This window comes from Vitis vinifera, chromosome 13 (assembly GCF_030704535.1).
Source record: "Vitis vinifera cultivar Pinot Noir 40024 chromosome 13, ASM3070453v1".
Taxonomy (NCBI): Eukaryota; Viridiplantae; Streptophyta; class Magnoliopsida; order Vitales; family Vitaceae; genus Vitis; species Vitis vinifera.
In genome coordinates, this window is record NC_081817.1 from 13,280,984 (window position 1) to 13,353,072 (window position 72,089).

General features: G+C 33.0%; 3 protein-coding genes and 1 long non-coding RNA gene across 5 annotated transcripts; all 4 read left to right on the forward strand.

Annotated features, from left to right (window-relative positions):
- Positions 1-2,616: 2,616 nt before the first annotated feature.
- Positions 2,617-4,499, forward strand: LOC104881219 (putative disease resistance RPP13-like protein 1). Its single transcript, XM_059741908.1, has 2 exons — positions 2,617-4,387; positions 4,477-4,499. Exons 1-2 carry the CDS (start codon positions 2,617-2,619, stop codon positions 4,497-4,499), a joined length of 1,794 nt encoding a protein of 597 aa, XP_059597891.1.
- Positions 4,500-4,551: 52 nt separating this feature from the next.
- On the forward strand, positions 4,552-16,452 carry LOC104881213 (putative disease resistance protein At3g14460). 2 transcript variants are annotated; one of them, XM_059741560.1, is made up of 9 exons: positions 4,552-7,080; positions 8,213-8,298; positions 8,424-8,485; positions 8,582-10,449; positions 10,537-11,854; positions 13,490-13,645; positions 14,524-14,684; positions 15,268-15,690; positions 15,790-16,452. In XM_059741560.1, exon 1 carries the CDS (start codon positions 4,585-4,587, stop codon positions 7,066-7,068), a length of 2,484 nt encoding a protein of 827 aa, XP_059597543.1. In that variant the 5' UTR covers positions 4,552-4,584; the 3' UTR covers positions 7,069-7,080; positions 8,213-8,298; positions 8,424-8,485; positions 8,582-10,449; positions 10,537-11,854; positions 13,490-13,645; positions 14,524-14,684; positions 15,268-15,690; positions 15,790-16,452. The 2 variants fall into 2 exon arrangements, with proteins under 2 accessions (XP_059597543.1, XP_059597544.1); XM_059741561.1 differs by having other exon boundaries at positions 8,427-8,485; positions 15,909-16,452.
- A 905-nt stretch (positions 16,453-17,357) lies between these two features.
- Positions 17,358-17,769, forward strand: LOC132254992 (uncharacterized). Its single transcript, XR_009467479.1, has 2 exons — positions 17,358-17,538; positions 17,639-17,769. It is a non-coding gene; the product is annotated as an uncharacterized LOC132254992 (long non-coding RNA).
- An 18,247-nt stretch (positions 17,770-36,016) lies between these two features.
- Positions 36,017-44,136, forward strand: LOC100256901 (putative disease resistance RPP13-like protein 1). Its single transcript, XM_019224415.2, has 6 exons — positions 36,017-40,437; positions 40,788-40,934; positions 41,526-41,611; positions 41,740-41,798; positions 41,894-42,019; positions 43,042-44,136. The coding sequence occupies exon 1, from the start codon at positions 36,116-36,118 to the stop codon at positions 40,427-40,429; it is 4,314 nt and encodes a 1,437-aa protein (XP_019079960.1). The 5' UTR covers positions 36,017-36,115; the 3' UTR covers positions 40,430-40,437; positions 40,788-40,934; positions 41,526-41,611; positions 41,740-41,798; positions 41,894-42,019; positions 43,042-44,136.
- Positions 44,137-72,089: the final 27,953 nt, after the last annotated feature.

Sequence of the window (72,089 nt, forward strand, 5' to 3'; positions counted from 1 at the left end):
ACGCACCATCTACATTCCAAGCAATAATGAGCTCGATTTTTCGACCGTATTTGCGGAAGTTCATCTTGGTGTTTTTTGATGACATTTTAATTTACAGTCCGACATGGGAGCAGCACTTGGAGCATGTCCAACTTACATTAGCTGTCCTTCGGCAACACCAATTCTACGTCAAGATGAGCAAATGTGCATTCGGCAAACAAGAGCTAGAGTATTTGGGCCACATAATTACACATCGTGGAGTCAAAGTTGATGAAAAGAAAATAGAAGCAATGGTTGCTTGGCCAAGACCCTCCAACATTACCGAGCTCCGTGGATTCTTAGGCCTCACCGGCTACTACCGCAAGTTTGTTCAAGAGTATGGATTAATAGCTCAACCATTAACTAACCTCCTCAAAAAAGGGAAGTTTCAATGGAATGACGAAGCGGAAGCGGCTTTCTTAGCTTTGAAACAAGCCATGACATCCACCCCCACACTAGCCATGCCAAACTTTACCGAACCTTTCACCATTGAAACGGATGCATCGGGAAACGGAATTGGCGCTATTCTAACTCAACAAAATAGACCAATTGCCTATATGAGTCGAGCCTTGGGAATCACTAAGCAAACTTGGTCAATCTATGCAAAGGAAATGCTAGCCATCGTGGAAGCAATACGATTGTGGAGACCATATTTACTTGGCCGCAAATTCTACATCAAAACCGATCAACGAAGCCTCAAATTTTTCTTAGATCAGCGTGTTGCAACTTCGGAGCAGCAAAAATGGGTGGCCAAATTACTGGGGTACGATTATGAAATCATCTTTCGACCGGGTCGTGAAAACTCTGCTGCAGATGCTTTATCTAGGCGGCAAGAAAGCCCATTATTGGCTGCTCTTCATTTTTCGGAAGTGGATATTTGGAAGCAGATCCGCGAGGCCTCTAAATCAGATTCCTATGTGCAGCTTTTGGGAAAAAAAGCGGGTGATCCTCCTCATGGCAATTTGACTTGGCGTGATGGTTTGCTGCTTTACAAAGGGAAGGTTGTGGTGCCTGCTGATCACTCCTTAAGGGCTAAATTGTTGTATGAAGTTCACGATTCTAAAGTTGGAGGGCACTCGGGGATCCTTCGAACTTATAGAAGATTGCAGCAACAATTTTATTGGCCAAAGATGCATAAAGCTGTTCAAGAGTATGTCCAGAAATGTGAGGTATGTCAACGCATTAAACCAGAGACCAAGACACCGGCGGGATTATTACAGCCCTTACCAATTCCTGCACAGGTTTGGGAGGACATCACTCTCGACTTTATTGAAGGGCTGCCCACTTCTCATGGCAAAGACACAATTCTGGTGGTCGTTGATAGGCTCAGTAAGTTTGCCCACTTTATTCCCTTAACTCACCCATTTACGGCCAAAGTTGTTGCAGAAAAATTTATTGAGGGAGTTGTCAAACTCCATGGAATGCCACGTTCCATCATCAGTGATCGCGACCCAATCTTCATCAGCAAATTCTGGCAAGAATTCTTCAAACTCCCCGGCTCCAAACTCATGCTCAGTTCAGCTTACCATCCACAAACAGACGGCCAAACTGAAGTTGTTAACCGCTGTGTTGAACAATATTTGCGTTGCTTCGTTCACCAATGGCCGCGAAAATGGAGTACTTATCTCGCTTGGGCAGAGTATTGGTACAATACCACCTACCACGCCTCAACAAAAATGACACCTTACCAAGCTCTTTATGGCCGCCTTCCACCACTTATCCTAGCCTATCCGGAGGGCCTTTCCCTAGTTCATGAAGTGGATCAAACGCTCCTGCATCGTGACGAGCTGCTCCACCAACTCAAGATAAATTTAGAGATTTCCATGAACCGAATGAAGCAACAAGCCGACTCCAAGCGAAGAGATATCCAGTTCGCAGTTGGTGATCAAGTCTTATTAAAGCTCTGTCCATATCGTCAGCAAACAGTCTTCAAACGAGCTCATCAAAAATTATCCAGCCGCTACTATGGACCCTATCCTATTTTGGAGAAAATCGGAGCAGTAGCATACCGCCTGCAATTGCCACCTACAGCTCGAATTCACCCTGTGTTCCATGTCTCTTTGCTTAAACCATACAATGGCAATCCAGCTGTCACTCCACTTGACTTACCTCCACTTGCAGATAATGGCATCATAACCCTTGAACCTCAGCAGATACTGGATACACAATGGATTAAGAGGGGCGACACCTTCATGGAAGAAAGCTTGGTGCATTGGAAGCATCTACCCCATGAAGAAGCCACCTGGGAGTCCACGGATACTCTTCGCCACCAGTTTCCTCATCTGATGCTTGAGGACAAGCATCCTCTTCATGGGGTGGGCAATGATAAGCCCAGAAGATCCTGTCGGATCCCAAGGCCCAACTCACGCTATATGGACTGATGTCCATGTTCAGAAGCCAAGCCCATTTTCCTACTTCAGCATCATTTCCTTTTATTGTATTTGCTGGTTTAATATTTTGCTGGTTTACTTTTGTTTTAGGGCAGTTATTAGCACGACTACAAGTCATGGGTAGTGGGTGAATGAGTCTCCTACAGACTCGGACACCATTAGCTTCATTTCAGTTGTTTCTTTGATGTATAACTTTGGAAAGAAGAGAATGGAAGAGGGAGATCAGAAGTTAATGAATTTGTGGTTCATTCTCACCCAAAGAGAATACTTTCTTTGTGTTTGTTGTGCTTGTACTGATTGGGACCTATCAGACGCGGAGGACAAGCAGATCACGGATCACTCTGTGAAAGAGTGGCTGGGCAATCTGAAGGATTTGGCTTATGATATGGAGGACATCTTGGATGAGTTCGCCTACGAAGCTTTGCAACGGGAACTCACGGCCAAAGAAGCTGATCATCAAGGCAGGCCGAGCAAGGTACGCAAGCTCGTCTCCATTTGTCTTGGCATTTTCAATCCTAATGTTAACATGAGGTCCAAGGTGTTGGAAATCACTCGCCACTTACGAGATATTTCGGCTCAAAAATCTGAGCTTTGTCTAGAAAAGGTGGCTGCGATAACCCACTCTACTGGGGGAAGGCCAGTCACTGCATCTCTAGTATATGAACCTCAGGTCTATGGTAGGGGGACAAAAAAAGAGATTATAATTGGTATGCTGCTTAGGAATGAACCCACTAAAACCAATTTTTCTGTAGTTTCCATCGTGGCCATGGGTGGGATGGGCAAGACCACAGTGGCAAGACTGGTGTACGATGACGATAAGACCATAACCAAGCATTTTGATAAAAAAGCCTGGGTTTGTGTCTCAGATCAGTTCGATGCAGTGAGAATAACGAAGACAATTCTCAACTCGGTGACTAATTCTCAAAGCAGTGATTCACAAGACTTGCATCAAATTCAAGAAAATTTGGGGAATGAATTGAAGGGAAAAAAATTTCTGATAGTTTTGGATGATTTGTGGAATGATGATTACTTTGAGTTGGACATGCTATGCTCCCCTTTCTGGGTGGGAGCACAGGGAAGCAAAATTCTAGTCACAACTCGCAATAATAATGTTGCAAACAAGATGAGAGGACACAAGATCTTACATGAGCTCAAACAGTTACCTTATGATGATTGTTTGAAGATATTTCAAACACATGCTTTTGAACATATGAATATCGATGAGCACCCAAATTTGGAATCAATTGGTAGGAGAATTGTAGAGAAGTGTGGAGGTTCGCCCTTAGCAGCAAGAGCCCTTGGTGGCCTTTTGCGCTCTGAACTACGTGAATGTGAATGGGAAAGAGTATTGTACATCAAAGTATGGGATTTCACAGACAAGGAATGTGACATCATCCCTGCCTTGAGATTGAGCTACTATCATCTGTCTTCACATTTAAAGAGGTGTTTTACTTATTGCGCAAATTTTCCCCAGGATTATGAGTTTACAAAGCAAGGGTTAATCCTCCTATGGAAGGCGGAGGGGTTAATTCAACAATCAAAAGATAATAGAAAAATGGAAGATCTTGGTGATAAGTATTTTGATGAGCTATTGTCAAGGTCATTTTTCCAATCGTCCAATAGCAATAAATCACGATTCGTTATGCATGACCTTATCAACGATCTAGCTAAATCTATTGCTGGAGACACATGCTTGCATTTGGATGATGGGTTGTGGAATGATTTGCAATGCTCCGTTCTTGAAAATACTCGTCATTCATCATTCATCCGTCATCATTATGATATCTTTAAAAATTTTGAAAGGTTTCATAAGAAAGAGCGCTTGCGCACGTTCATAGCTTTGCCGATTGATGTACCAACTAATGGAGGTCGTTTCTTCTTAAGTAATAAGGTGCTTGAAGAATTGATACCAAGGTTAGGGCACTTAAGGGTGCTCTCATTGGCTCATTACATGATAAGTAAGATACCAGATTCATTTGGTGAGTTGAAACATTTGAGATACCTTAATTTGTCCTACACCAGTATAAAATGGTTACCCAATTCAATTGGTAATCTTTTTTACCTTCAGACATTGAAATTATCATTATGTGAAGAGCTTATCAGGTTGCCTATTAGCATCAGTAACCTAATCAATCATCGACATCTTGACGTTGCTGGTGCAATAAAATTACAAGAAATGCCTATACGAATTGGCAAACTAAAAGATTTGCGGATATTGTCTAATTTCATTGTGGACAAAAACAACGGTTTGACAATCAAGGAGTTGAAGGACATGTCACATCTGCGAGGAGAACTTTGCATTTCAAAATTGGAAAATGTGGTGAATATTCAAGATGCAAGGGATGCCGATTTAAAATCGAAGCGTAACCTTGAAAGCTTGATAATGCAGTGGAGTTCTGAGTTGGATGGTTCAGGGAATGAAAGGAATCAAATGGATGTCCTTGACTCTCTACAACCATGTTCGAATCTGAACAAACTCTGCATTCAGTTGTATGGTGGTCCAGAATTCCCACGTTGGATAGGGGGTGCCTTGTTCTCTAAGATGGTGGATCTACGTCTCATAGATTGCAGAAAGTGCACGTCTTTACCATGCTTGGGGCAGTTGCCATCGCTCAAACAGTTGAGGATCCAAGGAATGGTTGGAGTAAAAAAAGTGGGTGCAGAGTTTTATGGAGAGATTCGTGTTTCTGCAGGTAAGTTTTTCCCATCACTAGAGTCTCTACATTTTAATAGCATGTCAGAATGGGAGCACTGGGAGGATTGGTCTTCCTCAACAGTGTCATTATTCCCTTGTCTCCATGAGCTTACAATTGAGGTTTGCCCCAAATTGATTATGAAACTACCCACTTACCTACCTTCTCTTACAAAGCTCTCTGTACACTTCTGTCGAGAATTGGAGTCTCCACTTTCAAGACTTCCACTGCTGAAGGAATTACAAGTAACAGAATGTAATGAGGCGGTCTTGAGCAGTGGAAATGACCTCACCTCACTCACCAAGTTAACAATTTCTGGGATTTCAGGGCTTATCAAATTGCATGAAGGAATTGTGCAATTTTTGAAAGGGCTTCGGGTTTTGAAAGTATCGGAATGTGTAAAACTCGAATATTTGTGGGAGGATGGTTTTGGATCGGAAAACTCTCATTCTCTTGAGATTAGAGATTGTGACCAACTTGTATCCTTGGGATGTAATCTTCAGTCTTTGGAAATAAGTGGATGTGCTGAACTAGAGAGGCTTCCAAATGGATGGCAGAGTCTAACATGCCTTGAAGAATTGAGAATCAGGGCTTGTCCAAAGCTAGCGTCATTTCCAGATGTAGGTTTCCCACCAATGCTGAGAAATCTTTTTCTTGATAATTGTAAAGGCCTAAAGAGCCTACCTGATGGCATGATGTTGAAGATGAGGAACGGTAGTACTGACAGCAACAACTTGTGTCTCCTTGAAAAGCTAGAGATAGACAACTGTCCATCTCTCATTTGCTTTCCAAAAGGGCAATTACCCACCACCCTTAAGAAACTAACCATACATGATTGTCAAAATCTAAAGTCTCTTCCAGAAGGAATGATGGGCATGTGTGCCCTTGAAGACTTATCTATACGGGGGTGTCCGTTTCCAAAAGGGCAATTACCCACCACCCTTAAGAGTCTAAGCATATCGAATTGTGAAAGTCTCAAGTCTCTTCCAGAAGGAATGATGGACATGTGTGCCCTTGAAGACTTATGTATAGAAGGGTGTCCGTGTCTTATTGGATTACTGATAGGTGGGTTACCCGCCACTCTCAAGGAACTCAGAATATGGAGTTGTAAAAGCCTAGGGTCTCTAGCAGAGGGAATAATGCACCAACATTCCACCAATGCTGCTGCTCTCCAAGCCTTGGAAATCTCAAGTCTTAAGTCTCTTCCAGAGGGAATAATGCACCAACATTCCACCAATGCAGCTGCTCTCCGAGTCTTGAGTATCTATGAATGTCCATTTCTCACATCCTTCCCAAGAGGCAAGTTTCCATCCACCCTTGAGCAACTTCACATTAGGGATTGTGAAAGCCTCGAGCCAATTTCAAAGGAGATGTTTCACTCTACTAATAATTCACTTCAATCTTTAACCCTCAGGAGGTATCCTAATCTCAAAACCCTACCAGATTGCCTCAACACCCTCACAGATCTACGTATTGTAGATTTTGAAAATCTGGAATTGTTGCTTCCTCAGATAAAAAACCTCACTCGTCTTACATCGCTTTTCATTCAAAATTGTGAGAATATCAAGACCCCCCTGTCCCAATGGGGCCTTTCCAGACTCACCTCTCTTAAATACCTCCGGATTAGTGGCATGTTTCCAGATGCAACTTCCTTTTCGGATGACCCCCACTCGATTCTTTTTCCTACAACTCTCACCTCCCTTACCCTTTCACATTTCCGGAATCTGGAATCCCTAGCCTCCCTGTCTCTCCAAACCCTCACCTCTCTTGAACAGCTAGAAATCCAAAGTTGCCCTAAGCTCCGGTCGATTTTGTCAAGGGAAGGACTATTGCCTGACACCCTTTCACGACTGTTTGTGAGGTGTTGCCCACATCTAAAACAAAGGTACTCGAAAGAGGAAGGATATGATTGGCCCAAGATTGCCCACATCCCCTGTGTGGATATACATGATCAGCTCAACATCTGAGTAATAAATAAGGTATTACATCTCATTCCCAACACATCATTCTTCCTCTTTCTCTTCTCAACACCACTTTCAATTTCTCTTACGTGCTACTGTAATTTTCTAATTGGACTTAATTTTTAACAAAAAAACAGCTCTTGACATGGCTCCTGGCTTGGTATTTTCCTAGTGTCTAATTTTCTCTATAATCTGTCACAATAAAAAATGAGCATTACTACTTCTACCTTGCCAGGTCCAACAAATTCAATATCTAATGTATCAAGACCTTTAAATATCTTTTACACAGAGGCTATACTAGAGGAAGTTCTAGTTTATTGACTTGGTTTGGTTTACTAATTGGATGACATTATCACTTCACTTATTGTAGTAATAATGAGGTCATTTACTGGAAAAACTAGCGTTATATAGATCTCATTCCTAAAATAGTGATCAATGAAGTGCTATTTTAATCAAAGTGCCACTCCGCCAATACACAGTTAGGTAATTCTTTTGCGATTAAACTTTTCTTTCAAGTTCCAATTCATTTGCTAGTCATGTTTATTTGATTTAAGATTTTCTTTTTCTTGAAGCTTCAAGCCTGAAACAAATATTGAACACATTTTCATGCTCTGTTTTGATTTGGCAGTTTTGCAAAAATTAAATGAACTATTTATAACTATTGAAAATGTTCTCTCTTTATTTCTTATATACCAAATTTTATAGACAACTTTAATGACTTGAATTTCAATGCTTTTAAATAATTTTATTCACAATTTCATGTGTTTGATTAAACTCATTTAATTGGAATTAAACATGTGTAAATTATCGATTTGACAACATCTAAAATATTTTTGGTTCCTCAGAAGTGTTAAATAAATTTCTCGTAGATTTTTGTTTTTCCCTCAATTTTCCGATAAATAATCAAACAAGAGAAAAAGTTTATAATTTTTTTTCCTACTTCCCATAAATTTTTTGAGAACCAAAATAGTTTTATAATTGCTAATTTTAAAAATTATTAAATTCATATATATATATATATATATATATATATATATATATATATATTTTACTCTTTCCTTTCTCATGCAAGAAAAAGGAAATTATGTGTACTAAATTTATCAAACCAAACTAATCATCATTTTTTATGTTTTTTTTCTTTTCATTTCAGTGTTCATTGTAAGTAATCAAGATGAGCATAGAAGATTTCTTATGATAAACAAAGTTTCGATTATGACCATGGAAGAAACATGTAAGGTAAACAAAAATAATTTTATGCCAATGTTTTTTTAGATATGAGATCATTTAGAATTCATATGAAGTATTTTATGATACTTGAGTTCGTCAAATTTTTTAGATGGTTGAACTCTCCTTTGGCTCAGTAGCTTGCAGTGATTAGGCGTCCATGTAAAATGTGCTCTAACCAAGTGGACTTCTTCAAAAGGTAAGCAGTAGGAATAAATCTCTTCTTGAGATAGTTGATGCATTTATTTTTGTCTCAATTTTGATGATATTTTCTTCATGTTTTGACTTTTTCAAGGAAGTGGAATATGAAGAAATGATAGATTGTTAAGACTTTGCCTGTGGAGGAAGGGAGATTCCTGGGTGCTCAACATTTGATGCTCATTGCTCTGTTCAAGAAGAATAAGAAACTCAGAGGTACAAGGTTCATCTCCCCATAATTATCTCGAAATTTTTTTATTAATTCATTTATACATTAATCAATTGAAGAGATTTTGGATCCTCTTCTGTTAAATATCTACTTGTGTATGTGATTTTTTATTCCAGGATTAGTTTCAACCATGTCAAAAGCTGAATATGCTAATATTGTAAAGTTATATCAATTCATTTTTAATGATGGAAGTCAGTTAAATCCTACATTTTATAATCTGAGCAACATAAAATGGTTTCCAGAGGAGTTATTAGTGATTTTATATTTTTTGGCCGATAGAATGGAATTTGGGTTTTATGCTGAAGGCTTAAAACATGCAGTGAATGGAGTTAGTGCTTGATGATTGCAATCCAAATAAATTATAACAGGAAGCAACAACTTGTATCTGTCTTAATTCCTGGAAATCTTGAGATGTCCAAGTCTCATAAGCTTTTCCACTAGATAAAGTACATACCATATTTAAGCATCTACGTATTCATGATTGTTCAATTTTGTGGTCTATAGCTAGCTGAATGATGTATGATGACAACAATAGCCATAGGATTAATTATCCTCTTGAATCACTAGAGATCGAGGGATTTCCACCTCTCACATCCTTTCAGAGATATGAGTCACCCACTTCCTTTAAAGCAAATTAATAATATTTTGGTACAAGCAAATGGGGCCAATTAGGAACAAAAATTACAGAGAAAAAGTCATTTGAAGTCTTTTGTAGTTGGTTAATTCTTTAATGATTGATGCTTATTTCGATTTAATCTTTCTTAGCTCAGCTGATTTTCACTTATTTACTAGAATTATTTTATTACCTAACCATCAAATCCTTGTGGAATTTTTAATGATGCAAATTAGGTACTTGTGGTGATGATATTCTTAAAATTTTTGGCGTCATTCCCTTTGTGCTAAAATCAATCATGCTCATTCACTATATATAAATCTTATCTTCTTAGACATTAACTTCATATTTTTGTTCTAGTAAAAGTTTTTTGTTTTAATGAAATTTTTTGTTGTACGTGTAGTATGCCCAAATAGGTTGCATATCCTATTGGACATCCTGTTGGAGCAGCAATGTCAAAGAAGATGTATGTTATACAAATATTTGAAGAGAAGTATCTAAATCTGGAAACTACTAGTGTGTCTACAACCTCAGAATTCCTCCTTTAAGAAAATGTGGATCTCAAGTCCTACCTCATCAAATTTAGAGTCTCACATCTCTTTAACAGCTTTGTGTTGTACATTGTCCAGGTTCAGGTTTCCTTTGAGGAAACAATTTCACGAATACACTTGCAAGGGTATTAAAACCCCTTATCTTTGTGGAGCCTCCAAAGATTCACCTCTCTAAAACTCAATTCATTCATTTTATATTGTACATTGTTAAATGCAATTTCCATTTGACAGGATTTCTTGCTACAACTCTCATTGATCTTTCAATGAAAATATTGTCAAATCTGGAATCCTAGCCCTCTCCTTTGGTCTTCAAAACTTCATTTCTTTAACTTGTAGAGATTGAGGGATGCCTTGTTCTAGTCCTCCTTGCCAAGTGAAAGGTTGTCTTCTAAGTTTTATCAAACTTCGAAATCAAAGATGTTTCAAGGAGAATGATAGAGATTGGCCCCAGATTTCCTGCTTTCCCTAAAATAAGTATACATCATAAACTCATTTTTGAACCATAATAAATTGAAATTGCAAAAATGGGTGCAGAGCCAATTCAACCCTATCCTATCCTTACATTCATTAAGGTAACTCTTATTCTCAATACACATTTCTTACTCTTTTATTTGCATATTACCTTGTAAATTTCTCATATTGATGTTGTGTTTTACCAGCGGCTCAACAATTTGTGGAAGTCTCCATGGAGTTATGTTGAAAGTTTGACTAGGAAGCAAGTTTTGAGTACAATAGTTACAAACTTATGGGTGAGTATTTGTTTCTTATCGATCTCTCCCATGGTCAATGTAAGCATCTTAAGTTCTACCTGTAATGAAATCTTCATAATTTTCTTTTAGGTGCTCTTTGAGCAGTCTTAGTTAGAGATTTGACATGCAAGCATGGGATGTAAAATGACAAGGGAGGGTGTTATTTGACAACAGTTACAAATTGGCATGGATGCCTTCATTTCAATTAAGTATATTTTGTGATACCCTTCTAACCGAATTTAAATACAATTTTCTAATTCAATATATAATGCACAAAGTTTACTTTAATAAGTGCACTTTATATTAAAATATCAATCTTCCGTAATCAAGGAAATGACAAATTTTCCTTTTAGAAAGAATGATGAAAATTTTCTTTACCGTATAGTTATTTATGATCTCAAGTCATTCCTTCAAGGTTTTCAAATTGTCAAAAGGAAGGATTCAATTTGCTATATGTTTAATGCTCTTATTCTGTTGACAAAATGAGATTTGGATTTCACATTAGAGACTACAAGTTTGGCCTAAATGCAAGTAACACCTCTTTATTTATTTCACACATGATTAAAAAACTAAGTAGCAAGTGCATATGTCTAACTTCCATTTAATTATTCTACAATTTCTACTACACACCACGTTCTTATGTCTCTTGGAAAGTTAAGAACCTTGTTTAAAATATGGTATGCCTTCCATGCTAAGAAGTCTTTTGCTCCGTGATTGTGGTGGCTCGAATAGCAACTTGCATCTGTTTTGATACATGGGGAACCCAAGAGAACATATGGTATTTAGTGCCTTTCAAATTAGTGGATTTCATATTAATTTCTCAATCAATATGCAATGTGTTTTTCATGGAACATTGCTAAAAAAATTTGTAATTTTTTTTTTGTTTATAAATCATTACTAAATTTTGATGGCAAATAATTGTCAGGATTCATTAGCAGGAATTTTATCCAACATACAAGATTTTAGGTGAGTGATATACACTGAAATTTTTTCTATTTTGTTTGGTTTGAAATGCTCTTCAATTTTAAACCAACATATTGTTATTTGTTTGCAACATGTTATATTTGTAGGAAATTATATTATCTAGATTTAGACTGCAGATTTGATTAATGTTTGAGGTGAAAGAGACTTTTTAGCATGTCTTGCTGTCTTAAGTTGTGCAAGTTAGAGGCTCGAAGAGCACAAACTCTTATGACTAGAAGAAAGACAATTGAGTTCTCATTCTATGGTGAGTTGTGAGGATTCTATTGTGAGTTGTATGATATTCTTTGAATTGCACATAGCCATATTTAGCTTTTAAATACTTAATGCAATTGTGCATGACCATGAATTGAACTCACACTTGACACAATTATGAGTTATATGTTATGCTTTCTTATTTTCTTTTTATTTTATGCATGGGTCAAAAAAGCACTCTTGGTAACTTTGAACTTTAACTTTAATACCTGAGGAACATTTGGTTATTTCAATACCTAATGTTTTTTAAAAGCTGGTTACAGTATTCATGGGTGAAAAAATATTTGTTTTTTATATTTTATTTTTATGAGATTACAACATGATCTCATGTCCTTGGTAATTTGTAGATTGAGGGTTTTCAAAAGGCTTTGCCCTAATACCAGTAAAAGAAGAACTGCCACGAAAGCAACTAACATTGGCACCTTGTATCTCAAGTTTCATAGAGAGTTGATGATTGAATTGGTGCCCAATCTTTTTCCCAAGATAGGTGCGTTATCCATGCCAAGTGGATGCCCTATTCAAATTATAGGGCTTTGGATTCCTTAATGATTGAAATGATCTTTGGAATTCTTGCACATTTCTAAATGTCATGTCACATCTTTCCAACAGGCCAACTTCCTTCAGTGCTCTAAATTGCAGAGATCACGAGTTGCTAAAATTTTTGGTCTGCATTAGAGAAGGATTGTTTGATGCTCTCACTACTGGCTACATCTCTTATCTTGCAACTACATATCTTTTAATCCCTTCCAATGAGAAAAGAATAAAAAACATAAACAAGTTGCCTCATGATGACTCATATTCATAATGTTTTGGTTGATGATGTACCTTCCTGAGATTGAAGAGTGAGAAATGTCAAAGACATCCCTTATCTGAGTGAGGCCTTCATAGACTCATGATTCTAAAAAAACTCATCATGATTGATAGGATATTTAAGATGTGTTTCTTCTCAGATGACCAAGGCCTGGGCTTTCTTCCAATGTATCTCATTTATATTTTCATGTAAAGATTCTAGAATCCATGACTTTTCTATATCACCAAGACCTCACCTAAGCTCCAGTTGTATTTGACAACTGAAGGAGAACCCTATCATGGTTTCAGAGCTATACATCAGTTCCAAATCCAATGATGAGACATCAATTCAAGATTGCCCACATCTCCTATTTGGAAATAGATGGAGAGATCCATCTTTGATCCGTTAGATTCCAAAAATGGAAACACAGAGAGTTCACCCTATCCTATCCATATATTTAGTAAGTTTCATTTATTCCCAACACATAATTTATCTTCTTATTACAAGTATAAAGTCATACTATTGAAATTTTCTACAAGTTCAACTACTAGAGAATCCCTACATTGAACCTTTTTGTTGAAAACTTGGCTAGGGGGCAGCGTCTGACAACAATTTCAAGCTTTATGGCTTCACATTTGCTATTCAAAGTCTATTCCTCTTGTTGGTCCTCCCACAGTCCCATGTAAGCATCGGTATTTTTATTTATCCCAATTTAAATTTTCACACAATAATTTAACTGAGTGAATTCATTTATGTTAACAAGAAGTTTTGTTTGGTGTATTCTTACAGGATTCTTTTTGTGAAAGGTTGTCTAACTTCCTATTCACTTACATTCAGATGTAATGACGTGCCAATTGGATATCTAGAAGTTATGTGGTTTAATGAATTAGAAACTACCAAGTGGGTGCACAACTTCAAGCCTTTTCGATAGCTAATAATTGATGGTTGCATGCCCAAGACACCTCTTTCCTATGGATAGGTTTTTCATTCAAGGTAAGAAGGTTGATAGTTAAAAATCGTATGTAGGGCTTTGAGGTTGTTACTGATTGGAATGATTCACAATTAAAGCAACAACAAGTCTTTGGGATTCTTTGAGATTTCTAAATGTCCTCTCATGTGTTTTCAAGAGGCCAGCTTCCTACAATCCTAATGAAGGTGGAGATCCTAAGTTGCTAAAATTTGGGGTGTACAGTAGATGAATGTTGTTGAATGCAAAAGAAGAATACTACTTCTCTTTAATACTAGTATGCTGCTTGGCTTTATCTCTCACATCATTGCCAAGAGTTGCCTTACCTAATCCTGAAATACCTTGGTATTTATGATTGGAATGATTAACAATTCAAGCAACAACAAGTCTCTGGAATTCTTTTAGATTTCTAAATGTTCTCTCATGTGTTTCCAAGAGGCCAGCTTCCTACAATCCTAATGAAGGTGGAGATCCTGAGTTGCTAAAATTTGGAGTGTAGAATAGATGAATGTTGCCTAATGCAAAAGAAGAATACTAGTTCTCTTGAATACTGGTATGTTGCATGTCTCTCTCTCACATCATTGTCAAGAGATGCCTTACTTGATGCTTAAACACCTTGGTATTTATGATTGTGGGATACATGTTTTATTTTTGAAGTTTATGTTTTGTGTTCCACTTCCAATGGTGTCATTTGTTTGTGAACTAACTATTATGGCTGCCCACTTGGCCTTTGTCAATTCCTTGCATGTTGGCAATATTCTGAACCTTAATTCTCTTCCTAAATCACATGCTAGAATAGAAGTGATAGAATTAGAAATTGTTGGTTGCAAGGAAATATCTATTTATGTCAAGGAGATTGGAGATACAATAACAACATAATCTCATTTTCCTCTGTAATTTTCAGATTAATGGTTTTCAAAAGCATTTTCCCCAGTATTAGTGGAGGAAGACAATCTACCACAAAAACAACTAGCATTTTTTATTGAATTGGTGTCTCAAGTCTTCCAAAGATCTCAGAATTGAGTTGGTGCTCAAGACAGTTTACTTCCGCAAGATTGAATTGGGGTATGTTCCCTAAGACAATTCAAAATTATAGCACTTCGATTCCTTATTGATTGGAATGATTCATGATAGCACAAAACATGTCTTTGGAATTCTTGCATTTTTCTGAATGTGTTGTCATCAGCTAAGCTCCATTGTATTTGGCAAGTGGAACCATATATGAGAGACAAAACTCTTAGATCCAATACTGAGAAATGGGCCAAAGAGAGCCCACATCTCCTATGTGAAAACTGATGGTGAGATTCATTTTTTATCCATAATGGTTCACTGCATTAGCAAAAGTGAGTTCACCATATCCTAGTTTCACACCATTGAAATTTCCTACAAGTGGAGCTATTAGGTGAATTTTCTACTTACCTTTATTGTTAAAAAAACTTCAGTAGAGAGCAGCTTTTGACAACAGTTACGAGCTTTATGGTTTTACATTTACTATTCAATGTTTGTTCCACTTGTTGGTCCCTCTCACAGTCCCATGTAAGCATCAATATTTCTATCTCTCCCAATTTAATTTTTTAGGCAACTTTATCCATTAGCGGGATGAATTCATTTATGTTAATAAGATTTTCTTTTTGGTGTATTCCTACAGGATTCTTTCGATGATGGGTTGTCCAAATTCACTTTCAGCATAACTCCTAGTTCATTCAGGTGTAGTGATATTGGTAGTTGGATATCTACAATTCATATGGTGCAATATATATGAAACTACCATGAGGATGCACAATCCCGAGTCTATTAGAGAGATGGTTGCATATGCACAGGACACATCTCTTTTCCAGGGATAGATTTGTATATATCTTTTGGAGTTGCTATTGATTGGAATGATTCAAAAGTAGCAACAAGCCTCTGGAATTCTTTCAGATTTCTAGATGCTCCCTTTCCATGTCTTTCCAAGAAGCCAACTTCCTGCAATCCTAATGAAGGTGGAGATTCTAAGTTGCTCAAATATGGAGTTCAGACTAAATGAATATTGTCAAATGCAAAAGAAGAACATCACGTCTTTTGAATACCGGTATGTTGCATGTCTCTATCTCTCACATCATTGTCAACAAATTCCTTACCTGATGCTTAAAACACCTTGGTCCTTATGATCGTGTAAAATAGATTTTAGGTGGTAGAGAAGGGGATAATGCACCACAACACGTTTCTTGTACATCTTACAATGATGCTTTCTCACAATGATCAAAAGAACATAGTCAAAACTAAGCAATGATATGGTTTTGCCTCAAGGAGGAAGGAGAGGGAGAGGAAGCAACCCAATGCAAAGATGCATCAAATTGTTGTCTTGACAAGGGGATGAAGAGAAGGAGAACACAAGATGCTGCTTATTGGTAACATGAAGTCCTCATGAAGACAAATTGTTTGGCTTGACCAAGAGAGGAAGAAAAAGAAAAAAAAAAAAAAACCCAAGGTTCATCAGAGGATATTGGTGTGACAATTCACCCATGTAAATTTAAACAAGTAGCTCCATTGAAAAATGTTCACATGACATACCCATCAGTGCTACACTTCTGTAATTTCCTTAAACTGTCATGCCACAAACTGTGTGGATCAATATATTGTACTACCATAGTATTCCACAATTGCTGCAAACTTTGTGGATCAATACACACTGTCATGCTGTCATGCTGCAAACTTTGTGGATCAATACACAATGCAATTATTAAAGAGACAAACATTCAAAACCATGACACTTTTTCCTGATCTGCTAACCTAATGATTAAGATTCAATCTAAGTAATAAAATTATTACAGCTGAATAAAGCTTTTTACTATTCTCGACTAGTGGGTACAGAGCAAATCAGAAGGGTTTTCTCCAGAATTGCAGGATTATCTAGATACTATAGGTGTCCCAAAGTTACAGAACACCCGAACCAATTGATAGAGTGCTGGTCCTACTCTTAAAAGGGGACTGCTCCACAAGCCACCCTTGATCCCTCATAACATCAGCACTTGGTGCACAACCTCTAAGTTACACATAGGGTAGACTGCAACTGTAGGCAGAAGCTGAGTGTCTGCCAGGTCCATCATGTTGTGGAAGAATCATGTCAATCTGACAGCAAGCAAAAAATTTGAAGGCTCAACTTGAGTTTGAAGGAAGAAATCGATGCAATTGGATAGGTTCAAAATTTAAGGGTCTCTTTACTATGCATAGAGAACAACATTGATAAAAACAACCCATGCAACAAGTTAAATTTTGATGTATGCTCCTCGGACAACCTAGGACAATTGGGAATTGGAGGAACACTTACAAATCATAAAAGGGCATAAGTGAAAGCATTCCCTAAGAATGCTAGAGTGGGTCTAGCCATTGAAGCAGAGATTTTAGTGTTGATGGTAGGACTAAAGCTTGCTAAAGATGAGGGTTTACCTAACCTTCTAGTAGAAGGAGATTCTGCAATAGTGATATATTGGGTAAATAAGGAGAGAAGCTCATGGCTACTCCAAAATTTTTCATCAAATCTTTTTTTTTTTTTCTTTTTCTTTTTAGTTTATTTATTTATTTTTATCAGAAACAATAATCCATTGAATCATGAATCAATAGTCCTTTTAAGAGGAGTAACAACCACAAGAAAAAGAAAAGCAAAGCCAAAAACAACCATGAAGCCCAAATACAGATAGTTTGGATGGGGCATGTTCCCTCAACAAGTAGGTAACTTTTGCAGAAGCAGTGGAGACATTTCAAGCTTCCTTTTGACTAGGAAGAATCCAAGACAGCAATGCATCAAATTCTGTCTTGATAAGGGGATAGAGAGATGGGAGAGCCCAGGATGCTGCTTTTTGATGTGGGGTGAAGAAGAAATGGACAAACCACACACCATTTGGCCTGACCAAGAGAGAAAGGAGCAGAGGAAACAGAGGTACAATGAAAGAAAATGGTCTTAGCTCTCAATTTCTCTTATTCTTTTATTGAGAAGGATTGAGAAAATACGAAACCCCTTACACTTTGTTGCAATGCAGAGTAGAGGAACTGGACCAACATAATACCGTGCAGCATATGTTGATCAGAATCTTGTATGTTGTTGAACTTTTCTTATGCTAAAGCTGTAAGTATGTTTCCAATGTTCCACTAGTTAAACAGAAATTTAAGTTGCTGGCTTCTGGGTTCAGAATTTATTTTTTCTTCAATGGACTGGAAATGAACTAATTTTCTACTGAAAAAGAGTAAGAAGAGCACTTTTTATTTTTTTGGATGTTAACCTGGACTCAATTTTTTGAGTACCTAGGAAAGGAAAACCTTTCCGACCAGCTTGTTATGCCCCAGCAAAGATTTGCTGATCATGAATTGCCCTAGTACAGATTGGGGTTCCATATGGAATTCTGAAAGAAAATTACATAAATTACTTGGTGGGTTCTTCTGGTACATGATATTCATGAATTGAAGGTTGGCCATACATGTTTCTAATATAAGTTCTGTAGATGTTGTCCATGGGTGAATGCCCATCTAGTACACAGTGACTGCAATTTTTAGCAACTTGGTATCACCCCCTCTTTCAGCACTGAAGAAAGCTGGCCTCCAACTAAGACCAGGATGGCATTTAGAAATCTTAAAAGAATTCTGGGAAGGTGCCTGAATCGTTCCATTTAGAAACCTGAAAGAATTCCAGAAATGTGTTGATGCCAAAGTCCCACAATTTTGAAGGGTGAGACTTCTTGACATGGATGACAAACCTGTCTCTTGGAAATAGAATCTCAGCCCGCCTGTTATTAACTTGTTGAGTGTATTTGTGTGTATTTTTGCCACCTGAATACCAACCATTCAAGTCCACAAGGCGCCAATATGTTTTTTTCAACTACCAGGGAACAGGTTTTTGATCTTTAACCTCTAAATCATGAAGGGAAATGAGACTGTGTTGCAGTCTGTTTTCCGGCTACAATAACAAGATTTCTTTACAATCAACACAGTCTGCTAATGCTAAAAACAGGTTTTTATCATTTTTTTTCTTAATATTTTTCAAAACCAAATATAACCTGAAATATCTGGGGAAAACCTTGAAACTGGAGTTTACTTATCTAATATAATTAATAAATCACAAATTAATCTATAGAGCGAGATATGACAACCTTGTTATCTATAATTAAAAAAACTTATGATAGAGGATAAGCTAAATTTTATCGACTAAACATTTTTTTTAAAAATGAAAATCAGATTTTGCTTTTTTTTTTTTTCTAAGAAGGATTTTTATAGTGAAGATGTATATTTTGAAAAAGAGTTAAATTGAGAGAGACAATTGATATATATATATATATATATATATATATATATGAGACCCAATTAGAAGTGGGAGCTCGGCTCATAGATTAATTGATGACTTTCATTTTCATATTTTAGAATACGGGTGTTGCACTGGGAATCGTAGTGTTGAAAATTGTACCTCATGAACAAATTTTAATTTTAAAACTACAAAAATATAAGTAATTACATAAGCACTAGACTAATGCTCCTCTTCACCATATCAAACAAAATAAAATGTAGTTTTTTGAAAATAATTTCTTTTTAACTAAAGGTATTTTAAGATTTTATTTTCTAAATATTAAAAAAAAACAAATTTTAGGTCTAAAAATAATTGAGAATGTGCTAAAAAAAAATATCACCTACAAAAGAGCTTTTAAAGAAACATCGCACCTTTTGTTCAATTAGGAGAGTAACTTTTAATACAATAAATTATTCATTTCCCAATGTTATATAATGGTGGTTTAATAGTGATTTTAGGAAACATTTTTAACTCAATAAGTGTTTTTACAATAAAATTGTGTTCGATAAAATTTAAAAAATACTTTCAAAAATCTTGTAGGGTTGAAAATCGCTTATAATGTTTTATTAAGAAACAAGACTACCTAACTTAGTTCAAAATTGGATTGAAATGAGTTAAACTAGTCCAAATTACACCTCTAATTTAATCCAAGATCAATTAAAGCAATTATTTTAAAAAATAATTAAATATAAAAAAGAGAAACCATGCGACACTCTAATTGGGAGTAGCTATGCTAATCCAATAAAATTCCGAATTGGTGCATAATAATAATAATAATAGGTTTTTTTCCATCCAAACTTGTGTCTCAAATAAATAAATAAATAATATTTATGTAGTGTGATATTATATCACATTATAACCCATAGTGAATTATGAAATAATAAAAGAATTAGATATTTATAATTAATTTAAATTATGACCGATTAAAAGTTGTTATATGGTATAAATCTCCTATCAACGAAATAAAATCATATGAAGTCCACATGAGAAACCTTTTTCGAAAAACATATTCAAAATAAATACTGAACTCGTCTTTTTAAAACATAAGTTCAATATAAAAAATTTTCAAAAAAATATTCTTTTTACATTGCACTTGTATTCTAAAAAAATCATGTCCATGCTTTTAAAAGTAATTTGTCTTTGAAAATATAAATTTACTATCTATCTGTGGACCTCGCATTTCGGCTCATGCGTTCCCCACTCGATGGCGAGCTTGATTTTGATTTAAAAAAGAATGATTTAATTGGTTAAAAAAAAAATGACTTGGAGTCGTCACTTATTTTTGTTTTATTTTTAAAGGGTAAACAAAATAAGAAAGAAAAACTCTAAGTGTGACTCCTTGTTTTGGAAAAGGTCGGTATACGAAAAATCAGATCGGGTTCGAGGGTCAGGTTACTTATCGTGAAGGTACGGTGGAGACCGTAGCACCCCTCTAAGTCCTTAGAAACGGGTCTCTACTAATAAAATGAAGCTGACATGACAATTGATGAGGAAATCAATGAATACCCGGAACTATCATGCACATATGAAAATCAAAGCATGCATATAGAAATACCAGAATGGGAATAGATATGTACCTGGGCGACGAGCCATAATAAGCTTATCAAAAAGTGAGGTTAATGCACAATTAAAAAATAATTTCAAGTATGGATACCAAATGAATATCACTCAAAACAAAAATAACTGAATGAATAGGAGAGACAAAGAATGTACCTGAGTGATGAACTGATTTACTTCAATGAAAACAAATGTTAGCAATTAAACACAGGATAATCGTGTGTGTATCATAGAATAGTGTAAATCAATCACATATAGCAATCAAATCAATCAATTATAAAACACATATGTGGGGCCCCCACCAAAGCCTGTTTACTATTAGGTGAATCAGTTTCGCAAATTCTATCACTAAGAATTACGAAAATAAGTTCACACATATTTTAAAACATTTTAAAATTATGGATGTTGTTAAAGTTACAAGCCGAGAAGAAAATAGCGGCAAAATTTATTAAAAATGAGATCTTGGGAACCTCAAGAAAATGCTCTAAGGATGAAGAAAAAGGTAGAACGTCGGCCGGACAGAATTCCGGATGTGAGATATCCAGAGAAGGTTGAACGTTGGCCGGACAGAATTCTGGATGTGAGACATCCGGATAAGGTTGAACGTCGGCCGGGCAGAATTCCGGATGTGAGATATCCGGAGAAGGTTGAACGCTGGCCGGACAGAATTCCGGATGTGAGATATCCGGGTAGAATGTCGGCGGAGAAGAATTCCGGATGTGAGATGTCCGAGTGGAATGTCGGCGGAGAAGAATTCTGGATGCGAGATACCCGGGTGGAATGTCGGCGGAGAAGAATTTCGGATGTGAGACATCCGGATAAGGTAGAACGTTGGCCGGACAGAATTTCGGATGTGAGATATCTGGGTGGAATGTCGGCGGAGAAGAATTCTGGATGCGAGATACCCGGGTGGAATATCGACGGAGAAGAATTTCAGATGTGAGACATCCGGATAAGGTAGAATGTTGGCCGGGCAGAATTTTGGATGTGAGACATCCGGGTGGAGTGAGCGATGATTTCAATCCGGGTGGAATGAGCTATGCCACGCGTCGCAAGGGGCTGTTTGCGTGTCCAAGGGAGAGGGAGCCACGCGACAATTTTTAGGGAGGATCCCACGTACACATGGGTATTGATGATGAGTTAAACGGGCATAGGAGTGGAGTGATGGATGGGGACGTAGGCATGTTGGATAAAACGATGAATAATAAACGAGAATGGGTGTGGGGATGCTGATGAGGTGAGCTTTGCTGCCATGACAACTACTCCAGATTTTCTAGGATCTCCTTCAAGCAGGGATGAGAAAATGGATGCGTACCATGGACGGATATCAAGAGCAGAGGAGGATAACAAAACGGAGCACAAAGAGTAGATACGAGAAAATGAGCCCAACAAGCTATGCTTCATATCATACCAACAGACTTAGATGATGGTGGGTAAGATTAAATAAGTATCAACTGAAAGGTTTTACGTGGTTACAAAAATATCTCATGGAGAGATCAAAACCAGAGCAAACTAAACCACTACAAAACCATTAGCAAAAATATGAACATACTCACTCCCAAGCAACAAATATCATCTAAGCATCAACAAAAGAGATAATAGAAAAGCATGAAGAATGAAAATATACGTGAAAATCATGGTAACCAAGCCTCAAAATCTCTCCCTCAGTTGGGCGTTTTTAGGCTGTAAATCTCTGTCCCTTCTCTTTGGTCTCTCTAGCAGCAAAACAACAGCCAAAATCATCACTACCTCCTCTAGCTTGCTGCTCCTAGCTCTCAAACCAAAAGATTTCTCCTCCAAAATCCCTCTGAAACCCTCACAAAATATCTCCTAACCTCCCTGAAAAAGCCCCTCTGAAAAGCACCACCACCCCTACAGATACGCTCCTCTGTTCTTAGCTTCCTCCTCCAGTTCAACCCTCCATACTCTTTTCATCAAAAACCTCATTCCCCTTCCCCAATGCTATCTCTGGATATCCTCTTTCTTTTTTCTCTAATCTGTCCCCTCTCCCCTTTTTTGGATTTGCTTTTCCAACGATCTCTGCCGCAACCACCTTTTCTCTGCACCACCCCTTTTGCAGCCCCCTTTCCTTCTCTCTCATCTGCGCCCCCTGACGGCCTATGGGACCCCATTCTAGAAAGTTCTTCCACGTGTCAAAGTCTTACTGCAGCTTCAAAAAGCGAGGTTGATTCCTTATGGCCACTAAGGATGTGACACGTGGCCCGCTGGGATAGTGACACCTGGCTAAAAATGTGATCTGTAAAAACAAATAGAGAAAACAGTGACCCATGCCTAAATGGGGGTCTACACTATCATTGTGTTTTAGTTTATTACTTTTACATTCAACTTTTCTTTTGAAAAGACTAATTTATACTTTACATTAAATTAAAATAAAGAAAATGTAATAATATATTATGAAAATTTATAAATTCATTTTACATGCAATTTATAATTTAATGTAAAGTATAAATTTAATTTTTTTTATATTAAACTTGTTTTTTTCAAAGCAGATTATTTTCCATTCAAATAAAGAAAATATAATAATATATTACGAAAATTAGAACATAATACGCCATTGGAAGTTTAAAACTCCAAAACCTACGTCCATTCCAGCCGGCTCTACGTGACCCCCATGCAGCTTATTCCATGATACATTATAGATGGTACAAGCATATTTAGGATAATGTGATAGCATGTGAATTTAAGCTTAAAAAATGCACCTAAAGTTTTGAAAGTGAATAAATAAATAGTGGTATGCACATGCATGGTCAGTCTCAAAACTTCAAAAATTGTGTTACAAATAAATAAATAAATAATATTTATTTAAATCAACAAAAATAAATAAATATTTACTGTTTTAATTTAAATTATTGTTAATTAAAAGTTATTACATCGTCTAAGTTTCATTTCAATGACATAATATCATATGTAGCATCAGGCTTTCCATTCAAGTAAAACAGTTCAAAAAAATTGAAATAGCATTTTTCCAAAAATATTTCTTAAATTATCGTAATATCATGTTTTTATTTTATGATTTTTTTTTTTTCATACGAAACCGAATAGAACTATACTTTTCCCTAATTTATACCAAAGTGAGTTCACTGGAAAACTTTTTTTTTGAAAAGATGAATTCAATATAAAAAACTAGATTTGTCTTTTCAAAATAAATTTATTTTTTAAATTGGACTCAGCTTCTAATTGGAAAAAGTAAATATTAAGTCTTAAAATGAAGAAAGTATTTTTATATTTAAGAAATAAATAAAAAATTAAAAAAAAATAAATCTTTTAAACTCTTTGAAGCCTTTTTACATAATCTTCATTTTTTTTTTTATCAAATTGCGTTCAAATTAGTAAAATCTTTAATTTACTTATATCATTGCCATGAGAATCTTAAGCTTGAAAAATGTGCCTGAGGAAATTTTGAGAATTTTTAAAAGTACGAAAATGAAAAAATAAGAACACAAATAATGGGATGCACATGGGCAGTCTGGGAGTCTCAAACTCCAAAACAGTGTTCCATTAAATATATAATTTTAACAATTTCCAATAATTTAATAAATTGCCTTCACTCGGTTATACTAAATCCATTAAAATATGATGTTGTAGTAGAGATTTCGATTTGTTTATTTGAATGTGACACAAGTCACACCACAATAGACGGGGTGTGGAGCACATGGCCTACTCAGCATGTTGGATTTAAGGGTATGGAGCACAATATTTGTTTATTTGAATACTAAAACATCCATCAAATTATTTTGTTACGAGCTTTTTATTTTAAAACAAGTTTCTTTCAAAGCTTGTAATGTAAATTAATTAATGAATTTTAGTCATGAATAATTTTGAAGGAGTTTGAATTAAAAATTTTGAGGTAGCACTTTTTTTATTGTTTATGATTAAATATGTATCAAATAAATGTACAAAATTGAAAAGACTTTAGAGGGTGATGATAAATCAATTTAATGACTTAATTTTAAGTTATTAAGTATATCAAGTATGATTGATAAAATAATAAATTTAAAAATGATTTTGAGAAATCGTATTAATAACTATGACTTAATGGCTTAAATACAATTAATTTAATTTAAAGTCATCTTACCTAGTTAAATATCAAGTTTTACCAAAATTACTTGCTAATGATCTTAATAATTTTTTATTTTCCTTCTAAATATAATTATTTTTATTTATTTATTAATGGATTATGGAGAACAACCATCCTCTCTCCATCCTCTTTTCAAATTGCATATCAAAAGTTAGATATTTGAAAAGGATCCTTAAATATGGTCTAAAGTATCATTAAACTTGGTCTAATTAAAGTGACATGAACAACAACAACATGATAAGACTTCTCATCAAAGCAATAACTATCTAGGAACCTCAACCTTTAGACTATAATTGCAACTTGAAAATTAAAACAAATATTGTATAATGAGCATGAAAAAAAATTTACTAACAATTACATAGATGTTTTGCAATTGCATTCAATGGTACGATATTAGAGATCATGATGGTAAATTAATATAGACAAAAAACATTGAAGATTGTTTCTTGATAAAAAAAAAACATCAATTATAATATTCAATATAGGAAAATATTGACTATACTACTATTTTTACCATCATTTGTACCACTTTGTTAAATGTTAAGTGATGATCATAAACTTTTGAATTTAATAAACAAAGACCTATTTTTATTTTATCTAGGTATACCCACTTGTTATATAATAAGATGATAAAGGTTTACTAGTGGGTTTGCTCGTGACAAAAGTATGATGCATATATATATATATATATATATATATTATTTTTTGTTATATCTATATATATCCACTTGCTATATATTTTTTATTCTCTACAAGCTTCTTATCCTTATAATTGAAGGCAGATTGACCATCAAAACTTAAAATTTGAAGTCATTACACTACACCTTTTGAGAGAAATTTTTTGATCTTGTTTGCTTCCCTTTGTTTCATTAGCATAATTTTAATTATGCATTTAATATTTTTTTTTAACATTTTATTTCTTTTTTTATATTAATTTTAATAAAAATTTATCAAAAACTTTTACAAGCAGCAAACACTTGTGAAACTACTTAGGCTAAGGTTTGGATAACCCAAGCTAGCCCAAACCTAATTTTATAGATTTATAATTTATATTATTTTATATAATAATACCTATTTTGTGTTTTTTTTTTTAGTTTTTTTAAAAAATGTTGAATTTTAATTATATTATTTCATTTTTGTTGGATAGATACATAAATTTATTTATTTTTGTCATCATGTTTAAAAGTTATCCAATTTAATTTTTAAAATTATGATATAAAATAAGTATAAAAGAGAAAAAAAACATTTATGAATAGGTTCAACTAACTCAACCTTACCAAACCTAGTTATGATCATACAACCTAATCAACTCAACTAAAAGTACTATGAGTCAATTTAAGCCTAACTTTAGTCGATAAAAATGAGTTTGAGCTAAGTTTGAGTCAAATACCTCACATTAGAGGCTAAATTTGATTGGGTTCGAATTGGCTACCAAATCGATCCAGTTCATTTAAAATGTAATATTAGTTTTAAGTTTTTATTAGCCTATCTTGGAATTTTAATAGGAAAATTTAAAACTTTTTAATTAAAAAGAAGAGAAAAATGTATAAAGTTTAGACTATGGAAAGTTTGGATAAAGAGGGAAAGATCACAAAGGAAAGAAAAATCAAGAAAAACAAAAAAATTAAGCTTAAGTTTAATATTTTCCATAAGTTCATAAAAATTTATTTGCCTTTTTTCTTTTCTGTAAAGAGTAAATATTAAAAGTATATAAAACTCTAAACAATTTTCATTATATGTAATTTCTTTCATATTTTTAAGATAATCAAATAAAATTTGAACTTCTTTCATTTTCTTGTTTTTTTGGTTGCAATTTCAACTATCTAAACATAACTTTAACCATACCTTTAATGTTTTTAAATTTCTAACTCTTCATCAGTGTTCATATTTCTAAACGAGTTCGAGACCTTACAATATGCAAAATATAAAAAAAAGGAATACAAATAAAAAAAAAATTAACACCAACATAAATTTCTTTCCAACCTAACACGATAGTAAGATCACATTATTCTTTTTAAAAAATTAGTGATATTTTTTATAAATTATCTCTCCATTAAATTTAATATCATTTTCAATGCAATGACATATCATTTTTAAGGTAATTACTTGAAGGTGTTGTAACATCAGTTTTATAAGTCAAAAATTGAGTCCACATTCTACTTTTCCATAACTTTCATTTTCTATGAGACTCACTACTAAGTTAAGGCATTAGAAAGTTCAAAATTTAGAATCCAAAGTCATATTCATAGAATAATTCATTTTGTTATAAAACATTTCACGGAGATGTTATATGATAGAAAATACTATTGGAATCTAAAGTGGTTTTAATCATTTATCACATCAATTTTTTTTTGTTGTCTTTAAAATTACTCTAAAAAACTTCATTGTCCGGCAATAGGTCATATATAAGTTGATAGGGTTTGGATTAATAAAGATTTTTTCTTCAAACAAAAAAGGAGGGTTTTTTCTTTCATTTATTGACACTCAAAAGAAAAACCAATAGTCATAAAGACTTTAGAAAACAAAAATGAGATTTTACATCAAGGTGCTTATATTGAACAAGTTAATTGCATCATTTATACATGAAAGTTCGCATTTGATAACTCATCTTCTATTACTATATACAATACTACAAAAGATTAAAAGAAGAAGATATAATTAATTAATTTAAAACATCTTATATTTCCTTGTTCTTTGTATCTATACTTGAATCACATGTCCCCATTCCAAGAAATGTTTCCCACTCTTTCCCATATCACTATCTTTTAAATATAAACTTTACATGTTTTTCTTCATGTTATAGGTTTTTCTCTTAATAAAATATTTATAGAAATACTTCTACCACTTTTCTTATTTTATAAGGAAACTTATTTTTACAAAAAGATATAACAATCTCTAATTAAAAAAAAAAAATTAAACACATTAATAGTATGATAATTTTTTTTTCCAAAAAATAAGAGATATTTATTACTTATCTCTCTTTTGAAAGCAAATCCTTATGATAGTTGGTCAAATTTAATATCAATTCTCAATTCAATGATATCTCACTTTCAAAATAATTACATAAGGCATTGTAACATTACTTAACAAGTAAAAAATTGTGTCTATATTCCACTTTAATTTTCATATTTTTTGTTTTCTTCTAGACCCATCATTGTGGCATTGAAATTGGCTCAAAATTTGGAATCCAAAGTCACTTTCATAGTAACTACATAAGGTATTGTAACATCACCTTACAATTAGTAAAAAATTGTGTCTATATTCCACTTTAATTTCCACATTTTTTATTTTCTCCTAGACCCACCACTAGGGCATTGAAATTGCCTTAAAATTTGGATCCAAAGTCATATTGACATGAAAAATTCCTTTTCATCTTACGAATCATTGAGACATTGCATTGGGAAAAAGATTATTGGAATTAAAGTGGTTTTTAGAATTTATCATGGAAATTTTTATCAATGAAATTTCTTGGCATTTTTATTAACTATAATAAGCAAATAATATATTTGTAAATGTTATGATTTTTGCTAAATTAACCTAAGGTAGTCACCCTCGGGGGGAGGGGAAGGGAGGGTAAATAGGGTGATGGTTTCTTTTTGCAAATTTAAACTATATGAATACAAAAGACAATTATATGCAAATATACAATAAACACAATGAAAGTAATTTCATACAAATTAAAAAGATTAGGGAAGAGAGAATACAAACACAATATTTTTATTATGGTTTGACGCAACTCGTCATATGTTCACTCTCCTATAACTTCAATCCTAAACTTGAGGTTCTACTAATCCAAAGTTTCTAAGCATTACAATTAGATTAACTAACTCCAATGGACACTTACAAATTTGTCAAAAGATACCTCACTTTTGAATTTCCTAAGTGATACCCCACACTTGACAAACACTAAGTGATATATACCTCATGTTTAAATTTTCCTTTAAGTAATACCCCACACTTAATCTCCCCTTACAAAGGTTTACACAAAATGATAGGAAAGATAATCTCACACATTCCTAGTACAAATTTAAGCTCAAATGATACAAGATAAATTAAGATTAATGGTGAACTAATGATATGCAAGTTTTGAAACAAGGTGTGCTAAAAAACACTTCCCCAAGGCTCAAATAATGTTCATAAAAGATTTGGGAATGTTAGACTTACCAACACTGAAGATTGGAACCTTTATGTAGAAGTAGAAAGGCTAAACTTGTTGTTAGGCACATTTAGGGGGTTAACCAGTCAAGTTCCGATTTGACCGATTCACTAACCGTTAGTAATTAATGCTAAAATAATTAGCAATTAATACTTTTAGTAAGTGTTCGTTAGGGTTCAAGACTTTGACCATGAAAGGCAAAGTCTTGACCAAGAAAGAGAGAAAGCCTGTGTAAAAACATCCCTCAACTGATTGAACCTAAATGATTTAATCAATTCCCTGGACTTTTGACCGGTTGCACTATTAAGTACTCAAATACTCAGGTTTTAGGTTTCAAACCTCTAGCAACTCATGCAAACCCTTTTAAAAAGTTTAGAAAAACATTTGGCATAAGGTTTTAATTAAAAACATGAAATCATCCAATTATAAAAAAAATTAAAACAAAATCGCACAAGGATGATCTTTGATGCTTGAATAAAATGCATGTAAAATTTAGTGCACCAACAACCTTACAAAGAGATCTTATAAAAAGTTTTGAAGGCTCTTCTCTTTGAGGTCTTCATTTTCTTATTTTTTTTTTCTTTTGTTTTGGTTTATCTTTGTAATTGTTACTTTAAAAATCATCTTGCCTAGTCACACTCAAGATGAAACTTTAGTCGAACCTTCTTTTATTATCATCAAAACTAAGAATTATCCCATCTTTGGTTTCGCAATAGAAATATGAGTGATAATTCATGTTGGTAATGTAGATCAAACACTCAACTAAATTATAATTAAAAATACAAACTCAAACACAATCTAATTATTAACCAGGTAATACATTGTAACCTATTTAACTCTTATAATAATTAGATGTTATTTATAGTCAAATTGAGTTTAACGTTGTATGATCTTATATGGTTAGTGTCCTGAACTGACATGTTTATAACTCAATTATGATGTCACTATTGAAAATAAAATTTTAAATGAGTCAAATATGAGTTAAATAGGTTAAAGTTATAATTAAGATTAATATTATTAAATAAGTCAATTTGAGTTAAATGTTTGTTATGAAAGTTGACCTAAAAACAATTTATTTTTATTCAAATACAATTATACTCATTTCAAATTTATAAAAAAATGTGTTGGATTTGAATGGTGTGGACAAATCATATTAGACTTTACCCGTCTTAGATAGAAATTACTTATCATAAAGTTTTCTTTACATATTCCTAGAAAATTCTAAAAATATGTTTAGAATAAGACTTTAAGTGAAAATGCATTCGTCCCACTATAAAGACAATGTATAATTAGGGTCACAAACATTTTGAAAAAGTGAGATATATTTATTACTTGTCTCTATGTATGGCAATTCCTATAGTTACCTCATGAGATTTAATATGAATTTTCAATATAATGACATCTCACATTCAAGGTAATTACTTGGAAAGTTGTAACATCACTTCAAGCCTTAAAAATTTTGTCTCCATATTCCACTTCAATTTTCCAATCTTTTCATTTTTTCTTTTAGACCCACTAAGGCATTGAAATTGGCTCCAACCGTTTAAAAAATTATGACACAACATAGTTAAATTGTTTTCCAAATGAGATCCAACATGACACAATAGTAAGATCATAATATTGTTTTAAAAAACAGGTGTTATTTTTATTAGATATGTCTCCATTAAATTTAATATCATTTTCAATACAATAACATATCATTTTCAAGGTAATTAATTGAAGGTGTTGTAACATCACCTCCTAAGTAAAAAATTATGTCCATACTATACTTTTTCACAAGCTTCATTTTCTATGAGGCCTACTGTCAGCCCCTTAGCCTCTTGACTTAACCATGGAAGAAAAGGCCTCATGGGTAGGCCTTGCACCCATGAGAGCCTAGGCTAAAAGTAAGGAAATCCTAGAGGTTTGGTGGTTCAAACTCTAGGAGCTATGTCAAGAGGTCGTGAGCGATCCAAATACGCACCACGCGCGCACCGTGGGCAAGCCAGATGTGCACCACACGCGCACCACGGGCGAGCCAGACGCGTACCATGCGCGCACTACGGGCGAGCCAGAGATGCACCGCGTGCGCACCAGATGGGCATTGTGCACGCACCTGACTTAGGTGGTGCAGATGAAGGCTGATGGACTTTTGGAATTTTAATTTATAATTATTTATTATTTCATTATGTCTCCCTAGGCATATTGATGTCTCCTTTAGAAACAATGAAAATGGGGAGGGTGGGTGACTCAAAGGAGGGAGCACCAAGGAAAGTCTTGACCGCACCAAGGGGGCATCATGGCACAACCTTGGGCGTGCCTAGGACACACGGACGTGACTCGAGCACACACACATGGGCTCCACGACATGTGTGGTGTGCACCCCGTGGCCACAATGGCACGGGGCTTGGTGCGACTTACCTCCTTCCCGCGTAAGCACAAGGGCGCCTAAGCCTTGTGCGATGAGTCAGCTGATGAAACCATAGGCACATGCCATGGTTTGATGGGGCACCAAACAATAGTTGACTTGCACCATGATGCCTACGCACAGCATAGGGGCGCAATGCCTTATGCACCAAGAGGGATCAGCCATGGGGGCAATGCCATGGCTCGTTGCTATGAAGTTGGACCTGACAAGGGAAGCAAGCAACAAGCCCAAGCCATGGACACCTAGACATGGCACGGGCTCACACATCAATGTGGGGAAGGCACACTGATGCACCAGACGTTTGGTCAGCTGGTTGGTGCACGTTGCCTGGCTCATAAGGCCTTGATCAAAGACATGCTGATGGGCACCCGGTCACAAGAGGCACCTTGCGGAGAAGGAGACAGCTTGTTAGGGGGACTCTCCAGCAACTTGGCGGGCAAGGCTTGAGGAAATGGCAGTGCAGCTAGCTAGTGGCAGCTAGCTCAAATAGCAAGTGACCAAATCAAGCCGTCATTTGACTTGCAGTTGGCTGAGGGCTGATGGTTGGTGCAAGTGGGTGGTATGTGCAGGCCACTATCTGGGTGGTGAGTGGCTATACAAGGCAGTTATGGGTGGTTCTGGCCAGTTGCATAACCACCATATTGGCTCCAACATTTGAATTTGGAGATTCAAATTTGTAAGTGCAGCTTGAGTCTTTTAAAAGGGCTCTTGGAGCCTTGAAACAGAGAGAAAGAGTTTGGGGAAAAAGGGTTCTTCTCATAATGCTTGGGTGTGAGCATTGTACTCTGGTTCAGAGGAACAATTTTGTCTTGTAGAGTGAATTAATACAAGTTGGGAAATGTTTCCTATGAACGTTTGTGTCCCTATTGATTTATTGTTGCTGTACTTTTACTCTGTTTTTCTAAACGCTTGGAAGGAAGGTTGGCTAGGGAAAGGTCCTTAGCATCGCGCACTTGTGAAAAATTTAGTGTGATCTTCAGGGGTGTGACACCTACCACTAAGTTAAGGCATTAGAAAGTTCAAAATTTGGAATCCAAAGTCATATTCATAAAATAATTCATTTTCATACTAAACTTACCAAGGAGACATTGTATTGAGATATTATATTGATAGAAAATATTATTGGAATCCAAAGTGATTTTCACTATTTATTATATCATTTTTTTTGTTATCTTTTAACTAAATTGCTTTGAAACTCTTCAAAGTCGAACTGTGGGCCATACATAATTCACATGAACTCTCAAAAAAGTAATAGGCTAGTTGAAGGAACTTTTACTTATAGGTTATTATAGGCAGATGTTTTTAATAGCTTTTAATTTTTGGAAAGTTAATTTTTTTTAAAAAAAATTGTTTTAGGAGGAAAATTAATGCAAGGAGGGTTTTTATTTTTTTTGTACTACGAGGGAAAGCCAATTGTTATAAAGAATTTGGAAAATAAAAAGGAAATTTTACATCAAGCTAAATATATTGAACAAGCTAATTGCATCATTGATGCATGGAGGTTTGTATTCGCCTTATATTTTTTTTATCTCATTGTCCTATCAACATGAACCCACTTATGATCTTGTATCATTTATTATACTAATAATTTCTTCAATAAAACATTTATCGATGCATTAATACAAAGATTAAAAACCAAAGAAAAACTTCATAAAAATGGCATAACTTATAGGATCCATTGGAATTGATTATCATAAATACAGTTTTAGCCTATAACGCTTCCATCGATAGCTCTTTTGGAGGGGGGAAAAAACCATTTTTGTGAAAGCAAACCAAAAAGGTGGTTTGAAACGGTTCTCGATGATAAAATATATAATAAGAAAAAATGATTTTGAAGAAGTGTCTTTTAATTGCTAGTTCAAAATAACTCTCTAGATTTGAAAATAATTTTTGAAATTATATATATTTTAAATTATTTTTAACTTAAAGTTAAGATTAGTTTAATAATAATAATAATAATAATAAATAAAATAAAAATCATAGATATTCAAGTAGGGCCATGCATAGGACTATTTTTTGGACATTGGTTTGATCAATTCATCTCCTACTTTTTATTTCATTCTTCTTTTAGCTGGATCGACCCCAATCTTAACTATATCTTTCTCACTTAAACAAAGTTAATTAGCCCTCGACCAATATCATTATAATTTTATTTGATTAAAATTATTTAAAGCATCTAATGAAAAAAATGAAATAATAAAGTACAAGAAGTTAAAAAGTTTTTTTATTTTTATCCTTACATTTTTTTTATCTTAAATGTAAATATCTGTTTATTTCATTTAAATGAGTAGGAGTTAATACCATTCAATATTAAGTATTTGTTTAGATATACTTCTCATTTTTTGTTTTTAAAAACAAAAAGTGATAAAAACGTTTATATAAAAATAGGAACTCTTGTATAAAAGATATAAATTTAGCTTAAGCCCTTAAAAATATCAAACTAGTTTGCTTTTTTCCCCTCCTTATAATTATAATCTTTATGATTTTTATTGATCTCAAGATTAATTTAAAAGGTTAGGTAAGAGATTAACCTACTTGCAATTTATTAAACTCAAGTTAATAAAATTAGTTAATTACATTAGTTTGTCGTCCTTTTCTTTTTTATGATTACAGTTGGCAAGGTTCTTATATATATCAAGATTAATTTAAACGTTAGGTAAGACTTAAGAAAACTTACTTGTAATTAATTAAATTTGAGTTAATAAAATTAGTCAATAGAATTAACTTGTCTTTTTGCTTTTATAATTATGGTCGGCTTGATTCTTATCAATATGAAGATTAAATTAAAAGATTAGGCAAGGGCATCGACTTGCAATTTATTAAACTAGATTAGGCAAACTTAGCTTCAATTATTTCTCTTTTTATAATTATGGTCGGCAAGGTTCTTGTCAACATCAAGATTAATTTAAAAGATTAGCTAAGGGACCTATTTGCAACTTGTTAAATTTGAGCAATTCAAAAGGTTAGTCAAGCAAATACACTTGCAATAATTTAAATTCGAAATCCACTTTAAAATAATAAATATAAGCTATCTTTTTCTTGTTGCATTGAACTTATTGTTAATCATATTTAAACATAAATAAATCTAATTATTTAAGTATTAATTAAATTCTTAAAACTAATAAAAATAAAAATATCACTAATTAAATAATATAATATAAAATTTAATTAGTTATTTTATATGCAAAATGTAATTATCTATTTAAAATTATTAAATACCGAGGTATCACCATACCTAAGATTTAAAATAATTTTTTATTTTTTATAGGTACAAACAAATAACAGAGGACATTTCAATTTAAATAAATAAATAATCTCATGGAAAATATAGAAGTGAAAATAATATTTATACAATGTAATATTATATTATAACCTTTCACAATCCTATTTAGATTGATTTTTAGGAGGTCGAAAGCTTATATATCGAAGAAAAAGTTCTATATTTGACTAGCTATGGAAGCCAATTTTTTTTTGCATCTTATAAAAATTTTAGTTTTACTTATATAAGTTTTTTCATGATTAATAAAAAATTTTTATTATATAAAATATGATGTTACTAAAACAGATACTTTTACACTGTTATTTCCTTAAAAGAATATACACTCAGTAAAAATCCCCGAAAAAAGAAAAAAGATATAAAAGAGCAAAAAAAAAAAAAAAAAAAGGAAAAAACATTTGTTGAAGGCTTGTAAAAATATTTTCCGGTATACATTTCTCAACAAATCACTTCTCATGATTGTTGGTCACTGAGAAAGTAGATGCAAAGTGCAAAGTGAGAATGAGTGGAGCTAAGAAAGTGTTATGCATCACAGGGGTTTCTCGTTTCATAACCCAAATAATGAATAACCTAACATTAATCTATAGGCTTGTTTGGTAATTATTTTTTAAAAATAATTCTTAAAAATAGTTTTTAAAAATTATTCTGTTATATTTTCTAGAGTAAATATTTGTTCGAAAATCTCAAATGTTTCTAAATTACTCTCAAAAAGCAAGTGAAAACAACTGAAAATAATTAAAAGATGTTATCTAAAAACATTGTAAATAGAAAATAAAAAACAACTTTTTATTTTCAAATATATTTTCCTTATTTTTTATTATGGAGAACAAAAACTATTATCGAAAACAACTGTCAAATAGGCCTCTCATAAAGACAAAACGTCTACTTTATACAATTCAATTTTCTATATTGATCAACTTTTGTTTGGTTTCTAATTTTTCAATAAAGATTGGCCCCCCAAATTGACTTTTTCTTTGGTGTTCTTTTCTTTAAGTATGATTAATTAGCATTGATGTTAAGATTAATAAAAATGATTTAATGAAAGAAGTTCAAGACCCACGTAACCAATAAAAAAATGTGTATATTTCACTTTCTGTGTCATTAGATTAATCAAAATTATCTATTAAATTGACTAGTCCAAGCAAAACTAAAAATAAAATTTAAAACACTACTAAAAATATTAATGATATTTACTGTTTTCACCTAGAAAATTTTAAAAATATTTCATAAGACCATTTTGCTTTTCTTCCTTCACAAATTCATCAACTTTGAAGAAAATTGTTTTTTAATAAAATTTTTATTTTTGATTACAAAATGAAGTATTAAAAAGAAAAATAAGATTAAGGTATAAATAAATGAGATTATGTTGTAAGACAATGAAACCATTGGATTCTCTAAAATAATTTTAGGGGTATTTGCTATTTTTTTTTTAATTCTTTTTGAAAAATATAATTGTAACAATGTTCATGACTCATGGTGCATGTGCATGCACCTCCAATAATTTAATAAATTGCCTTCTCTCGGTTGGATTAAATCCATATATGGCAGCTGTCTGCAAAATAATAATGTAGTGGAGATTTTGATTTGTTTATTTGGTGTGGTGCACATGGCCTACTAAGCGTGCTCTCAGGCTTCCATTTTCATCTTCCTCTTCCCCTTTCTCTCTCTCTCTGCAAACTGATCACCATGGAAGTTGTTGGAGAGGTTGTTCTTTCTGTGTCCCTTGAACTCTTGTTCAGCAAACTGGCCTCCTCTGATTTGTGGAAGTACGCACGCCAAGAGCAAGTCCACACCGAGCTCAAGAAATGGAAGACAAGACTGTTGGAGATTCGGGAAGTGCTCGACGATGCTGAGGACAAGCAGATCACTAAGCAGCACGTGAAAGCATGGCTCGCACATCTCAGGGATTTGGCTTATGATGTGGAGGACGTCTTGGACGAGTTTGGCTACCAAGTGATGAGAAGAAAGTTGCTGGCGGAGGGTGATGCGGCCAGCACAAGCAAGGTACGCAAATTCATCCCTACTTGTTGTACTACTTTCACTCCAATTCAGGCTATGCGGAATGTTAAGCTGGGGTCCAAGATAGAGGACATCACTCGCCGATTAGAAGAAATTTCAGCTCAGAAGGCTGAGCTCGGTTTGGAAAAGCTCAAAGTGCAGATCGGAGGCGCCAGAGCAGCTACTCAAAGCCCAACCCCTCCACCACCTTTGGTATTCAAACCTGGGGTATACGGCAGGGATGAAGATAAAACCAAGATACTAGCCATGCTTAATGATGAATCCCTCGGTGGCAATCTGTCTGTAGTCTCGATCGTGGCCATGGGTGGGATGGGAAAAACTACGCTGGCAGGTCTAGTGTACGATGATGAGGAGACATCCAAACATTTTGCTTTAAAAGCTTGGGTTTGTGTGTCTGATCAATTTCATGTGGAGACCATAACCAGGGCAGTTTTACGGGACATTGCTCCAGGCAACAATGATTCGCCGGACTTTCATCAAATTCAACGCAAACTGAGGGACGAAACCATGGGAAAAAGATTTTTGATTGTTCTTGACGATTTGTGGAATGAGAAATATGATCAATGGGACAGCCTACGCTCCCCTCTCTTGGAGGGAGCACCGGGAAGCAAGATCCTCGTCACCACTCGTAATAAAAATGTTGCAACTATGATGGGAGGAGATAAAAACTTTTATGAGCTAAAACATTTGTCTAACAATGATTGTTGGGAGTTGTTTAAAAAACATGCTTTTGAAAACAGAAATACCAAGGAGCATCCGGACTTGGCATTGATAGGAAGGGAAATTGTAAAGAAGTGTGGAGGCCTGCCCTTGGCAGCAAAAGCACTTGGTGGTCTTCTGCGCCATGAACACAGAGAAGATAAGTGGAATATTATACTAGCAAGCAAAATATGGAATTTACCTGGTGATAAGTGTGGTATTCTTCCTGCGTTGAGATTGAGCTATAATGATCTCCCTTCACATTTAAAAAGGTGTTTCGCTTATTGTGCATTATTTCCCCAAGATTATGAGTTTAAGAAGGAAGAGCTAATCCTCTTGTGGATGGCGGAGGGGTTAATTCAACAATCAAATGAGGATGAGAAAATGGAGGATCTTGGTGATGATTATTTTCGTGAACTATTGTCAAGATCATTTTTCCAATCGTCGAGCAGCAATAAATCACGATTCGTTATGCATGATCTTATTAACGATCTAGCTAATTCTATTGCTGGAGACACATGCTTGCATTTGGATGATGAGTTGTGGAATAATTTGCAATGCCCCGTTTCTGAAAATACTCGTCATTCATCATTCATCCATCATCATTTTGATATCTTTAAAAAATTTGAAAGGTTTGATAAGAAAGAGCGCTTGCGCACTTTCATAGCTTTGCCGATATATGAACCAACTAGGGGATATCTTTTCTGTATAAGTAATAAGGTGCTTGAAGAATTGATACCAAGGTTAAGGCACTTAAGGGTGCTCTCATTGGCTACTTACATGATAAGTGAGATACCTGATTCATTTGATAAGTTGAAACATTTGAGATACCTTAATTTGTCCTACACCAGTATAAAATGGTTACCGGATTCAATTGGTAATCTTTTTTACCTTCAAACATTGAAATTATCATTCTGTGAAGAGCTTATCAGGTTGCCTATTACCATCAGTAACCTAATCAATCTTCGACATCTTGACGTTGCTGGTGCAATAAAATTACAAGAAATGCCTATACGAATGGGCAAACTAAAAGATTTGCGGATATTGTCTAATTTCATTGTGGACAAAAACAACGGTTGGACAATCAAGGAGTTGAAGGACATGTCACATCTGCGAGGAGAACTTTGCATTTCGAAATTGGAAAATGTGGTGAATATTCAAGATGCAAGGGATGCCGATTTAAAATTGAAGCGTAACCTTGAAAGCTTGATAATGCAGTGGAGTTCTGAGCTGGATGGTTCAGGGAATGAAAGGAATCAAATGGATGTCCTTGACTCTCTACCACCTTGTTTGAATCTGAACAAACTGTGCATTAAGTGGTATTGTGGTCCAGAATTCCCACGTTGGATAGGGGATGCCTTGTTCTCTAAGATGGTGGATCTAAGTCTCATAGATTGCAGAAAGTGCACGTCTTTACCATGCTTGGGGCAGTTGCCATCGCTCAAACAGTTGAGGATCCAAGGAATGGATGGAGTAAAAAAAGTGGGTGCAGAGTTTTATGGAGAGACTCGTGTTTCTGCAGGTAAGTTTTTCCCATCACTAGAGTCTCTACATTTTAATAGCATGTCAGAATGGGAGCACTGGGAGGATTGGTCTTCCTCAACAGAGTCATTATTCCCTTGTCTCCATGAGCTTACAATTGAGGATTGCCCCAAATTGATTATGAAACTACCCACTTACCTACCTTCTCTTACAAAGCTCTCTGTTCACTTTTGTCCAAAATTGGAGTCTCCACTTTCAAGACTTCCACTGCTGAAGGAATTACAAGTAAGAGGATGTAATGAGGCGATCTTGAGCAGTGGAAATGACCTCACCTCACTCACCAAGTTAACAATTTCTGGGATTTCAGGGCTTATCAAATTGCATGAAGGATTTGTGCAATTTTTGCAAGGGCTTCGGGTTTTGAAAGTATGGGAATGCGAAGAACTCGAATATTTGTGGGAGGATGGTTTTGGATCGGAAAACTCTCATTCTCTTGAGATTAGAGATTGTGACCAACTTGTATCCTTGGGATGCAATCTTCAGTCTTTGGAAATAATTAAATGTGATAAACTAGAGAGGCTTCCAAATGGATGGCAGAGTCTAACATGCCTTGAAGAATTGACAATCAGGAATTGTCCAAAGCTAGCGTCATTTCCAGATGTAGGTTTCCCACCAATGCTGAGAAATCTTATTCTTGATAATTGTGAAGGTCTTGAGTGTCTACCTGATGAAATGATGTTGAAGATGAGGAACGACAGTACTGACAGCAACAACTTGTGTCTCCTTGAAGAGCTAGTGATATACAGCTGTCCATCTCTCATTTGCTTTCCAAAAGGGCAATTACCCACCACCCTTAAGAGTCTAAGCATATCGTCTTGTGAAAATCTCAAGTCACTTCCAGAAGGAATGATGGGCATGTGTGCCCTTGAAGGCTTATTCATAGATAGGTGTCATTCTCTTATTGGATTACCGAAAGGTGGGTTACCCGCCACTCTCAAGAGACTCAGAATAGCTGATTGTAGAAGGCTAGAGTCTCTACCAGAGGGAATAATGCACCAACATTCCACCAATGCTGCTGCTCTCCAAGCCTTGGAAATCCGTAAATGTCCATCTCTCACATCCTTCCCAAGAGGCAAGTTTCCATCCACCCTTGAGCGACTTCACATTGGGGATTGTGAACACCTCGAGTCAATTTCAGAGGAGATGTTTCACTCTACTAATAATTCACTTCAATCTTTAACCCTCAGGAGGTATCCTAATCTCAAAACCCTACCAGATTGCCTCAACACCCTCACAGATCTACGTATTGTAGATTTTGAAAATCTGGAATTGTTGCTTCCTCAGATAAAAAACCTCACTCGTCTTACATCGCTTCACATTCGTAATTGTGAGAATATCAAGACCCCCCTAACCCAATGGGGCCTTTCCAGACTCGCCTCTCTTAAAGACCTCTGGATTGGAGGCATGTTTCCAGATGCAACTTCCTTTTCGGTTGACCCCCACTCGATTCTTTTTCCTACAACTCTCACCTCCCTTACCCTTTCACATTTCCAGAATCTGGAATCCCTAGCCTCCCTGTCTCTCCAAACCCTCACCTCTCTTGAATATCTACAAATCGAAAGTTGCCCTAAGCTCCGGTCGATTTTGCCAAGGGAAGGACTATTGCCTGACACCCTTTCACGACTGGATATGAGGCGTTGCCCACATCTAACACAAAGGTACTCGAAGGAGGAAGGAGATGATTGGCCCAAGATTGCCCACATCCCCTATGTGGAGATAATGACTAATCCATCTGAGTAATAAATAAGGTATTACATCTCATTCCCAACACATCATTCTTCCTCTTTCTCTTCTCAACACCACTTTCAATTTCTCTTACGCGCTACTGTAATTTTCTAATTGGAGTTAATTTTTAACAAGAAAGCAGCTCTTGACATGGCTCCTGACTCGGTATTTTCCCAGTGTCTAATTTTCTCTATAATCTGTCACAATAAAAAATGAGCATTACTACTTCTACCTTTCCAGGTGCAATAAATGAGATTTTAATCCAACAAATTTAATATCTAATGTATCAAGACCTTTATACTAGAGGAAGTTCTAGTTTATTGACTTGGTTTGGTTTACTAATTAGATGACATGATCACTTCACTTATTGTAGTTATAATGAGGTCATTTACTGGAAAAACGGTGTCAATTTGAGAAAGGGGAAGAATGGTGTTATATAGATCTCATTCCTAAAATAGTGATCAATGAAGTGCTATTTTAATCAAAGTGCCACTCCGCCACTCTGCCAATACACAGTCAGGTGATTCCTTTGTGCTTAAACTTTTCTTTCAAGTTCCAATTCATTCGCCAGTCATGTTTATTAGCAAGTCATTCAAATTGCTTTGTTTTTTTTCTTGCTTCAATATACCAAATTTTATGGACAACTTTAATGACTTGAATTTCAATGCTTTTAAATAATTTTATTCACAATTTCATGTGTTTGATTAAACTCATTTAATTGAAATTAAACATGTTTAAATTATCGATTTGACAACATCTAAAACATTTTTGGTTCCTCAAAAGTGTTAAATAAATTTCTCATAGATTTTTGTTTTTCCCTCAATTTTCCGATAAATAATCAAACAAGAGAAAAAGTTTATAATTTTTTTCCCTACTTTTCCATAATTTTTTGAGAACCAAAATAGTTTTATAATTACTAATTTTAAAAAATTATTAAATTCATATATATATATATATATATATATATATATATATATATATATATATATATATATATATATATATATTTTACTCTTTCCTTTCTCATGCAAGAAAAAGGAAATTATTTGTGCTAAATTTATCAAACCAAACTAATCATCATTTTTTGTATTTTTTTTTCTTTTCATTTCAGTGTTCATTGTAAGTAATCAAGATGAGCATAGAAGATTTCTTATGATAAACAAAGTTTCGATTATGACCATGGAAGAAACATGTAAGGTAAACAACAATAATTTTATGCCAATGTTTTTTTAGATATGAGATCATTTAGAATTCATATGAAGTATTTTATGATACTTGAGTTCGTCAAAATTTTTAGATGTTTGAACTCTCCTTTGGTTCAGTAGCTTGCAGTGATTGGGCGTCCATGTAAAATGTGCTCAAACCAAGTGGACTTCTTTAAAAGGTAAGCAGTAGGCATAAATCTCTTCTTGAGATAGTTGATGACTTATTTTTGTCTCAATTTTGATGATATTTTCTTCATGTTTTGACTTTTGCAAGGAAGTGGAATATGAAGAAAGGATAGATTGTTTAGACTTTGCCTGTGGAGGAAGGGAGATTCCTGGGTGCTCAACACTTGATGCTCATTGCTCTGTTTAAGAAGAATAAGAAACTTAGAGATACAAGGTTCATCTCCCCATAATTATCTCGAAAATTTTTGAATAATTCATTTATACATTAATCAATTGAAGAGATTTTGGATCCTCTTCTGTTAAATATCTACTTGTGTATGTGATTTTTGATTCCAAGATCAGTTTCAGCCATGTCAAAAGCTGAATATACTAGTATTGTAAAGTTATATCAATTCATTTTCAATGATGGAAGTCAATTAAATCCTACATTTTAAAATCTGAGCAACATAAAATGGTTTCCAGAGGAGTTAGTAGTGATTTTTTTTTTTTTGGCCGATAGAATGGAATTTGGGTTTTATGTTGAAGGCTCAAAACATGCAATGAATGGAGTTAGTGCTTGATGATTGCAATCCAAATAAATTATAACAAGAAGCAACAACTTGTATCTGTCTTAATTCCTGGAAATCTTGAGATGTCCAAGTCTCATAAGCTTTTCCACTAGATAAAGTACATACCATATTTAAGCATCTACGTATTCATGATTGTTCAATTTTGTGGTCTATAGCTAGCTGAATGATGTATGATGACAACAATAGCCATAGGAATTATCCTCTTGAATCACTAGAGATCGAGGGATTTCTACCTCTCACATTCTTTCAGAGATATGAGTCACCCACTTCCTTTAAAGCAAATTAATAATATTTTGGTACAAGCAAATGGGGCCAATTAGGAACAGAAATTACTGAAAAAAAGAAGTCATTTGAAGTCTTTCGTAGTTGGTTAATTCTTGAATGATTGATGCTTATTTGGATTTAATCTTTCTTAGCTCAGCTAATTTTAACTCATTTACTAGAATTATTTTATTGTCTAACCATCAAATCCTTGTGGAATTTTTAATGATGCAAATTAGGTACTTGTGGTGATGATATTCTTAAAACTTTTGGCGTCATTCCCTTTGTGCTAAAATCAATCATGCTCATTCACTATATATAAATCTTATCTTCTTAGACATTAACTTCATATTTTTGTTTTAGTAAAAGTTTTTTGTTTTAATGAAATTTTTTGTTGTATGTGTAGTATGCCCAAATAGGTTGCACATCCTATTGGACATCCTATTGGAGCAGCAATGTCAAAGAAGATGTACATTATACAAATATTTGAAGAGAAGTATCTAAATCTGGAAAGTACTAGTGTGTTTACAACCTCAGAATTCCTCACTTAAGAAAATGCGGATCTCAAGTCCTACCTCATCAGATTTAGAGTCTCACATCTCTTTAATAGCTTTGTGTTGCACATTGTCCAGGTTCAGGTTTCCTTTGGGGAAACAATTTCAAGAATACACTTGTAAGGGTATTAAAAACCCTTATCTTTGTGGAGCCTCCAAATATTCACCTCTCTAAAACTCAGTTCATTCATTTTATATTGTACATTGTTAAATGCAATTTCCTTTTGATAGGATTTCTTGCTACAACTCTCATTGATCTTTCAATGAAAATAATGTCAAATATGGAATCCTAGCCCCTTCCCTTGGTCTTCAAAACTTCATTTCTTTAACTTGTAAAGATTGAGGTATGCCTTGTTCTAGTCCTCCTTGCCAAGTGAAAGGTTGTCTTCTAAGTTTTATCAAACTTTGAAATCAAAGATGTTTCAAGGAGAATGTAGAGATTGACCCCAGATTGCCCGCTTCCTCTAAAATGAGGATACATCATAAACTCATTTTTGAACCATAATAAATTCAAATTGCAAAAATGGGTGCAGAGCCAATTCAACCCTATCCTATCCTTACATTCATTAAGGTAACTCTTATTCTCAATACACATTTCTTACTCTTTTATCTGCATAGTACCTTGTAAATTTCTCATATTGATGTTGTGTTTTACCAGTGGCTCAACAATTTGTGGAAGTCTCCATGGAGTTATGTTGAAAGTTTGACTAGGAAGCAAGTTTTGAGTAAAATAGTTACAAACTTATGGGTGAGTATTTGTTTCTTATCGATCATGGTCAATGTAAGCATCTTAAGTTCTACCTGTAATGAAATCTTCATAATTTTCTTTTAAGTGCTCTTTGAGCAATCTTAGTTAGAGATTTGATATGCAAGCATGGGACGTAAAATGACAAGGAAGGGTGTTATTTGACAATAGTTACAAATTGGCATGGATGCCTTCATTTCAATTAAGCATCTTTTGTGATACCCTTCTAACCGGATTTAAATACAATTTTCTAATTCAATATATAATGCACAAATTTTACCTTAATAAGTGCACTTTATGTTAAAATATCAATCTTCTGTAATCAAGGAAATGATAAATTTTCCTTTTAGAATGAATGATGAAAATTTTCTTTACCGTATAGTTATTTATGATCTCAAGTCATTCCTTTAAGGTTTTCAAATTGTCAAAAGGAAGGATTCAATTTGCTATATGTTTAATGCTCTTATTCTGTTGACAAAATGAGATTTGGATTTCACATTGGAGACTACAAGTTTAGCCTAAATGTAAGTAACACCTCTTTATTTATTTCACACATGATTAAAAAACTAAGTAGCAAGTGCATAACTTTCATTTATTTATTGTATAGTTTCTACAACACACCATGTTCTTATGTCTCTTGGAAAGTTAAGAACCTTGTTTAAAATATGGTGTGCCTTCCATGCAAAGAAGTCTCGTGCTTCATGATTGTGGTGGCTTGAATAGAAACTTGCATCTGTTTTGATACGTGGAGAACTCAAGACAACATCTGGTTTTTAGTGCCTTTCAAATTAGTGGATTTCATATTAATTTCTCAATCAATATGCAATGTGTTTTTCATGGAACATTGCTAAAAAAATTTGTAATTTTTTTTTGTTTATAAATATTACTAAATTTTGATTGCAAATAATTGTTAGGATTCATTAGCAGGAATTTTATCAAACTTACAAGCTTTTAGGTGAGTGATATACACTGAAATTTTTTCTATTTTGTTTGGTTTGAAATGCTCTTCAATTTTAAACCAACATACTGTTATTTGTTTGCAACATGTTATATTTGTAGAAAATTATCTTATCTAGATTTATACTATGGATTTGAATAATGTTTGAGGTGAAGGAGTCTTTTTGGCATGTCTTGCTGTCTTGAGTTGTGCAAGTCAAAGGCTCGAAGAGCACAAACTCTTATGACTAGAGGAAAGACAATTGAATTCTCATTCTATGGTGAGCTGTGAGGATTTTGTTGTGAGTTGTATGGTGAATTGCAAATAGCCTTATTTGGCTTTCAAATACTTAATGCAATTGTGCATGACCATGAATTGAACTCATACTTGACAAGATTGTGAATTGTATGGTATGCTTTCTTATTTTCTTTTTATTTTATGCATGGGTAAAAAAAAAAACTCTTGGTAACCTGAGGAACATTTGGTTATTGCAATACCTAATGTTTTTTGGAAGTTGATTACAATATTCATGGGTGAAAAAATCTTTGTTTTTATAATTTATTTTTTGAAAGTAGATTCATGGCCTTTATCAATTCCTTGCATATTCCTAATATTATAAAGCTTACTTGTTTTCCAAAATTGCTTATCTTATGATAGAAGTGAATGCATTAAAGATTGTTAATTGAAAGAAATAATTTGTTTGTAGCTAGAGATTGGAGATGACATTACAACATGATCTCATGTCCTTGGTAATTTGTAGATTGAGGGTTTTCAAATGGTTTTACCCCAATACTAGTAAAAGAACTACCATGGAAGCAACTAACATTAGTACCTTGTATCTCAAGTTTCATAGAGAGTTGATCATTGAATTGGTGCCCAGTCTTTTTTCCAAGATAGGTGTGTTATCCATGCCAAGGGGATGCTCTATTTAAATTATAGGGCGGCTTTGGATTCCTTAATGATTGGAATGAACTCCAAAATTCTTGCATATTTCTAAATGTCATGTCACATCTTTCCAACAAGGTAACTTCCTTCAATGCTCTAAATTGTGGAGATCACGAGTTGCTTAAATTTATGGTCTGCATTAGAGAAGGATTGTTTGATGCTCTCATTACTGGCTACATCTCTTGTCCTTGCAACTACATATCTTTTAATCCCCTTCAGTGAGAAAAGAATAAAGAGCATAAACAAGTTGTCCATGATGACTCACATTCCTAATGTTCTAGTTGATGATGTACCTTCTTGAGATTGAAGAAGGAGAAATGTCAAAGACATCCCTTATATGAGAGAGGCCTTCACAGACTCACCACTCTCAAACAACTCAAGATTGATGGTATATTTAAGATTTGTTTCTTCTCAGAGGACTAAGGCTTGCCCTTTCTTCCAATGTATCACTCATGTATATTTCCATGTAAAGATTCCAGAATCCATGAATTTCCTACATCACCAAGACCTCACCTAAGCTCCAGTTGTATTTAATAGATGGAGAAATCCAACTTTGATCCATAATAGTTTGGATTCCAAAAATGGAAGCAAAGAGGGTTCGCCCTATCCTATCCATATATTTCGTATGTTTCATTTATTCCCAACACATAATTCTTACATACACTAAACCTTTTTGTTGAAAACTTGACTAGGGAGCAACATTTAACAACAATTACAAGCTTTATGGCTTCACATTTTCTATTCAAAGTATGTTCCTCTTGTTGGTCATCCCATAGTCCCATGTAAGCATTAGTATTTTTATTTTTCCTAATTTAAATTTTAACACAATAATTTAGCTGAGTGAATTCATTTATGTTAACAAGAAGTTCTACTTGGTGTATTCTTGTTGCTGGATTCTTTTTGTGAAAGGTTGTCTAACTTCCTATTCACCATGTTTTCTACTTCATTCAGGTGTAGTGATGTGTCAATTGGATATCTGGAAGTTATATGATGTAATGAATTAGAAGCTACCAAGAGGGTGCACAACTTTAAGCCTCTTTGAGAGCTAATAATTGATGGTTGTATGCCCAAGACACCTTTTTCCTAGGGACAGGTTTTTCATTCAATGTAAGAAGGCTGATAGTTCAAAATTGTATATAGGGCTTTGGGGTTGTTACTGATTGAAATGATTCACAATTCAAGCAACAACAAGTCTCTGGAGTTCTTTCAAATTTCTAAATGTCCTCTCACGTGTTTCCAAGAGGCCAGTTTCCTGCAATCCTAATGAAGGTGGAGATCCTGAGTTGCTAAAATTTGGGGTGTAGGGTAGATGAATGTTGTCGAATGCAAAAGAAGAATACTACTTCTCTTGAATACTGGTATGTTGCTTGTCTCTATCTTTCACATCATTGCCAATAGATGCCTTACCTGATCCTGAAACACCTTGGTATTTATGATTGGAATGATTCACAATTCAAGCAACAACAAGTCTCTAGAATTCTTTTAGATTTATAAATGTCCTCTCATGTGTTTCCAAAAGGCCAGCATCGTGCAATCCTAATGAAGGTGGAGATTCTGAGTTGCTAAAATTTGGGGTGTAAAGTAGATGAATGTTGTTGAATGCAAAAAAAGAATACTACTTCTCTTGAATGCTGGTATGTTGCTTGTCTCTATCTCTCACATCATTGCTAAGAAATGTCTTACCTGATCTTGAAACACCTTGGTATTTATGATTGGAATGATTCACAATTCAAGCAATAGCAAGTCTCTGGAATCTTTTAGATTTCTAAATATCCTCTCATATGTTTCCAAAAGGTCAGCTTCCTGTAATCCTAATGAAAGTGGAGATCCTAAGTTGCTAAAATTTGGGGTGTAGAGTAGATGATTGTTGTCAAATGCAAAAGAAGAATACTACTTCTCTTGAATATTGGTATGTTTCTTGTCTTTATCTCTCACATCATTATCAAGAGATGTTTTACCTGATCTTAGAACACTTTGGTATTTATGATTGGAATGATTCACAATTCAAGCAACAGAAAGTCTTTGGAATTCTTTCAGATTTCTAAATGTCCTCTCATGTGTTTTCAAGAGGCCAGCTTCCTGCAATCCTAATGAAGGTGGAGATCTTAAGTTGCTAAAATTTGGGATATAGAATAGATGAATGTTGTCGAATGCAAAAGAAGATTACTACTTCTCTTGAATACTGGTATGTTGTTTGTCTCTCTCTCACATCATTGTCAAGAGATGTCTTACCTCATGCTTAAACACCTTGGTATTTATGATTGTGGGAAACATGTTTTGTTTTTGAAGTTTATGCGTCATGTTCCACTTCCAATGCTGTCATTTGTTTGTGAACTAGCTATGGTGGTTGCCCACTTGGCCTCTCTCAATTCGTTGCATATTGGAAATATTTTGAAGCTTAATTCTCGTCCCAAATCACATGCTAGAATAGAAGTGATAGAATTAGAAATTGTTGGTTGCATATTGGCAATATTTCGAAGCTTAATTCTCTTCCCAAATCACATAATCTCATTTCCCTTTGTAATTAGCAGATGAATGGTTTTCAAAAGCATTTTCCCTAGTATCAGTGGAGGAAGACAATCTACCTCAGAAACAACTAGCATCTTTGATTGAATTGGTGTCTCAAGTCTCTTAAAGAACTCAGAATTGAGTTGGTGCTCAAGATAGTTTACTTCCACAAGATGGAATTGAGGTTTGTTCACTAAGACAATTCAAAATTATAGCACTTCGATTCCTTACTGATTGAAATGATTCATGATAGCACAAAACATGTCTATGGAATTCTTGCATTTTTCTAAATGTGTTATCATCAGCTAAGCTCCATTTGTATTTTGCAAGTGGAACCATATATGAGAAGTAGAACTCCTAAATCCAATATTGAGATATGGGGCAAAGATAGCCCACATCTCTTATGTGAAAACCGATGGTGAGATTCATTTTTGATCCATAATGGTTCACTGCAATAGCAGAAGCGAGTTCACCATATCCTAGTTTCACACCATTGAAATTTTCTACAAGTGGAGCTATTAGGTGAATTTTGCACTTACTTTTATTGTGAAAAAACTTCATTAGGGAGCAACTTTTGACAATAGTTACAAGTTTTATGGCTTTACATTTACTATTCAACGTTTGTTCCACTTGTTGATCCCTTCCACAGTCCTATGAAAGCATCAATATTTCTATCTCTCCCAATTCAATTTTTCAGGCAACTTTATCCTTTAACTGGATGAATTCATTTATGTTAATAAGATTTTCATTTTGGTGTATTCTTACAGGATTCTTTCGATGATGGGTTGTCAACTTCACTTTCAACATAACTTCTAGTTCATTCAGGTGTAGTGATATTGGTAGTTGAATATCTTTAACTCATATGGTGCAATATATAAGAAACTACCATGAGGATGCACAACCCTGAGTCTATTAGAGAGATGGTTGCATATGCACATGACACATATCTTTCCCAGGGACAGATTTGTATATATCTTTTAGAGTTGTTATTAATTGGAATGATTCAAAAGTAGTAACAAGCCTCTGGAATTCTTTTGGATTTCTAGATGCCCCATTTCCATGTCTTTCCAAGAAGCCAACTTCCTGCAATCCTAATGAAGGTGGAGATTCTGAGTTGCCCAAATGTGGAGTTTAGACTAAATGAATGTTGTCAAATGCAAAAGAAGAATATCACGTCTTTTGAATACTGGTATGTTGCTTGTCTCTATCTCTCACATCATTGTCAACAAATGCCTTACCTGATGTTTAAAACGCCTTGGTCCTTATGATCATGTAAAATAGATTTTAGGTGGTAGAGGAGGGGATAATGCACCACAACACGTTTCTTGTTCATCTTACAATTATGCTCTCTCATAATGATAAAAAGAAACATAGTCAAAACTAAGCAATGATGCGATTTTTCCTCAAGGAGGAAGGAAAGGGAGAGGAGAGGAAGCAACCCAATGCAAAGATGCATCAAATTGCTGTGTCTTGACAAAGGGATGAAGATAAGGAGAACATAAGATGCTGCTTATTGGTAACACGAAGTCCTTATGAAGACAAATTGTTTGTCTTAACCAAGAGAGGAAGAAATAGAAAAAAGAACCTAAGGTTCATCAAAGGATATTGGTGTGACAATTCACCCATGTAAATTTAAACAAGTAGCTCCATTGAAAACGGTTCACATGACATACCCATGAGTGCTACACTTCTGTAATTTCATTAAACTGTCATGCCACAAACTGTGTGGATCAATATATTGTGCTATCATAGGATTTCATAATTGTTTCCCAACTTTACATGATCAAAGAGAAAAATATTCATAGGCACAACACCATTTTTGTGATTTGCAAACCTAATGAATACAATTAAATCCTAATAATAAAATCATTATAGCTTAATAAAGAAAAACATTTTAGAACCGTTCTTTGCAAAATGCAACAGAGCAAATCAAAGGTCCAAAATTACAGGATTATTTGGATTTGTTTCTGATTACAATGATTCACAAGTAGCAACAAGTCTCTAGGCTTCTTTCATATTTCTAAATGTACTTCTTTTATGTCTTTCCAAGAGCTCAGATTCTAGCAATCCACCTTCAAGTTTAGACTAAATGAATGTTGTCTAATGCAAATGAAGAAACAACACTTCTCTTGAATACAAGTATGTTTCTTGTTTCTACCTCTCACCTCATTGTCAAGAGATGCCTCACCGGCTGCTTAAACATGTTGATATTTGATTGTGAAATAGCATGTTTTGGTTAGTAGAGAAGGGGATAATTTAGCACAACACATTTATTGTAGACAAAACCATTGAAGATTTCTAATATTTTGTTAGTTTGGATGGAATATGAATTATAAAACTTTTAAAAGTTATAAGTAACTTTAATCATGCATTTAAGATTTAAAAAAAATTATATCTTCTCAATTTTCTTAATTGTAAGAAACAAATCACTTATTAGTAGAAATGAGGATGACAATTTATGTTAGTGGGTTGTGTTTGTGTTATATCAAAGGTTAGATCCTCCACTAAATAACTCAACCCAAACATGACATGAATAATAATCAAAATTTAAAACATAAACTCAAACACAATATAATTATTATCTAGGTGATACATTATAATTGGTTTAATCGATTTAATAATAAGATGTTATTTCATAATCAAGTCAAGTTAAATGTTGAATGAAATAATATGGTTAATATTCTAATATGACATGTTTATGACCCAATTATGACATACTTATTGAAGAAAAAAAATTTACATGAGTCAAATATGAGTTCAATAAGTTAAAGTTATTATTAGGTTAATCAATACCATTATTAAATAAGTTAATTTGAGTCAAATGTGAGTTATCCAGATTGACCTAAAAATAATTTATTTATTAAACGGGTTATGTAGATTCATATGATTAATTTAATTTAAATATGATTTTACTCAATTCAAATCCCTAAAACATAAGTTGGGTTTGAATTATGTTGGCGAATTGCACCAAATTGGACCTACCTTAACTAGAAAGAAAGCACTCATCATAGAGTTTTCCTCGACATCCTACTAGAAAATTCTAAAAATATATCTAGGACATGACTCACGCGAAATGCATTCATCCTACTCTAAAAGTTTTATTCACCATTTTATTCACTTAGGGTCATAAACGTTTTGAAAAAACAGGATATATTTATTACTTGTCTTTATGTAAAACAATTCTTATAGTTACCTAATGAGATTTAATATCAATTTTCAATGCAATAACATCCCACATTCTTAGGCAATTACTTGGAAACGGTTGTCACATCACTTCAAACCTCAAAAATTTGTTTCAAGATTCCACTATAATTTCCACATCTTTTCTTTTTCTTTTATACCCATTGGGCATTGGATTGGCTCCAACTTTGAAAAATTACTATTTATCATATGATCAAATTTTCTCACTTTATAACTTTTCTCATTCCATGCCAATAATGTATATAAATAAGTGGGTTGGATTTGGATTTGAATTTTTGGGCTCAAATAAATGATTTCATTTTAGTGAAATTGAACTAAAATCAAGTCAAAAGATGTAGCAATTATGCAAGTGGAGCCTTGAATAGGACTAGTGTCATCACTTTATACTATTGGGCTTTGCTTTTACTATTTGGAAGAAGGCATAAGCTTTGGTCAATTCATCTCATACTTTTTTTAGTTGTGAACCCACCTCAACCTTATCTTCATCTTTACTTTTTATTTCATTTTTGTTTTAAATGTGGACCCACTTCAATGTTATCTCTATCTTTCTCACCTAAAGCAAAGTTAATTAGCCCTCCAACAATATAATTATAATTTTATTTCATAAAAATTATTTAAAGCATCTAATGAAAAAAGTGTGTAATGATAAAGTACAAGAAGTTAAAAGTTTTTTTTAAAAAATAATTTTTTATCCTTGTATTGTTTTATTTGTTTATTTTTATCTTAAATGTAAATCTCTCTCTTCGAAGAAATTAATATCATTACATACTAAAAGTGCATTATTCAATTGTTTCAATAAATAAAAATTTTTATTCTTCAAGTATTTAAAATATTAGAAACATTTCTTAAAATTATTGTCAAACACACTTTTAAGTACTTATTTTTTGTTTTTAAAAATAAAAATTGATAAAAACTTCCATATAAAGAATAGAAATTCTTAACAAAAAATATAGATTTAGTTCATGCCCTTAAAAATTATTTTTAAAAAATTTAAAATTTAAGATAGTAAATCTCAATTTGAAATTAGGGTGATTCTATGGTATTGGAAAGTAATTTTTCTATGGAATATATATATATATATATATATATATATATATATATATATATATATATATATATATATATATATATAAATTGGTGGTCCATTAAAAACAACCACATAATAAAAATAATTTCATTTATAATTAATCTAAATTTTATTTATATGTATCCGATTCCTATTTATTAACACTTAAATATCATTTCTTTATGTCATGGTTTTATTTTATTTCTCATAGATATGTTTTAGGACTCATTGGAATTGATTCTCATAGACTTGCTTATAGTCTATTACACTTCCATCAATAATCTCATAAAGACAAAATGTCTACTTCATACCATTCATTTTTTTTTTCTTTTGTATTGATCAACTTTTGTTTGGTTTTTAATTTTCAATAAAAATTGGTCACCCAAATTGACTCTTTTTTTTTTTTTTGGTTTTCTTTTCTTTAATTATAATTAACTAATGATGATGTTAAGATTAATAAAAATGATTTGGTGAAAGAAGTTCAAGACCAACCTAACCAATAAAAAAATGTGTATATTTCACTTTCTATATTATTAGATTAATCAAAATTAACTAATTATGTGGAGGTGTTTGATAAAACTTAATACTAATTACTTAATTATTTAAGTTGACTTTTAGTTAAATTATATTTAAATTATTGATTTAAAACTTATTACTTAATTTTTATTTTAAGTATGAAGATTGTTTTATAAAACTAACTTATGATTAATTCTAAATGATCAAATTGACATATTTATCCTTATAAATTATAACTAGGGTAAAGAAGGTCGTGTAAAAGTAAAGATCGTGGAATAGTAAAGGAGATTGTGAAGGTAATTATGGAAAATTGGGATAAAAAGGTAAAATAAAAATATGAATTTAAGAATAAGTTAATTATTTTTATTTATTATTTAAAGTTTTTTATTTATTTTAAATCATACCATTATGTTATTTTACTAAACATACTTAATTTATTTAATGATTTAAATTAATTTATTAATTTAATTTAATAAAGTATCCATAAAAGACCTTTTGTTTTCATTTCTTAACAAATTCATCAACTTTCAAGAAAAATATTTTCTTTTCTCATTTTCCTTGATTAGTAAAATTTTCACCGTTTGATAACAAAATTAAGTATTAAAAAAGGAAGAAAATAAATTGGTATGGCCTTCAATAATTTAAATGCAATACTATTTCATTGAAATAAATTTCAAGTGGATTAAAATCTTCTTAATTTTCATTTCTTTTTATGAATTTTATTGTTCATCATTTTCTTTTTCCATTTTAATATCTTTCTACTTTAGTATGTTATTGTAAAAGAAATTATATGAAAATTCTTGATTATAAGTCAAAAATAGAAAAATAATAGATAATCTTTTATTTTGATAGTGAATTTTTATTTTAGATAGTGAGCTTTTTATTTAAATTTTTTTTAATTATTATTATTTTTTATAATTTTTTTTTTTAGGATTGTAAAAATTAACCAACTAATTAACTTTTTTTTTTTTTTTCTCTTTTCAATTGTGGAAAGATTTTGATTGAACTCAAGATTAATATAAATGATGTAGAAAGTTTTGAGCTCATTTGATAACATTTGTGAAAATAATTCTCATAAAATAATTCTTCAAAACAATTTTTGAAAATAGCTATTACCCGTTTCGATTTATTCTTTCCAAAGGAATTGTACACTTAAATACGATACAAAATTTTCTATATCTTCAATTTTTATTTAAATTATTGTTAAAAAATTATAAAAAAAAATCAAATTTTTTTCTGAAAAATAACTTATTTGAAGAATAAATTCTAAAAATAAATTGTTTTATATCAAAAGTTTGTCAAATGTATATTTCTAAGTGAAGAAACCCCATTTTTCATTTTGTTTTCAATAATAATTTTCGAACAAGACTTTTATTTTATGTTTTTGTATCTTCAAATAAAAATTAATCGATTATTAAATCTAAAATTATATAAAGTTTATTTCATATAAATCTTCATAGTTGCATTAAATTACTTCATACAAGCAAAACCATCTAAGTACAAATATGATGTGAAAACACATTAATTGTCACATTTATCTTTCTATTTGATGGCTAATATTATCTATATTCTACTTTTTATTAACTAAAAAAATTATACAAAAATTATAGAAAAATAATTATTTTCGTTTCCCAAATTGTAGAACACAAGTTTATAATGAAATTGGAAATGGGCATAATTGATTACATGAAAAAATCCATCTTAGGAACAAAAGAAAAATGGAAACCTCAATTCAAAAAGATTAAAGGAAGAACAGATGAATAAAGAAAACCACATATAAAGGTTAGACAACTACCAAGGCCCAAACATTTCACTTTTCCTGCTCTTTGTATCTCTATCATAAACCAAGAATCATTTTGCTCCACTTAGTGTTTCTCATTCTTCTTCACATCTACACCCTTCCTTAGTGAACCCTCTTGTTCTACCAATGTCTCTTGCTCTTGATCACATCTCTTTTTCATATCTTTCATAATTTTTTCTCTTTAGGTCCTAAAATATTTATAAATATATTTGTACTAGCTTGAATTTAATTACAATCACATATAAACTTTGGAAATATTCTATGTAATATTTGTTTCACAAAAAAATGGTATATTCTAATTTGGAATTTAAGACACCTCTTAACAATTTTTTATATCTTATAGTTAATAAAATTAACTAATTAAATATCAAATCGACTTTTGTTTTGGCTCTTCTTATGATTATGGTCTGTATGATTCTTATTGATCTTAAGATTAAATTAAAAGGATAGGTAAGAGATCAACCTACTTTTAATTTATTAAACCTAATTTAATAAAATTATCCAATTAAATTAGTTTGTCGTCTTTCTCTTTTTATAATTATGTTGCAAAGTTATCAAGATTAATCTAAAGGTTAGGTAAGAGAAATTGTGATTTATTAAATTTTAGTTAATAAAAGTAATCATAGCTTGTCATCTTCTTATTTTTATAATTATGGCCGATTTGGTTCTTATCAATATGAAGATTAAATTACAAGATTAGGTAAAGGGCACCCACTTGCAATTTATTAATCTCAATTTAGTAAAATCAGCTTGACTTATCTGTCTTTTTATAATTATGGTTGTCAAAGTGCTTGTGAACATCAAGATTAATTTAAAAGATTAGGTAAGGGCACCCACTTGCAATCTAGTAAATCAACTCGATTTATTTGTCTTTTTATAATTATGGTTGGCAAATTGCTTGTGAACATCAAGATTAATCTAAAAGATTAGGTGGGGGAACTATTTGTAACTTGTTAAATTCTACTAATTTATAAGGTTAGTCAAGCAAATCTACTAGTAAAATTTAAAATCAAAATCCACTTCAAAATAATAACAATAAGCTATTTTTTTTCTTGTTGCATTGAACTTATTGTTAATTAGATTTAAACATAAATAAATCTAATTATTTAACTATTAATTAAATTATTAAAAACTAATTAAAATTTAAATATCACTAATTAAATAATATAATATAAAATGTAATTAATTATTTTATATGTAAAATGTAAAATAAAATGTAATTATCTAATTAAAATTATTAAATACTTAAGCATCACCACACCTAAGATTTAAATTTTTTATTTTTATTTTTTATAGGTACAAACAAATACCAAAGGACATTTCAATTTAAATAAATAAATAATTTCATGGAAAATATAGAAGTGAAAATAATATTTATACATTGTAATATTATATTGTAACCTTTTATAATTTATCAATTGAATTTAAATTGATTTTTGAGAAGTCAAAAACTTAGAAGTTAAAGAAAAAGTTCTATGCTTATTTGAGTAGATGTGGAAGCCAAATTTTTTTTTCATCTTATAGAAATTCTACTTTTACTTGTACAAGTTCTTTCATTATTAAACAAAGTTGTGATTAAGGTTTGCTAGTGGTAAAATTGGGATGCATATAACTTGAGATAGATATGAGATTCCTTCTTTGTGAAATTTGAATATTTGAAGTTCATAAAATAACAAGTTCATCGTCCAACACATGTTAAGACTATATTTGGTTACTAGAAAATTTGAGGGAGTTAGAGAAAAAGAAAACAAAGAGAAAATTAGAAAAAAAAAAAAAAAAAGATTTCAAATTAATAAATTATTTTGTGTTACTTCAAATTCATTACACTTTAATATTTTTATGTAAAGATTAAATAATTTTAAAAAGCATAAATTAATCTCTAATTAACTTTAACTATTTCCAATTTTCTTTCTTACTTTTTTATGGTAAACCCAAATATATAAAAAAAAAATTTTAAATATTTTTCTTTCCTTGATATTTTCAAGGAAGTAAGCATAACTTAAATATTTCTTTCATACTTTAAGTTGTGCTACCAGAAGCTTTCAGATAAACATTATTAATGATTTAAATCAATTATGTTATTTTACTAAACATACTTAATTTATTTAATGATTTAAATTAAGTTATTAATTTAATTTAATAAAGTATCCATAAAAGACCTTTTGTTTTCCTTTCTTAACAAATTCATCAACTTTCAAGAAAAATATTTTATTTTCTCATTTTCCTTGATTAATAAAATTTTCACTGATTGATAACAAAAATTAAGTATTAAAAAAGGAAGAAAATAAATTGGTATGACCTTCATCAATAATTTAAATGTAATACTATTTCATTGAAATACATTTGAAGTGGATTGAAATCTTCTTAATTTTCATTTCTTTTTATGAAATTTATTGTTAATCATTTTCTTTTCCCATTTTAATCTCTTTCTACTTTAGTATGTTATTGTTATTGTAAAAGAAATTATAAGAACATTCTTGATTATAGAGTCAAAAATAGAAAAATATTATATAATCTTTTATTTTGATAGTGAATTTTTATTTTAGCTGGTGAGATTTTTATTTTAAAACTTTTGAATTATTATTATTTTTTATTATTATTATTATTTTAGGATTGTAAAAATTAACCAACTAATTAACATTTTTTTATTCTCTTTTCAATTGGGGCGAGATTTTGATTGAATTCAAGATTAATATAATGTTGTAGAAAGTTTTGAGCTTATTTGACAACATTTGAGAAAATAATTCTTCAAAAAAAATTCTTGAAAATAGCTATTATTCGTTTCGATTTATTCTTTACAAAGGAATTGTACACTTAAATATGATACAAAATTTTCCAAAATATATATTATCTATATCTTCAATTTTTATTTAAATTGTTGTAAAAAAAATAAAAACATTTCAATTTTGTTCTAAAAAATAACTTATTTTAAGAATAAATTCTAAAAATAAATTGTTTTATATTAGAAGTTTGTCAAATGTATATTTCTAAGTGAAAAAACCCCATTTTTCATGTTGTTTTCAATAATAGTTTTCGAACAAGACTTTTATTTTATGTTTTTATATCTTCAAATAAAAATTAATCAATTATTAAATCTAAAATCATATAAAGTTTACTACATATAAATCTTCATAGTTGCATTAAATTACTTCGTATAAGCAAAACCGTCTAAGTACAAATTTGATGTGAAAACACATTAATTGTCATATTTATCTTTCTATTTGATGGCTAATATTATCTATATTCTACTTTTTATTAATTAACAAAATAAAAAAAAATTATAGAAAAATAATTATTTTCATTTGCCAAATCGTAGAACACAAGTTTCTAATGAAATTGGAAACGGGCATAATTGATTACATGACAAAATCCATCTTAGGACGAAAAGGAAAACAAAAACCTTAATTTAAACATATTAAAGGAAGAACACATTAATAAAGCAAACCACATACAAAGGTTAGACAACTACAAAGGCCCAAATATCCCACTTTTCATGCTCTTTGTATCTCTATCATAAACTATGAATCATTTTGCTCCACTAAGTGTTTCTCATTCTTCTTCACATCTACACCCTTCCCTAGTGAACCCTCTTATTCTATCATTGTCTCTTGCTCTTGATCACATCTCTTTTTCATATCTTCCGTAACTTTTTCTCTTCATGTCTTAAAATATTTATAAATATATTTGTACCAGCTTCAATTTAATTACAATCACATATAAACTTTGGAAATATTCTATGTCATATTCTTTTCACAAAAGAAAAAAGTATATTCTAATTTGGAATTTAAGACACCTCCTAACAAATTTTATATCTTATATAGTTAATAAAATTAACTAATTAAACATCAAACCGACTTTTGTTTTGGCACTTCTTATGATTATGGTTTGTATGATTCTTATTGATCTTAAGATTAATTTAAAAAGGATTGATAGGAGATCAACCTACTTTTAATTTATTAAACCTAAGTTAATAAATGTCACACCCTCGTTTTTTTTTTTTTTTTTGTCAAACATAACAATTGATACTCAATCACAACATAAGTGCTCTTAAACAAAATATGGGGATAGAAAAATTTAAATGTTGAGTTCCAGCTTGATTTTGCACAAAAAGAGAATATGCAAAACCTGTTATAAAGAGTACATCCTGTATTAAACTTTGCAACTAGTAGTTAACAAAATATGATTCGTTTCACAAAAGAAACTTATACTACGTTAATTTACATATACCAAAACCCCATGGTTCACTATGGGTAGCCCATACTACAAGTGTATATAACAAATATACATTACATCATTACTTCAAAAAGATTTAGTCTTTAATACAAAGGCAAAGCCTCAAAACACTTTCAATGTGAGCAAACAACATCCAATCAACATAAAAGCAATGCTCAAACATTATTTCTAGCATAGGTCTTCTGACTTACGTCTAAAGGTGGAAGGGATAGGATGATTTCACAACTCAATAGGAAAGTTTATAACCATCCTAAGCATACCCTTAAAAACCTTGAATTAAACGTATAATAACATGCATGATAAACATTTTATAACCATTAACAAATATGTAATCATGTCAAACATGTATACATGTGTTTGCTGGTTTCATATTTGTTTTTCCTTATCCATCCTTTCACAATTGATAAATTGTTAACCCCTACCAATCTACACATCAGATATCAATGCTCCATAAAATACTCGGTCAATATAACAATGACTATTTTAAGACATCACCCAAGGGTAAGTCATAACCCGTGTTTTCTGAGACTCATGCCCAAGGGCAGGACCAACCCCATGTCTTTAAGGACTAAAACAAAGGGGTAGGACCAACCCCATGTCTTTAGGGACTAAAACCCAATGGCATGACCAACCCCATACACCCACATCAGAGTGTCTTCCTCGAGGGCTTTAGGAATGTTCACCCAAGGACCCATGGTCTCGCATAAACAATATATCAAAGGATAATGCCTATAGCATCACATAAACACTTCCCACCAATCAATTCTCTGAATATCATCTGTGATTATTCTATATCCTTCTTGCAATGCAACCACTCTATGAACCATTTCCACAACATAGAACCATGAATCTTCATACCAATATACGTTCCAATATCGTTGTAACATTTCAATACAATAAACCGAGATGCAATGACACATTAAAACATTTTATGAAATCTTAAAAATGACATGAAATTCCAATAAATGTTTCAAGGAAAGAAATCAGATACACCATGGAACAACATAAAATTCCTTACCTTACACTGACTTTCCCTTTGTGATTCTTCTATGTAGGCGATCTTTACCTATTACAAGAAACTAAAATAAAACAACATAATTTACGTTTCTTAACCATGAAAATTTATTCAATTAAAACTTATGAAATTTTCCTTTCTTAATAATTTTTAACAACTTACTGTTGTTAATTTTTAATCCTCATATTCTCCAATTAATTACCAAACACTAATTGTTTTGATTTTTTTCCTAAAGCTTAACCCATTAACAAGCCCCGGTGTCCAAATAACCTAATTAATCACATGTTTACTAATCTATTTTTCAATCAAACCAAACTAAACTTAGATTTATGTTGATCTCACCATTAATAAAATACTTAAGGTAAAACACTTTAATCCTTAATTAATTGTGATTTTTAACTAAAACATGTTTATAGATAATTACACTCAACTTTTACACAAATTTTACCGTTAATTTGTTTCAACATACTATTAGGAACCAAAATAAACCAAAATTACTAAATTAAACCATTTCCTTACCTCAAATCTTCACTTTATCTCTCTAGATCCTCTCTCTAACCCAAGTTGCTACAGGTGAAATACTACAAAATGAGTTGCAGACCCTTATAAAAAGGTCTCCATGCAACCAAGTAGGAGGTGGTAGGCCACATGGCTGCCATCAACCCCAACTTTCCAATTTTGCACTTCAGTCCTCCAAATTAACCAATATTAAACCTACAATTGCCCATTAGTCCTTTAGGTTTTCATAACTCTAATTAGCCCCTAAGAACCTAATAAGCTTGGCTAAGTCATTAATTAATCCCACTTAACCTTAATCAAAGTTTAATTCATAATTAAATAAGATTAGCATTAAACTAGTTTTAACATCTAATTAAGCACGTTTAAAGTTAAGTACTAAGATAATCATTATTGCCTATTTAATTCATTTGTACTAGGTATTACATCCTCTCCCCCTAACAAAAATTTCATCCTCGAAATTTAAAGAAGCAAACCTGTAAAGAGTTTCAGGTACTTGTTTCTCATATTTGATTCCAACTCCCATGTAGCTCATTCCATTCCATGATGATCCCATAACACTTTCACTATAGGTATGGTTTTGGTTTGTAGTACCTGCTATTTCTTATCTAAAATCTCTCTCGGTCCTTCCTCATAGGTTACATCTTCTTGCAAATTCAAATCATGTTAATCTAGTAAATGTGTGGTATCAAGCTCATACTTTCGCAACATGGAGACATGAAACATATCATGTATACCTGATAGTTGTGGTGGTAAGGCTAATTTGTATGCTACCTTTCCAACATTTTGAAGGATTTCAAAGGGCCCAATATATCTTGGAGCAAGCTTTCAACTTTTACCAAATCGAAATACGCCTCTCCGAGGTGTTACACATAAAAACACATGATCTCCTATATGGAACTCTAGGGGTCTCCTTCTGTGATCAACATAACATTTTTTACAAAAAAAAAAAAAAAACCTTTATTAGTTAGGAATTTGGTATACATTCCAACATTTTATATATATATTCATCTATTTTGAAACTAAGTTGTAGAGGTTAAAATAATTGAGTATCATAAGCTAGGATGCTTTTAAGTTCAAGCTATTATAAATAACAATCATTGTCATTGACAACTTTGCCTAATAGTGTAATGTGCATATAAGATTAGAATAAATAAATAAAAAATGTTACAAATCATAAATTAGAAAATATCACATTTTATTTAGCTTTCTTAAAATGAAATGAAACATATTGATGCAACAAAAACAATATATTTTATGAATTTTAATAAAAATTTCTCCATAGTTTTGATTGGTATGAAAGAAATATCATGCAAATAAAAAAAATAATAAAAGAGGGATATATATATATATATATGATTTCCATCAACTTGTATCCTTAGGATGCAATCTTTGGTCTTTAAAAATAAATGAATGTGATAAAGAGAGGCTTCCAAATGGATGGCAGAGTCTAACATGCCTCGAAGAGTTGGAAATCAAGAATTGTCCAAAGCTGGTGTCATTTCTAGAGGTAGGTTTCCCATCAAAGCTGATACATCTTACTCTTGGAAATTGTGAAGGTCTAGAGTGTCTACCTGATGGGATGATGCAAAATAGTAACGACAGTAGCAACTCATGCGTCCTTGAATCCTTGAAAACAAAGAAGTGTTCATGTCTCATTTTTTTGGTTTGAAATGCTCTTCAATTTTAAACTAACATATTGTTATTTGTTTGCAACATGTTATATTTGTAGAAAATTTTCTTATCAAGATTATATTGCAGATTTGAATAATGTTTAAGGTGAAGAAGACTTTTTGGCATGTCCTGCTATCTTGAGTTGTGCAAGTTAGAGGCTCAAAGAGCACAAACTCTTATGATTGGAAGAAAGACAATTGAGTTCTCATTCTATGATAAGTTGTGAGCATTGTATGGTATTCTTTGAATTGCACATAACCTTATTTAGCTTTCAAATACTTAATGCAATTGTGCATGAACATAAACTGAACTCATACTTGACACAATTGTGAGTTATATGGTATGCATTCTTATTTTCTTTTTATTTTATGCATGGGTCAAAAAATGCACTCTTGGTAACTTTGAACTTTAACTTTAATACCTAAGGAACATTTGGTTATTGCAATACCTAATGCTTTTTGTAAGTTGGTTACGGTATTCATGGGTGAAAAAATATATATTTTTTTTATTTTTTGATTTCAAGTAGATTCATGGCCTTCATCAATTCCTTGCATATTCCTAATATTATAAATCTTACTTGTTTTCCCAAATTGCATATCCTATGATAGAAGTGAAAGCATTAAAGATTGTTAATTGAAAGAAATAATCTATTTGCAGCTGGAGATTGGAGATAAGATTACAACATGATCTCATGTCCTTGGTAATTTGTAGATTGAGAGTTTTCACAAGGCTTTGCCCCCAATACCAGTAAAAGAAGAAGAACTACCAGGTAATTTGTACTAACATTAGTACCTTGTATCTCCAGTTTCATAGAGAGTTGATAATTGAATTGGTGCTCAACATGTGGTCTTTGTCCTAAGATAGGTGCGTTATCCATGCCAAGTAGATGCCCTATTCAAATTATAAAGCTTTGGATTCCTTAATGATTAGAATGATCTCTAGAATTCTTGCCTATTTCTAAATGTCATGTCACATCTTTCCAACATACCAGCTTCCTTGTGCTCTAAATTTTGGAGATCACGAGTTACTAAAATTTGTGGTTTGCATTAGAGAAGGATTGTTTGATGCTCTCACTACTGGCTACATCTTTTGCCCTTGAAACTACATATCTTTCAATCCCCTCTAGTGAGAAAAGAATAAAGAACATAAACAAGTTGTCCCATGATGACTCATATTCCTAAGGTTTTAGTTGATGATGTACCTTCTTGAGATTGAAGAGTGAGAAATGTCAAAGACATCCCTTATCTGAGTGAGGCCTTCAAAGACTCCTCACTCTCAAACAACTCATGATTGATGGTATACTTTAAGATGTGTTTCTTCTCAGATGGCCTATCCTTTCTTCCAATATATCTCCTGTATATTTTCATGTAAAGATTCCAGAATCCATGACTTCCCCACATCACCAAGACCTCACCTAGGCTCTAGTGGTATTTGTCAACTGAAGGAGAACTCTGCCATGGTTTCAGAGCTATACATCAGTTCTAAATCCAATGATGAGACATCAATTCAAGAGTTCCCATAGGTCTTATTTATAAATAGATGGAGAGATTCATCTTTGATCCATAATAGTTTAGATTCCAAAAATGGAATCTGGTGGAGTTCACCCTATTTTATCCATAAATTTAGTAAGTTTCATCTATTCCCAACACATAATTCTTACATTTTATCTTCTTTTTTATGAGTATAAATTGTCATATTGTTGAAATTTTCTACAAGTTGAGCTATTAGAGAATCCCTACACTAAACATTTTTGTTGAAAACTTGACTAGGGGGCAGTTTCTAACAACAATTACAAGCTTTAAGGCTTCACATTTTCTATTCGAAGTTTGTTTCCCTTGTTGGCCCCTCCCACAGTCCCATGTAGGCATCAATGTTTTTCTCTCTCCCAATTTAGATTTTCACACAATTGTTTAACTGAATTAGCAAGATGTTCTAATTGGTGTATTATTGTAGGATTTTTTTTGTGACAGGTTGTCTAACTTCCTATTCACTATGTTTCCTACTATGTTCAATTATAGTGACATGCCAATTGGATATCTAGAATTTATATGTTGTAATGAATGATAAGCTACCAAGAGGGTGCACAACTTCAAGCCTCTTAGAGAGCTAATAATTGATAGGTTGCATGGCCCGAGACACGCCTCTTTTCTAGGGATAGATTTTTCATCCTATGTAAGAAGGTTGATAATTCAAAATTGTGCATAGAGGCTCTGCGGTTGTTACTAATTGGAATGATTCACAATTCAAGCAATAGCATGTCTCTAGAATTCTTTTAGATTTCTAAATGTCCTCTCATGTATTTCCAAGAGGCCAACTTCCTGTAATATTCCTAATGAAGGTGGAGATCCTAAGTTACCAAAATTGGGGTGTAAGTGGATGAATGTTGTCAAATGCAAACGAAGAATACCACTTCTCTTGAATAACAGTATGCTACTCGTCTCTATCTCTCATATTATTATCAAGAGATGCCTTACTTGATGCTTAAACACCTTAGTATTTATGAATATGGCAAACATGTTTTGTTTTTGTGTCATGTTCCACTCCTAATGCTTCCATTTGTTTGTGAACTAGTTGTGGTGGCTGCCCACTTGGTCTTTCTCAATTCCTTGTTTATTGGCAATATTCCAAAGCTTAATTCTCCTCCCAAATCGCAAGCTAGAGTACAAGTGATAGAATTAGCCATTGTTTGTTACCAGGAATTCATCCGTTTGTGTCAAGGAGAATGGAGATCAATACCAACATAATCTAATTTCCCTTTGTGATTTGAAGATTAAGGGTTTTCAAAAGCATTTTCTCCAATATCAGTGGATGAAGACAAGCTGCCATAGAAACAACTAGCAGCTTTGATTGAGTTGGTGTCCAAGTCTCCCAAAGAACTTGCAATTGAGTTGGTGCTCAAGATAGTTTACTTTCCCAAGATAGGTATGTTATTGCATAGTTTAAAATTATAGCACTTTGATTCCTTACTGATTGGAATGCATGATAGCACAACATGTTTGTTGAATAGGCTAGCTTCCTCAAGTGCTCTAATATATGGAGATTACAAGTTGCTAAAATTTGTGCGTCTATATATATTAGATGAAGATTGGGTGATTCACAAGAACAACTACACATCCCTTGAATCATGTATGTTGCTCGGTCTCCACATCATGGAGACATTTGCTAAGCTCCATTTGTAGTTGGCAAGTGAAACTATATATGAGAGACATACCTCCTAAATCAAATGATGAGAGATGACCCACAGATAGCCCACATCTTCTATGTGAAAACAGATGGTGAGATTCATCTTTGATCTATAATGGCTCACAACAATAGCAAAAGCAAAGAGAGTTCACCATATCCTAGTTTCATACCATTGAAATTTTCTTCAAGTGGAGTTATTTGGTGAATTTTGTAGTTACCTTTATTGGTAAAAAACTTCACTACAGAGAGCATTTGACAGCTGTTACAAGCTTTACGACTTTACATTTACTATTCAGTGTTTGTTCCTCTTGTTGATCCATTCCACAGTCCCACGTAAGCATCAATATTTGTATCTCTCCCAATTCAATTTTTCATGCAACTTTATCCTTTCACTGGATGAGTTCATTTATGTTAATAAGTTTTTCTTTTTGGTGTATTCCTACAGGATTCTTTCTACAATGGGTTGTTTAACTTCACTTTCAGCATAGCTTCTAGTTCATCAGGTGTAGTGAAATTGGCAATTGGATATCTACAAATCATATGGTGCAATATATAAGAAACCACCAGAAGGGTGTAGAACCCTAAGTCTGTTAAGAGAGATGGTTGCATGCCCAAGAAACATCGATCTCTTTCCTAGGGACAAATTTGTATATATATCTTTGGAGTTGTTACTGATTGGAATGATTCAAAAGTAGCAACAGGCCACTTTGATTCTTTAAGATTTCTAAATGCCCCATTTCCACATTTTTCCAAGAAGCCAACTTTCTGCAATCCTAATGAAGGTGGAGATTCTGAGTTGCCCAAATTTGGAGTTCAGACTAAATGCATGTTGTCAAATGCAAATGTAGAACATCACTTCTCTTGAATACCGGTATGTTGCTTGTCTCTTATTTCTTGCATAATTGTCAAGAGATGCCTTACTTGATGCTTAAACATCTTGGTATTAATGATCATGGAAAATAAATTTCTGGTGGTAGAGAAGGGGATAATGCACCACAACACATTTCTTGTACATCTTGCAAGGATGCTCTACCATAATGATAAAAAGAAATAAAGTATCCAAAACTAAGCAATGAGATGAGGAGGAAGGAAAGGAGAAGGAGAGGAAACAACCCAATGCAAAGATGCATCAAATTGTTGTATCTTGACAAGGGGATGAAGAGATGGAGAACACAAGATGCTACTTTTTGGTAATAGGAGGAAGTCATGAAGTTAAATTGTTTGGCTTGACCAAGAGAGGAAGAAACGGAGAAAAAAGAATCCAAGGTTCATTAGAGGATACTGGTGCAACATTACACCCATGTAAATATAAACTAACTGTCAATGCCACATTGAATAAGGTTCACATGATATGCCCATAAGTTACACATGGTAGACTATCGACTATAGGCAAAAGCTGAGTGTCTGCCAAGTCCATCATGTTGTGGAAGAATCATGTCAATCTTCATTTCATACATCTCTTCCTCCTTTAGCCATCAACCCATCCATAAATTGAGTACTCTGTCCCTACCACCGGAGGCTACCTTCTCACCATCTGGACTCCAATCAACAACAAAGACCTTTCCAAAATACGAAAAGAAGGAAAACATTAATTAAAACAAGTACAATGTCAAAAGAAGAATATTAACTAGTAATTAAGAGGAGGAAAATACCTCATCTTCATAGCCTCGAAGATCTTGTTTTAACTTTTGTGTCCGGATATCTCAAGCTTATACGATAAACAATATTAAATCAAGTTCATTACTATGTTGTTGATGTTAGCATGAATAAGAAAAGCCATCTTGGCAAAACAAAAGCACTCACATTCCTTACTGCAACCATAATTTCCCACCTACTCTAAAAATTCTAGCCCGAAATCAGTGGACATGACCGTCCTTAATATTAGTAATTGGTTTCTAACATATTTGCAACAATTTAGAATAGCTACAAGGCTTGGTTTGATGGGAGTGTCTGTGGTGGTCAGGAGTGTAAGGGATGATTCATAAGAAATATCCAAAGTAGAATGCATTCATAGGATTTTTCATTTTAGTATATTTTCATAATACACTATCCCGAATTACTGTTTAAACTTGGAGGAAAAAAATGTCTATGTGATTATATCTAACTATAATTTACCAAAATAAGACTTCATAAGGAAAGAGTATACCTGAAATTAGGACAAAATATTTTTCCTAGTTTGACCTTCGTTTTTTTCTTTTTTAGTGCCTTGAAAAGCTATAACGAAGCAATAGAATCATTCAACTATATGATAATCCCATCTATACCACAAAAAGACATAGTTCCCACAATATACCTTCAGTATAGAGTCCTTGCTTCCACTCAAAAGAAGCCTACCATCAGCAGACCAACTATAGGGCAAACATGAAACAAGATGATTGACTATGTAAAGAAAAAAAAAGGAAAAAAAGAAGGGATTATCTTAAACAAGAATAATAGAAGTGATTCAAACCTTATATGATGGACAGGCTCAACATGGCCACAAAAAGTAGCAACAAATTAATGGCATTAGCATTGAGAAGCAGCATCAATTCATTTTTCTTTCAATCTTCAAAGTCAACTGCCATTATGTCTTTTGATTTGTATGAACATAAAATGCTTTGGGCTTTAATAGATCAAAATATTGCATATTTGAAATTATACTTCTTTCTTTTAAGTTTTTAGGTTGCTATAGGATGGAGTTTATTTTCTGATCAATATGTGTACATATAAATGCCCTTATCTGCATTACTGATTTTTAATGTTTTGAAGTTTGTGTCCTGTTCCAATTCCATTGCTCTAATTGATTTGTCAACTAACATTTTGAAGCTTCCTCATATTCTCTGACAGCATGCATCGAAGAAGACATCTGTACATGGAGAATGGAGATTTAGGATTATAGCCTTTTCCTCAATACTAGAAGAAGAAGAGCTTCCACAAAAGCAATTAGCATTGCCACCTTATGCACTAATTGGGAAGCTACTAAAAAAGCCTCAATGTTTCCCAGAGATTTGGTAATTGAATTGGTCCTCAAGACTTGGTTTCTTTCTACAAAATAGACTTGCTAAGTAGGTGCTTCATTCAAAATTAATGGGCTTTAAATTTTCTCATGGATTCTGAATAATTCATAACAACAACTCATCTATGGAATTCTTGCATGTTTTTAACTGTCTCCTCTTGTCTTTCCAATAGGTCTACTTCCTCCCATGCTCTAAATTGTGGATCACGAGTTGCCAAAATTTGTGGTTTATACTAAATGAGGGTTGTTTGATGCACAAGACTAAGTGTAAATCCCTTATATACATCTATGTTGTTGTTAGTCTCCACCTTCCACTTCAATTTCTGAGGGATATATTACCTCCCATAATTAAATACCTCCATATTTGTGATTGTGAAATACTCTGTATGACTAAAGGGAATTCATATCTGCCTACCTCCTTGACTAATAGGTACCTCACCTAAGTTCTATACAAACCTCTTACATCTCAAAGAAACAGAGAAAAGCAGTATTTCCTTTGGCTCAAAGAAACTGTTGGAAAACCGAAACTGATATGGAAAGAAATAACTTTGTAAAGCTGTAAATTATTTATTAGTTGTCAATCTTTGTATTTTTAGGAAAGTAATTATTAGGAGTTATTTATTAGTTGTCAATCTTTGTATTTTTAGGAAAGTAATTGTTAGGAGTTATTCTTTCCTTTTAATCAGTGATTTAGTTTCCTAATTTGAAGAATTTGTATATGTTGTAAACTCTATAAAAGAATAATCTCAATGAAAGAAAATTATTCCCGTGAAACCCTATTCTTCAACTTGGTATAAGAGCTAGCAATTTGCTTGCCGAAATCCTCCTTCTTCCTCTCTTTCAATCCCTGTTCTCTGAAACCATGTCGGATATTTCAAACGAGTCCACTACTGTTCCTCAACCTTCTCTGAACACTCCCATCATCATTGATTCTTCAAAAATCAGTCCTACCACCTCGGAATCTCACTCTGTCCAAATCACCACGATTCGCTTGAATGGTGACAACTTTCTGAGATGGTCTCAATCAGTTCGGAAGTACATCAGAGGACGTGGAAAGATGGGCTACCTGACAGGTGAAAAGAAGGCTCCTGTAGTAGATGATCCGAACTATGCTATATAGGATGCTGAAAATTCCATGGTGATGACATGACTTGTGAATTCTATGGAAGAAGACATTAGCTCTAATTACATGTGCTATCCAACAGCATAAGAGCTTTGGCAGAATGTAAATAAAATGTATTCTGATTTAGGGAATCAATCACAGATCTTTGAATTAACCCTCAAACTTGGTGAGATACGACAAGGGGAGGACAACGTCACAAAGTACTTCAACTCCTTGAAGCGGATCTGGCAAGACCTCTTGACATATGGTACTTCTAGTGTTTCTTTGTCACACACACAAGTAATGAATTATATGCTCTATCTTGTCGTTTTAAATCTACTCCATGGATAATCGATTCTGGAGCATCCGACCACATGACCAATTCCTCAAACATGTTTGAATCCTATTCACTATGTCCTAGAAATAAAAAGGTTCGGATAGCTGATGGTAATTTCTCACCTATTGCAGGAAAAAGTCTAATAAAAATCTCTGAGGGAATAGATCTTAAATCTATTCTCCATGTTTCTAAACTTACTTGTAATCTCTTGTCTGTTAGCAAATTATCTAGAGATTCTAATTGTTGTGTTATCTTCTCTGAATCCCATTGTATTTTTCAGGACCAGAGCTCGAGGAAGACGATTGCAGTGCTAGGATGATCGATGGTCTCTATTATTTCGAGGATAATTTACCTAGTAATAAAATTGCTCAAGGACTTAGTAGTATTAGTTCTCTTTCTGTTTGTGATCAAATAATGGTTTGGCATTGTAGATTAGGCCATCCTAGTTTCTCTTATTTAAAAAATTTATTTCCTATGTTATTTCAAAAGGTTGATCCTTTATCATTTCAATGTGAAAGTTGTTTATTGGCAAAGAGCCAACGAAAAACTTACATTCCAAAACCCTACTATGCATCAAATGATGTTTGGGGACCTTCAAAAGTAACCACAATTTTAGGAAAAAAATGGTTTGTGACCTTTATAGACGACCATACACGTCTTTGTTGGGTATATTTAATGAGGAAAAAATCTAAAGTCGAAAGGATTTTTAAAGAATTTTATAGAATGATTGAAAACCAATTTCAAACAAAAATCAATATTTTGAGATCTGATAATGGGACTGAGTACTTTAATAAAGTTTTGGAAAACTTTTCAAACGAGAAAGGAATTTTCCATCAATCCTCGTGTTCTGATACCCTTGAACATAATGGAATAGCTTAACGTAAAAATAAACACTTGTTAGAAGTAGCACACGCTATGAAATTTTACATGAATATTCCAAAATACTTATGGGGGGATGCCATACTAACTGCTTCATATTTAATCAACAGGATGCCTACAAAAATTTTGCAGTATACCACTCCTTTGGAGTGCTTGAAAAAGGTATTTCCAGAATCTCGAATTAATTCTGAATTACCCTTGAAAATATTTGATTGCACTGCATATGTACACATTCCAAAAAGGTTAAGATCTAAGTTAGACCAAGAGCAGAAAAATGTGTTTTTGTAGGATATACTCCTAATAAAAAGGGTTACAAATATTTTAATCCCCTTAAAAAATGTTTTTACACAACTATGGATGTTTCCTTTATGGAAAATGTCCCATATTTTACCAAAAATTTACTTTAGGGGGAGAAATTAGTGGAACCAAATTTTTGGGAAATTGTTGAACCTTTGCCTAATGTAATTCGTGATATCTCTCTTGAAAAAGAAAATAAGGAAACTAAGTCTACTGAATCCGAATATGAAATTGGTCTGTCAGAAGAAGAAATACTACGAATGAAAAAAAATAGAAACAATCTTGAGCCTATGGTTTATTCAAGGAAAAAAGTCCCTAGAAGAAGTAAAGACCAGCCGATCATCCCAGTACATGGTCAACCGAAAGCCCTAGGCAATGGCTCTCTAAATGTCTCAGGTAACCTTCCTTCTATTCTTACTCATATAGATTCTTCTTCTTCTTCTGTTACTGATCTAAGTTTACCATCACACTTTGGTCCAAGTCCAGAAATATCTGCACCCAAACCCGGTTTAGGATTAGTTCCAATTGTTCCTGCACAGGACCTTGACCTTGATCTCCCTATTGCTCTTAGAAAGGGAACCCGAGCCTGCACTAAACATCCCATTGCCAAATATATCTCCTATAGTAACCTTTCTGACAACTATAGAGCATTCACTACAAATATTTCAAAACTTGTGGTACCTAGAAATATTCAAGATACACTAGATGAACCAAGTTGGAAATTGGCAATGTTTGAGGAAATGAATGCCTTAAAAAAGATTGCCACTTGGGAGGTTGTAGATTTACCAAGGGAAAAAAAAGTTGTAGGGTGCAAATGGGTGTTTACAATAAAGAGTAAAGTAGATGGAAGTGTTGAGAGATACAAAGCCAGACTTATGGCAAAGGGTTTTACTCAAACCTATGGGATAGACAACCAAGAGACTTTCGCCTCCATAGCTAAAATAAACTCG

What these genes read in the sequence shown, in the direction of transcription:
- LOC104881219 (XM_059741908.1), top strand. Translation starts at nt 2,617, where the DNA reads ATGGAAGAGGGAGATCAGAAGTTAATGAATTTGTGGTTCATTCTCACC. An exon ending in TAAGATACCAGATTCATTTG is followed by an intron (nt 4,388 to 4,476) that starts GTGAGTTGAAAC and finishes TTTTACCTTCAG; the next exon opens with ACATTGAAATTATCATTATG.
- LOC104881213 (XM_059741560.1), top strand. Translation starts at nt 4,585, where the DNA reads ATGCCTATACGAATTGGCAAACTAAAAGATTTGCGGATATTGTCTAAT.
- LOC100256901 (XM_019224415.2), top strand. Translation starts at nt 36,116, where the DNA reads ATGGAAGTTGTTGGAGAGGTTGTTCTTTCTGTGTCCCTTGAACTCTTG.